At 48.4% G+C, this 71,535-nt stretch overlaps 3 protein-coding genes across 3 annotated transcripts in view; all 3 read right to left on the bottom strand.

Annotated features, from left to right (window-relative positions):
- The window catches only part of fgfbp3 (fibroblast growth factor binding protein 3), a gene marked incomplete at its 5' end in the record, with an annotated part of 6,291 nt that extends 2,295 nt beyond the window's left edge, over positions 1-3,996 (bottom strand). Inside the window, one exon of the mRNA XM_080481080.1 lies at positions 3,716-3,996. Within this exon, the coding sequence (XP_080337206.1) occupies positions 3,716-3,996 (281 nt within the window). The remainder of the gene's footprint in view (positions 1-3,715) is intronic.
- A 15,327-nt stretch (positions 3,997-19,323) lies between these two features.
- LOC308120693 (D(1)-like dopamine receptor) lies at positions 19,324-20,826 on the bottom strand (the record flags this gene model as incomplete). The annotated part of the gene is made up of 1 exon (XM_080481462.1): positions 19,324-20,826. The coding sequence occupies one exon, from the start codon at positions 20,824-20,826 to the stop codon at positions 19,324-19,326; it is 1,503 nt and encodes a 500-aa protein (XP_080337588.1).
- A 20,047-nt stretch (positions 20,827-40,873) lies between these two features.
- Positions 40,874-49,586, bottom strand: cyp26c1 (cytochrome P450, family 26, subfamily C, polypeptide 1; the record flags this gene model as incomplete). Its single annotated transcript, XM_080481461.1, has 7 exons — positions 49,468-49,586; positions 46,855-47,233; positions 45,843-46,067; positions 44,494-44,769; positions 44,258-44,416; positions 43,202-43,558; positions 40,874-41,230 (listed from the first exon to the last, which is right to left on the bottom strand). The coding sequence occupies exons 2-7, from the start codon at positions 47,059-47,061 to the stop codon at positions 40,874-40,876; spliced, it is 1,581 nt and encodes a 526-aa protein (XP_080337587.1). The 5' UTR covers positions 47,062-47,233; positions 49,468-49,586.
- Between the last annotated feature and the right edge of the window lie 21,949 nt (positions 49,587-71,535).

Below are 71,535 nucleotides of genomic sequence, written 5' to 3'. Positions count from 1 at the left end.
TGATGTTCTGTTGGTTCCTATTCTTTTGTGTTACTTGAACACACCGTCAGAGAGTTGGCCTGTGATTGGCTGAGAGTGGAGAAGGGGGTGGGGAGCAGACTTATGGCAGCGTGTGCCCTGAGTGACGGCTCATAGTGGAGCCCACAACGGAGTAAACATCTTCCTTCCCCAGGAGCATTCGTCCCGTTGGACGATGACAAATCATCCCTGAATCCTTCATGTTGTTCACGTTAAGAGTTTTACCGAAAAGTTGGTCAAATAGAAACAAACCCATCAATAAGTTAGAGCTACACTCGGTAGAACCGAGTTAGCATCGCAAGCATGATAGCCGTTAGCTAACTAGGTCGGTCAGGTAGCGCCATCACTTCAGAAGCGCTTCGCCGTTAACGTCCCAAGATGTAATGGATGGTCCTTGGATGATGACAAAATGGCGTCATGGATATTTTTCTCCCGTGTCGACAGGAATAGAACCTTTCAACTCAACTTCTTAACCCGGTGGAACTGATTGAAACTGAATATAATTATCGGGGATAAAATGAAAAAGCAGACGAAAGCCGTTCCACGGAGTAACAAGGAGCAAAAGTACCAAAAGAAGACGACCCGACCAAAGCTAACTGGTGAAAATGGCGTCGGCGTGGTGAGCGGACCCTCGAATGCTGCCTCCTCTCGTCGCCTGCTAGTGGCTGAGGTTTGGCTCAGAGCAGGCGACACCTCAAATCAGAACTGAACAAAGAACCGGCGCAGGTCCGTCTTGGTTTATGACGCGACATGATAGCCTACATGAGCAAGCTAGCTAACGACATTAACCGAAAAGTAAGAGTGTCCACGGACGAGATGGAAGAGGTCGTCAAACATTTGGGAGGGATGAAGGAGAACATGGCGGGGAGCGAGGGGAGGGATGATGGAGAACATGGTGGGGAGCGAGGGGAGGGATGAAGGAGTGACGGACGCTCCCGTCCAACTGCTGAACAGTCAAAAGCCACTTCAGGTGAACAATGAAGGATTTGGAGGGACGCTCCTGTAACATGCGAGTGTTCGCTGGCTGTGAGCGCCGCTCCGTGACGCCGCTCCGTGACGCCGCTCCGTGACGCCGCTCCGTGACACCCTAAATTCTGCCAAAGTTTAGCGTTTTCAGTTGAAGCCGCCGCCGTGCGAACCGGCGCCGTGCGAACCACCGCCGAGGCGCTTCAGGCCGCATCACTCTCCAAAATGACTCATCGTGGTTCAGTAATGACAATCGGGAACATCGTCAAGCATGCGAGTCAGAAGTAATCAGCGCGGCTCTCTGGCGGTCAATTGAACGTCCTGATCACTTTACGCGCTGCACTCGTATGATTACATTTGTATGCAGATGGATTCAAATCACCACTTGCGTACTTTGTCCTACATGAGGTCCGTGAGGAAGTGAAAAGAAAAGATATTCTTCTTTGATAATGATCCAGATCTTTATAAACCACTGACGGTTAGAGAACACTGATGGTTCCGCATGTCAGGCAGCAAACGGTCCTTAGAGGCGATGTGGTCAGAATCACTGGGAGGTGATCCAGGGAAGGTGAGGCTCGGGTTTCGTTCCTCAAACAGAAGAGATTTCTGACAGTTTATTTTCTGACTGCCTTTCCTGGATGTTGAACTGGTTTTAAAACTGGGTTCACGCAGGTTCAGTGTTTCCATTATTAGAAGTATTATCATTGTCAGGTTCTCTACGATTGTAACCGGCTTCTTATCCGCTGGGCCTCTGTGGTGGTCAGAACCCAGCAGAACCTGCAGACAGGCTGCAGGTTCTGATGGAAGCTGTCGGAACCCACAGAGCTGCAACATGCTGACCTCCCTCCACCACCAGGGGTCGCCAACTGTGGCTAATGAGCATTAGAGCTCCACCACAGAGCAGTGGAGAAGTGGTCTCCTTGGATGGAGCAGGTTTTCTTTAAGATCTTGTATTTTAGAAGAAGGGAAGATGGCGGTGCAGACGGATGACCCCTGATCCCTGACTGTGGAGCTGAGCAACGTCGGGGCAAACGTTTAGGAATGTGGGTGGAGTCAAACATTGGCAGCATTTACGGTTTCGGGGAGTGAAACAAGAGACTAATTTAACTTATTTAGGCCCCGGCAGACGCCCATTAGAACCCATTAGAACCCACAAGAACAAGAAGAGAAGTCGGGCCGTGACGTCAGCCAGCTGTCGGGGGAAAAAAAAGGCTTTTTTTGCAGGAGACTTTATACTCCTGAAGAAGCTGTCGAACTTGTAGGCCACGCCCCCCTTAGAGCAGGCCACGCCCCCTCACAGCAGCCACACATCTGTGAAGCAGCGTTTTAACTTTTCAACTGCAGTTTATTAAAATGTTTTGAGACACATTTCTCTGAACTGTGTCCGAGCCGCCATGTTGCTCTGGTTTTAACTGCAGGAGCTGAGTGATGCGTTCAGGTGCATCACGTAACTCCGCCCGCCGACATGTTGGCGAGCTGCGGGGCTCATACAGTAGCAACGTTACATGCTAAACATGATTAAAATATGACTGATAGTTATTAGCGAGCTGAAACATGAGCAGCACATGGCAGAGCAGAAGTTTCGGCAGAGCAGCACCGACTTACTTCGGCCCGGATGGTTGGAACAGCAGAACCAAAATTCTTCTGCCAGACGGAGCTGACCTCATTTTGTTGGGCAGTGCCGAACGTTCTTCTTGTTCTTATGGAGGATGAATCTGCCTTAACGCCACACGCTGCCCAAGCACGTCTCCCACAAACCCAACCCACGTCAACGTTGACTCCGCCCACATTGGGGCGCGTTGAGCTCATCAGCCAGGCTCTTCTCACAATGTTGTGCTGGAAGTCATTGGTCCGACTGCCACTGGCATGGGAGAGGCAGCTTCTGGCCTTGTTACAGCTCACACTCACTTTGAGACGGTTCACTGGTGGCTTTTCTAACTTTGTGATGATCGACGCAAAACAGGAGACGAGATTTAGTTGGTTGGTGGTTAAAGGAATAAATCCTAAACTTGAGAACTGATTTTGACAAAATATTAGCAGGTATTGGTCCAAAACTGTAATTCTTTTCAGATGTATGTTGTCATTGTATTGCATGGAGCGGCCGAGGAGCAACCGAGGAGCAACCGAGGCGCTGCCTGGTTGCTGCCTGGCTGCTGCCTGGTTGCTCCCTGGTTGCTGCCTGGCTGCTGCCTGGTTGCTGCCTGGCTGCTGCCTGGTTGCTGCCTGGCTGCTGCCTGGTTGCTGCCTGGCTGCTGCCTGGTTGCTGCCTGGTTGCTGCCTGGTTGCTTCCTGGTTGCTGCCTGGCTGCTGCCTGGTTGCTGCCTGGTTGCTGCCTGGTTGCTTCCTGGTTGCTGCCTGGCTGCTGCCTGGCTGCTGCCTGGTTGCTGCCTGGTTGCTTCCTGGTTGCTGCCTGGCTGCTGCCTGGTTGCTGCCTGGCTGCTGCCTGGCTGCTGCCTGGCTGCTGCCTGGTTGCTGCATGGCTGCTGCCTGGCTGCTGCCTGGCTGCTGCCTGGCTGCTGCCTGGTTGCTGCATGGCTGCTGCCTGGCTGCTGCCTGGTTGCTCCCTGGTTGCTGCCTGGTTGCTGCCTGGCTGCTGCCTGGCTGCTGCCTGGCTGCAGCCTGGTTGCTGCCTGGCTGCTGCCTGGTTGCTGCCTGGCTGCTCCCTGGTTGCTGCCTGGCTGCTGCCTGGTTGCTGCCCCCCGGTTGCTTTAGTGTACGGAGGCGTACTCACCTCTGCAGGCCTCCTTGTGTTTCGGTGCTGCAGTTCACCAGCAGGCTCACCAGACCCTCGCCAGACGTCTGCCAGGTGCAGCGGTGGCCCTCTTTGGTGGTCAGCTCCCCGGAGCCGGGCACAGAGCGGTTCCTGGGCCTCCTGGATGTGGGCGAGGGCGACGGGGGCAGCTGGCGGGGCTTCTCGGGTTTCTCCTGGCCCGGCTGGCGTTTGGCCTCGGCGGTGAGGATGGGGAGGCAGAGGAGGAGGAGGAAGAGGACGCGGTGTGGCGGGACAGTCATGGTGGCTGAGGAGGGAGACGGAACAAACAAGGAAATCTGAGCTTTAACTTACAAAGTCGACTTTTGAGCAGGAAGACGACGTTGGTCGCGTCACCAGCAGTTCACCGCCGGGAAAAGAGTTCCTCTCTTTTATTTGTTGGATGTTTAATCTTTTATACATGGAGAGTCAAACATAAGGCCTACGGGCCAAAACCGGCCCGCAAGAGCCTCCAATTCGGCCGAACCACCAAGAAAAAGGAAAGAGAAAATACTGATTTTGTTTTGGGTTTTTTTTTTTTAACAACTTTGTTCGGCGTTTTGGACTCGACGCCTCAGAGAGCAGAGCTGAGCTCCACGGTGGCTAGCCAGCTAGCCTGGAAGCTACGCTGTCAGGGGCAGAACTCCCACAATGCAACAGCTGCAGGAGACGTCTTCTGGACATTTGACTGGATTTTGCACCAGCAGGTTTCAGTAAAATTGTCTTCATGTTGGGATTGTAGACATTTTCGGAAAACATGAACATTTTCATCCGTGTACTGTCAGAAAAACTTCCGTGTTGTTTTGGCTCTAGTTCAGCACCTCAAGATGAAACTGGGCCGCGGGTCTTTTACACGGTCTTCATCTGGAAGCTAAAGTCCATCCGGACAGGAAGCCTTCAGTCGGGATTCAAACAGCAGTGGGATGCAGGAGAGCTTTCCACTGCACACCTTCCTCCTGCTACAGGCACATACAGTACTTCACAAAGTAGTTGTAGTATTGTGAAATTATTAAAGACGGTTCTTGACTACAGTTACTTCTTAAAGTGTAGTGGTCTTATTTCACTACTTACTGCGAATGCAAACTAACTAGTTGATTGATTCAAAACAGTTAAATATCTGTGAGAGGAAGATGCTCTATAATCTGGATGTTAGAGGAGGAAGATGCTCTATAATCTGGAAGTTAGAGGAAGAAGATGCTCTACAGTCTGATGTTAGAGGAGGAAGATGCTCTATAATCTGGAAGTTAGAGGGGACGGTGCTCTATAATCTGATGTTAGAGGAAGAAGATGCTCTATAATCTGAGATTAGACGATGAAGATGCTCTATAATGTGGAAGTTAGAGAGGGCGATGCTCTACAGTCTGATGTTAGAGGAGGAAGATGCTCTACAATCTGCATGTTAGAGGAGGACGTTGCTCTATAATCTGGAGGTTAGAGGAGGAAGTTGCTCTGTCATCTTAATGTTAGAGGAGGAAGTTGCTCTATAATCTGGATGTTAGAAGAGGAAGTTGCTCTATCATCTGGATGTTCGAGGAGGACGTTGCTCTATAATCTGGATGTTAGAAGAGGAAGGTGCTCTATCATCTGGATGTTAGAGGGGGAAGTTGCTCTATAATCTGGATGTTCGAGGAGGAAGTTGCTCTATAATCTGGATGTTATAGGGAGTTGCTCTACAATCTGGATGTTAGAGGAGGGAGTTGCTCTATAATCTGGATGCTAGAGGAGGAAGTTGCTCTATAATCTGATGTTAGCTGGATTTAAATCAGCTAGTAAACTACTGAAAGTGGCTCTCAGATGGAGGCGGAGTCTGGAAGCAGCCCTGGGGATGTTTTGTCCTTTTCAAAAATCCATAATTAAACTCAACGATGCCCTGGGAGCAGCTCTGTCTGAGAGCAGCTCTGTCTGAGAGCAGCTCTGTCTGAGAGCATCGACACTGTGAGGAAATTAGCATCAGGACACGTCAACATTAGCTTGTATCCAAACACAGCTGATATCTATTATCCACGCCGGGGAACATGTACATGTACTGTACATGGTATTTTTCCAGCCTTCCTCATCAGGTCTCATCCAGCGGAGAGTTCAGAGACGCTGAGCAGGATGAGAATGTGTCACAGTCTCATTGAAAACCAGCCGAGCTTCACCGATTCTCCTCTGAGGGTCCGACCGGCGCTGAGCGAGAGACTCTGTCGCCCGTAAGACTTTTGGTCGTGAGTTCAGAGTTCAAGGTGACTTTAATTAGTACCCATGGGTAGACTTGTTGAGAAAAGAGTTGCTGAGAACTAGGGACGCACCAATACCACATTTTTGAAGTACGAGTACTGACCTTTACCTACTTGCCAATACCGCATACCGGTGGGAGTACTAATGAAACGCCATGGAGCCTAATTCATGTCCAATATGGAGACAATGTGCGAAGGCTATTTATCACCTCCTCCAGGCTACAGTAGCATAGCGCAGAGCGTCTCTCTCCGCTCTGCGCTATGCTACTGTAGACTGTAGAGGGACCTGCTGGTGAGGAGAGGATCAGTCACTTTAATCATGTTTAGCATGTAGCATGTAGCATCGCTGGTGAGTGAGCCTTAAATTACTTAGCGTGTAGCATCGCTGTTGTGTGTGACTTTGAAACTCTTTAGCATGTAGCATGTAGCATCGCTGTTGTGTGACTTTAAAACTCTTTAGCATGTAGCACGGCTCGGAGATAAACCACGGAGCAACATCAGCTCAACTCTGCCGGTGATGAACTATTTTTCTCCTTCTCTTGATATTTTATTATTTATTTCATTAGTCAATAATCACCAAGTTGTATTGAAAATTAGCATAAAAGCTTAAACTGCAGCCAAGGAACCGTAATGAACCCGTGAGAGACGAGGCCAGAACCAACAAAATAACACCAGGGAACCAATTTAAAGTCCAGCCAGAAAACGAATCTCAATCTCAGGCCAAAAGCTGTCAGACATAAAGTACTTAGCTCGTGGGAAAGCCGGCTGAAACCAGTCTGAACCAGGGCCAGAACTGTAAGAACCCCGTCAAGCTAAAACCAGTCTGAACCAGGGCCAGAACTGTAAGAACCCCGTCAAGCTAAAACCAGTCTGAACCAGGGCCAGAACTGTAAGAACCCCGTCAAGCTAAAACCAGTCTGAACCAGGGAACCCAGTCCTCACACGAACCAAGAGCTAAAACCGAGAAATTAATAAAACCCAACCTGAAATTAGTCAGACTTCAAGTTCTCAAGCACCGAGAAACCAGTACAAGGTCTTAACTTAGTCCAAGGACCAGTTTAAAAGCACAGAATTCTAAATGTGTCTTAACCCAAGAAGAACGATCCTAACAAGTGAAACCATGTCAGTCCAGACCTCAACACAATCTACAACCAGTCTGGATCAAGGTCAGTCCAAACAGCAACAACGTGCAACTTTAATCTGAAGCCTTAATCCTGTTTAAACTCTAACCTGATGAGTTAAATCTGGGCCGAAAACCAGAACTAGGAAAACCACAGAGAACCTTCTGGTGTCCCCCCCCCCCCCCCCCCCCCCATCTGGAAAAACAGAGAGAAACCAAGACAAACCTGTTGGAACCAGATTCAAACCAGTAACAACACTAGAATCAGTCCCAAACTGGTCTTAATCCTGGAAGGAGGCCAAGTAAAACAAAAAGACCTGGTCTCATCAGAAATATAACCAAACCGTCTGAACCAGCGAGGTGCTAACGGTGTGTCCGTGGTCAGGGTGCTCGGTTCCCCCCGTGTGTTCGTGGTCAGGGTACTCCGGTTCCCCCAGTGTGTTCGTGGTCAGGGTACTCCGGTTCCCCCCGTGTGTTCGTGGTCAGGGTACTCCGGTTCCCCCCGTGTGTCCGTGGTCAGGGTACTCCGGTTCCCCCCGTGTGTCTGTGGTCAGGGTACTCCGGTTCCCCCCGTTTGTCCGTGGTCAGGGTACTCCGGTTCCCCCCGTTTGTCCGTGGTCAGGGTACTCCGGTTCCCCCCGTGTGTCCGTGGTCAGGGTACTCCGGTTCCCCCCGTGTGTCCGTGGTCAGGGTACTCCGGTTCCCCCCGTGTGTTCGTGGTTAGGGTACTCCGGTTCCCCCCGTGTGTTCGTGGTCAGGGTACTCCGGTTCCCCCCGTGTGTCCGTGGTCAGGGTACTCCGGTTCCCCCCGTGTGTTCGTGGTCAGGGTACTCCGGTTCCCCCCGTGTGTTCGTGGTTAGGGTGCTCGGTACAAATTCTTTCCCTAAAACGGTTTGAACCCGAACAAAGCCAGATCAACCAGAACTGAAAACTAGATCATAGAACTCAAATCAAATGGAGCTTCTAGATAATCAAGTCCAAAGAATCTGTTAATCTCATCAGAGCAGAAGGACAGAAGTTTATAATCCAAACGTCAACAATCCACCTCATTTCTTCTTAATTACAAATCAAACTGGAAGATAAATCAGCACTTTTCATTATTTCTTCATTCCTTTGTATTTATGTAGGAGTACTTTTTTAAAGGACATATAGAAGCAGGACGAGGTTCTCTACCTGGCTGACATGTTGGTGCTCACCTGCAGCCTTCATCTTTCTTTTTACCAACAATAATCCCAACATCTGATAATCTGCAGCTGAACTGAGAAAAACTCAAAGTGACTTGAAATCCACTGTGAGCTTCATCCTGCGTCCAGGACAATCTGGATCCAGAGCGAGTTGAGAGGAACCTGCCCTATTTTAATGATCCGGTGCAGTTTGGCTCAGAAGTCCAACAGAACCAACGTTCCGCCTGATTCACGGCTTCCTGCCTCATTTCACCAGGAGGTTCTAGAACAACGAAAACAAAGACGCACACGGCTCCAAAACAACATTAATCCTGTCTCCGGGCTCTCCTTCCTCCCTCCTCCTCTTCCTCCTCAATAAGTCACAAGAGAATCCCAGCCGTTACCCGGCTGCCCCCAAATACTCTAATACTCTGTGTTTGTGAGGTTCTGCGGAGGAAGAGGAGTGATGTTGGGTGCGAGCGGAGGCCCGGTTCTTACCATGTGACGCTCCTCAGCTCGAAGTCGCTCTGAGAACGTGGGGCCACAAACACTCGTCTAAAGGAGGGGAGAAGTCGGGACTAAAGGAGGGGGAGGGGAGGAGGGGGGGGGTGTAGTGGGGGGGGGGGACTATACGGAGAACTGCCCACCCAAAACTAAGTACGCCCCCCCATAGTCAGCCCCGTGTGTGTGTGTGTGTGTGTGTGTGTGTGTGCGCACGACTACAAGTTACTGCGACTGTGTAGTAAAACGAGCAGTTTCAGAAAATTTTGTTTTACCCAGTTTCCATGGAAACGGAGTCGGAGCGTTGTCGGGACGTTCCAGCTCAGGGTTAGTAGTTGTGGACTGACACCCCCCCCCCCCCCCCCCCCCCCCCCCCCTCACCCCAGACGCTCAAAGTTTCCTGTCTTCACATGAGAACCCTGTCGGGGCTCATGGCTCATCGACGGCCTCCAACACGGTGAGATTTATGTACATGCCAACGTGTTCGCCAAAGAGTTTTTCTAAAAGATGCACCAATGAGAAAAGATGATGAAAAAGTGAATCTGCTTCACCACCGCACGTCTCTGACAAATGACCTGCAGAATAATGCGGTGGAAGAAGAAGCAGCGGCTGCTGGCTGTACAGCAGAGCCACAAGGTGAACTGGCCACGCCTCCGTATACCACCAGGATTACTTTTGTTTGTAACTTAATATTCCAGCTGAAGCCAAAGAACGATGGAACGATGGAACGATGGAACGATGGAACGATGGAACGATGGAACGATGGAACGATGGAACGATGGAGAGATCTCAGTCCTCTTCTGTTAACTCAGCGCTGTTATGATGAACCCTCACCACAGGTTACAACTTACATACTCTCTGGACACCGTTGAGGCTCAGGTACTTACCTCCCACCGGGTACTAACCTCCCACCGGGTACTAACCTCCCACCAGGTACTTACCTCCCACCGGGTACTTACCTCCCACCGGGTACTTACCTCCCACCAGGTACTTACCTCCCACCAGGTACTAACCTCCCACCGGGTACTTACCTCCCACCAGGTACTTACCTCCCACCAGGTACTTACCTCCCACCAGGTACTAACCTCCCACCGGGTACTTACCTCCCACCAGGTACTTACCTCCCACCAGGTACTAACCTCCCACCGGGTACTTACCTCCCACCAGATACTTGCCTCCCACCAGGTACTTACCTCCCACCAGGTACTTGCCTCCCACCAGGTACTTACCTCCCACCGGGTACTTACCTCCCACCAGGTACTTACCTCCCACCAGGTACTAACCTCCCACCGGGTACTTACCTCCCACCAGGTACTAACCTCCCACCGGGTACTTACCTCCCACCGGGTACTTACCTCCCACCAGGTACTTACCTCCCACCGGGTACTTACCTCCCACCGGGTACTTACCTCCCACCAGGTACTTACCTCCCACCAGGTACTAACCTCCCACCGGGTACTTACCTCCCACCAGGTACTTGCCTCCCACCCGGTACTTGCCTCCCACCAGGTACTTGCCTCCCACCAGGTACTTGCCTCCCACCAGGTACTAACCTGGTTCCTCCTCGAGGTTCCCGGCCAGACAAATATCTGAACTTTCTCCACCTTCATTCCTCAAACCTTCTGATCGATCAAACCGCTGCAGAAGTAATCAGATTACCATACGCTTAAAACACCTATGATGGAGCGTTTCAGACGTTCGTCTGTCCAGAGGATGAAGCTGGATGGTTGTCATGGTGACGGTTAACGGTGAACGTCTCCATAAGGAGGGAGTCCTGCCGTTCTGAAGCCGCCATGTTGGCGTCCATCTTCTCCCGCAGCAGAACTATTTACCGCGGCGGTGGCAGCGACCAGAGGCCGCGCTTCGCCCTCCCACTTGCTTTTTCTAAACGGTTTCACCTGTTGGAGCCGTTGTCACAAAGTTACATTTTCAGTGACTCCGAGCTCCAAAACGCAAACAGAAGTTTTCACTTGCCGTCATGTGGGCGGAGCCTAAATCCCGTCAAGCCCTGAAAACTGCAACAACATAAACAAATGACTGCAAAGACAAAGTGTTGAGCTCCTCATCTGCATGCGTGAACAAAATGATCCATAATGCATGATGTGTTCCATGAACCCCCCCCCCCACCCCCCCCCCCCCCCCCCAGCCCCCCAGCCCCCCCTCCACTGTATTCATGGCAGCCTGAGTCGGTCCTCAGCAGGATGAATGGCGACGATCTTCTCCCTCATCTGGGACAAAGACTGGTGCAGGAATCTGGGTCACAGCTTAACCCCCCGCCGACAGGCCTGTCACCAGCGCCCGGCTCCTTCTCTTTCAGCTTGGAGTGGGGGGTAGGGGGTGGTGGGGGGTAGGGGGTGGTGGGGGGGGGGGGGGTGTGCTCTGCTCGCTGTACTGCCAAAAAAAACCCGCCCCACCGGGTGGGAGAAGGCTGCTCTGCAAAACAAGTCAGGCTCAGTGAAGTCCTCGTTCCGCTCAGTCCGGAACAATCAGGAACAAATATGTCACCTTGTTGTGAAGCGCGACCGCCACCGCCATCAAGTTAGCGCCACCGGGCCAGCGCCAGCGCCACCGAGCCAGCGCCACCGCCACCGCCATCAAGTTAGCGCCACCGCCACCGAGCCAGCGCCACCGCCACCGAGCCAGCACCACCGCCATCGCCACCGAGCCAGTGCCACTACCACCGAGCACCACTGCCGTCGAGCGCCATCGCCGTGTTCAAAATCGTTTGCTCCGGTTCGCTCAGACGTGGAGGACGATGGATAATGTCGAGGGTTTTTCTACCTTCCTTCAGTTTGATACTTTTTTATGTGAGTTTTTGAAACGAAGTTTAAAATTGAGAAGAAACTTTTGCATTGACTCTGGTTCTGCCGGTTCCTCCTCCTCTGGGTCTGGTTCTGCCGGTTCCTCCTCCTCTGGGTCTGGTTCTGCCGGTTCCTCCTCCTCTGGGTCTGGTTCCGCAGTTTCCTTCTCCTCTGGGTCTGGTTCTGCCGGTTCCTCCTCCTCTGGGTCTGGCTCTGCAGGTTCCTTCTCCTCTGGGTCTGGTTCTGCAGGTTCCTTCTCCTCTGGGTCTGGTTCTGCAGGTTCCTTCTCCTCTGGGTCTGGCTCTGCAGGTTCCTTCTCCTCTGGGTCTGGTTCTGCAGGTTCCTCCACCACCTCTTCATGTGGAATAGTCGTCAGTTTTTTCATCAATTAAATGACTTGTTATTTGTGGGGAAAATTGAAGAGATTCTGTGTGTGTGTGTGTGTGTGTGTGTGTGTGTGTGTGTGTGTGTGTGTGTGTGTGTGTGTGTGTGTGTGTGTGTGTGTGTGTGTGTGTGTGTGTGTGTGTGTGTGTGTGTGTGTGTGTGTGTGTGTGTGTGTGTGTTTTTGTGTGTGTGTTTTGTGTGTGTGTGTGTGTGTGTGTGTGTGTGTGTGTGTGTGTGTGTGTGTGTGTGTGTGTGTGTGTGTGTGTGTGTGTTCACTGTTGACACTCTGTCGCCCCCTGCTGGTCATTCCCAAGAACTTCTATTTTGGAGCTTTTATTGTATTTCATTAATGTTTGTCTGTTTTTATTCACAAATGTATATTTATATATTCATTCTTCATCAAGCCCTCATCAGGGTTAACAGGTTCTTCTGGACCAGAGAACGACGGCGTTTGACTTTCAAAAAATGCATCGTCAATTTGGAAAAGGGGGAAAACGCTTCTTCTCTGAAAACGCTTGATGCCCCGCCCACACGCCGCCGCCGTTTCACGTCACCATGGTTACAGTCCTCGTGACGTTTTAGGAGCCTGAACACGGCTCGTTCTGAAAACAGGTTCCAGAAATTAGAAAACGCCGCCTCGGCTTCGACGTGTGGACGGACAAGACGCACATTAGCTGAAAACGACGATGTCATGGCCCCGCCTCTCCACCTTTAACCCCGCCTCCCTCTGAGTGACGTCACGTAACAACAACATGGCGGACTACCTGCTCCAGGTGGCGCTGCAGGAGCTGCTGCTGCAGGAGCTGCCGCCGCAGGAGCTGCCGCCGCAGGAGCTGCCGATGCAGGAGCTGCCGCTGCAGGAGCTGCCGCTGCAGGAGCTGCCGCTGCAGGAGCTGCCGATGCAGGAGCTGCCGATGCAGGAGCTGCCGCTGCAGGAGCTTCTGCTGCTCGTCACTTTAATAAGGTCACATGCTGGATTTGTCCAATATGAGGAGGAGCGGGAGGATTCGGTCTCCTTCTCCTGCTTTGACAGTCACGGCGCCACCTGAAGGCCTGGCAGACGTACTACATCGTGTTGAACCGTGTTCATTGTGACGCGTGGATGTAAATAGTTTGTAGAACGACCGGGAGAAAACATGGTTCTGGCTGTTGTGGGCGGGGCCTAAATGTAGTGTGTTGCTCCTTTAATAAAGTCTGTCGCTCCATCGTCTGCTCCGGGGAGACGCAGGTTATTCTTCCAGAGTTACCGAAGCTCCACGGCGTCGCCAGTGGAAACACGTTTTCATGTTTCTGTCTCAGAGGTTTTTTTATTTACACAGCAACATTCTGAAAACCATGTCTGTCTCCATGGAAACGGCAAAAACTCCTAATCGGCATGATGCCAGGCCAGGAGGTGGCGCTGTTAGTAGTTCTTATTCCACGAGGCCTCGGCTCCAGGATCGGGGAATGTTTCAGGTGGTTCGTTTGTAATGGCTCCTGATTTGTGTGTGTGTGTGTGTGTGTGTGTGTGTGTGTGTGTGTGTGTGTGTGTGTGTGTGTGTGTGTGTGTGTGTGTGTGTGTGTGTGTGTGTGTGTGTGTGTGTGTGTGTGTGTGTGTGTGTGTGTGTGTGTGTGTGTGTGTGTGTGTGTGTGTCCTGTGATGGCTGCGAGTCCTTGACGGCCGGCAGAGTCCACTCTCTGCCTCTCAGCCGCCATCGAGGGGCGAACGCAATCAGCCGCCGCCTCCTCCGCTCTGATTGCTGCTCTTTACCATGACGTGTGTGTGTGTGTGTGTGTGTGTGTGTGTGTGTGTGTGTGTGTGTGTGTGTGTGTGTGTGTGTGTGTGTGGTGGTACAACAGAAGTAATACAAAGTCTATTTAAAGTGCTAATGCTGAGGAGGACGGTGTGAGCGTTCGCAGCAGCTGAAGGTTTCTTTCTTTCTTTGTTGGTGTTTTTGTTCCAGTGTCAGTGGAAAAGGGGGAATATTTAGTTTTCAGCGTTTCACAAAGAAAATAATCTGAGCCGCTAATCCACGGCAGATTAATCTGGAGTCGTTCTTCTATAGAAGAAAAGAATGTAAGTGAATTAGGGATTGATCGTGATTACTTTATTCATGTAAACATGTAAAAGACGGTGAATTTACATGAAGAACAAGTAGGAAGTATAAAATACAATTATTTAGTTCTGTTTTTATTGGGCCAAAAAAAGCAACAAAAAAAACCTAAAGAGCAAAAATGTAAAAAAAAAAAAAGGTATATATGTATATATATGTATATATTCTAAATATAAAGGAAGTGGATTGTGAGTTTTCACAGCACTTTTTATGTTTTGTAATTTCAGATTTGCAAGTTTGAGCTCATCTGCATAAACATAAGTATATATACACAGTATACTAAATAGTATAGTATAAATGATGTGTAGGAATCAGTGAGTGTTGAGATGACTGATCTTTTTAAAAGAAGCTTTTATCTCCAGTACGTATTGACATCCATTTCTTCGGGCGCCGCTCTTCCGTTGTTTGCTCGTGTGAGGCTCCGTTTCCACGACGACGTTTTCAGAACAGTGGCTGTGTGAACGCGAAACTTCCCCAAAATGAAACGTGAAACGAAGCGTCCTCCGTGGAAACATTGTGAGTACACGGGCCAGAGCGTGTTTAATTCCATGCTAATCTACTTTTTACTCCCCGTCCTTCTTAATACGTTTCCCATGAAAACTGCTCAAAACTAGAGCTACACTCGGTAGAGCGCAGACCAGACCCGGCGCCACACTGGCTTGCTGAACCGAGTTAGCATCGCTAGCATGATAGCCGTTAGCTCATATCAAGGCTAACTGGTCAGGTAGCTTCATCACTGTGTGAAACACTGAGCAGGAAGCGTCTCCATGGCAACAGACACTGATCTCCTTTGACCTCCTCCATGAGGAGCCTCTCTCATCCGCTTTGTATGGGAAGTTTTTCATCATCGTTTTGGGGGATTTATTTAGAAACACTTTGCAGCTAAAGTCCCCAAATCTACTGGATCGGTCCTCTGCTGATCGTCTCTGAAGATTTCATGAAGATCAGGTGAGTAGTTTGTGCAAAAAGTTGGGAAAATACATACATAGCAATAAATATATACATGCAGCCAAAAAAAGTGGTTATGTAGTACGTCTGCCAGGCCTTCAGGTGGCGCCGTGACTGTCAAAACAGGAGAAGACAGAATCCTCCCGCTCCTCCTCATATTGGACAAATCCAGCATGTGACCTTATTAAAGTGACGAGCATCAGGAGCTCCTGCAGCGGCAGCTCCTGCATCGGCAGCTCCTGCAGCGGCAGCTCCTGCAGCGCCACCTGGAGCAGGTCGTCCGCCATGTTGTTGTTACGTGACGTCACTCAGAGGGAGGCGGGGTTAAAGGTGGAGAGGCGGGGCCATGACATCATTGTTTTCAGCTAATGTGCGTCTTGTCCGTCCACACGTCGAAGCCGAGGCGGCGTTTTTAAATTCCTCCACTCTGGAACTCGTTTAATAAAAAAAATAAAAGTTTTGCGGCTCCTAAGACGCGTCATCGTGTGGCTGATCGGACTAAAACCGTGGTCGCATGAAACGGCGGCGTCTTGTGGGCGGGGCCTCAGTCCTGTTTGCTGTCCTTCATTCCTGATATCTTTTACTCTTTATTTGAATCTTTTCTCTAAGTTTGTATTAAAATGAAGTTTCTCAGGCTTGAATTAAACGTTCGCAGTCCCTCCTGGTCGTTTCTTCTCGGGGGGAAAATATCAAACCGAGTGGAACTCGACATTTTCTCCACACAAACCGCCGACAGTATTTTATCGTGTATTCGCCTCCAGACGAAATGATCCCCATGGAGACGGGGCCAGAGTCTTCCATCTAGAGGCGCCACCATGGATTGATGGTGTGGAGATGGATTCAGACTGGCGTTGTCTTGGTTCTGGGCTGATGTCAGAACCAGTTTTTAATTACTTTTACTCTCTTATTGGAACAAGTTGACGGTAAATTCATGTATTCAGGTTATTGTAATGCTGGTTTGGATTAGTTGCTTCCTTCAGGCTGAGTTATGGAACGATCTGCTTCAGCCTCGTCTCAGGCTGGTGGACCGACATGTTCAGGATCATTCCGGGCCGTTTCATTCTAATATCATCTATTATCATCTAATATCATCTATTATCATCTAATATCTAATATCTATTATCGTCTAATATCATCTATTATCTAATATCGTCTATTATCATCTAATATCATCCAATATCGTCTATTATCATCTAATATCGTCTATTATCATCTAATATCATCTATTATCATCTAATATCTAATATCATCTATTATCGTCTAATATCATCTATTATCATCTATTATCATCTAATATCATCCAATATCGTCTATTATCATCTATTATCATCTATTATCATCTAATATCATCCAATATCGTCTATTATCATCTAATATCGTCTATTATCATCTAATATCGTCTATTATCATCTAATATCGTCTAATATCGTCTATTATCATCTAATATCGTCTAAAATGATAATATCTGCGTTCATCCTTTTTCTTTGATGAATTTATGGAAAGTGGAGTGACTGGTCCAGCGCATACCACCGCACGGTTCAAGAGTTCACTTCATTCATGAACTCTGTCAGGACACCACACCCAGCCAGCGGCACACACACACACACACACACACACACACACACACACACACACACACACACACACAGAGTAATGTTGCACTCTGAGGCTTAACCAGCTGTGAGGTGCCCCCCCCCCCGTGCCTCTGCTCCATTTCAACTGCACTCTCATCCTCTCATCCTCTCATCCTCTCGTCCTCTCGTCCTCCAGACGGAGATGAAAGGAGCCAAAGTGATGAAGGACACAGAATCACATCACAGAGGAAAACATGCTTGTTTGTTTTCAGGTGTGAGAACGTTCTGCTGAGGTTCTCCAGCAGAACGTTCTGCTGAGGTTCTCCAGCAGGAAGCAGAACCACGGTGGTTCTGGAGTTGAACCAACCTCCTCACTCGGTGTTTCTGTTGTCTTCACTGTGTCTCGCAGTAGCTCTACTTTGTTTTTACTTATTGTTTATTGTTGGTGTGTTTATCTTGTCTGTTAAAGTACATTGTACATTTTGGAATATTGTATATTTTACCTCCTCAGTTGCAGTATGTGGTATATTCTGCTTCTTTTACTATATGGTATTTCTTTGCTTCTTGAAGTTTCTGTGTATTGTGTGTTTTGCCCTTGCTGTTGTAGTAATGTGAATTTCCCCGTTGTGGCACAAATAAAAGTACAATCAACTACTACTGCAAACACTCTCACTACCACAGGAGTCCCTTGTTCTCTTCCTCACACCTGTAGAACATCTGTGAACTCCACTGTTCTTCATGTGTCAGCAGACGGATCATTTCTTTTCTTTTCTTTCGGTTTATTAATTTGGACCTTGTTGGTTAAAAAGAGAAAAGGTTGAGATTAAGATTAAATAACTGATTAAAGTCTGAGTTTAATTTTGATTTAATCCCAGTTAAGATTTTGAGGTGAAACTGTTTCGCTGAGACGTTCAGTTCTTCATGATGAGTTTTACTAAAGTGTTTCTATCTTTTCCCTTTAAGGTTTTCAACTCAACGGATTCGAACCGGGGGACCCAGTGCTGTGAGTAAAGCAAAGCAAACCACTACTCCACAGTGTGCCTGGACCATCCTGATGCCTGCTGTGTCGGATCCAGGCCCCGCTTCAGGGTGCACTGAGCCTGTTGGACCACTAGTTGGTGCTGTAGGAACCTCAAGCGTTTGTTTTTGGATGCAGGATGAGGGAGAACATGGAGACGCCACAGAAACATGAAGGCTTTGGGTTTATTTCTGTGTATTAATCACAAGGAATTAAAAATAAATAAATAAGCAGGAGACAAATAATAACCTGAGAAATCAAAACAAACCAATATCTGCATATTTGTAAAACTTTAAATGTGTTTTGAAGGTTTTTTTAACAAATATTGACATCAGTTATTGTTCATAATCTGTTTAATGAATTAAAAATAATTTCCTGAATTAATCGGATCCATGAAACAATTCAACCTAAAAAGAGAAAACAAACTGACATGCAGCTCTCTGAACTGCTTCCTGTTTAAAATAAAATAGAATAAACTTTTAAAAATGTATTTCTTGGCGAATACTGCGTGTGTCTCTTGATCAGTACCAAACACTGCTGAACAAGTACTTAGTTTGGTCTGATCGCCCCCTGGTGGCTGGTTCCAGGTACTTTTCTTATTAGACTTCGGTTCTTCGTTTCCAGTGTATTTAAACTGTAAGGTTCTGAAAATGTTTCACGTTTCCACGGAAACGACGACACACTGAACACATTGTAGTTGGCATGTATGGCCACTAGTTGGTGCTGTTGTTAGTTTACACACACACACACACACACACACACACACACACACACACACACACACACACACACACACACACACACACACACACACACACACAGCAGAGAACAATGAGCTCTAAACATGAACACGGGGGGGAGAACACGGGGGGGAGAACACGGACGTTCTAGTGGACAAACCACCAAGTTGGAGGAAACATTGTTCTGATTGGCCAGCTACTGAGCATGTGCACAACTACGACTGACTGCAGCCGCGGCGACCAGTAGGGGCGATCCAGGAGTCTGAGCGTTTTCAAAAAGTTGTGTTTTCAGTGGCTCTGAGCGCCGTTGTCGTGGAAACGGGGCTTTCGGTTAGAATGAAATCCTAGTACTTTATTATTCCCAGAGAAATTAGAAACGATGCAGTGTGACTTTTTAAAACATCTCTCATAATTCCACTTCCTTTCTGAAATGTCACTCTTGATTTGCACGGCAGCTGTTTCAGTAACACTCACAACACAAGTGTCCATAGAGGCGTCGTCCACAGCCAGGACTCGAACCCGCGTCCCCAACGCTCCGGGTCAGCACCCGTCTCAACGCCGCACCAGGGGAGTTACTCTCAATGACTTTTAACGTCGCCGATGTCACGTTGAGCGCCCCCTGGTGGCTGGTTCCAGAAGTATAGTTCACATTACCAGGAGCTCGTTGAGCGCCCCCTGGGGGCTGGTTCCAGAAGTATAGTTCACATTACCAGGAGCTCGTTGAGCGCCCCCTGGGGGCTGGTTCCAGTAATGCTAACATAAAGGGGGTGCTACAACACACTGACTGCCCCCTGATTTTAACTCGCACCTTTTTGAAAAGTTGTTTTCATGCTGCCGTTGTATTTTTATTCCTTATTTTCTGCCTCATTTGCTGTTTTGAATGAATTAAAACCAGGAAGTGATGTCGGATCTATGAATGACCACAGGGTCACTCCGTCAGACTCCAAATGAAAGATGGACCCAGTGAAAGCGGTTAAACGTGGCGGTCCGTCCTCATGTACAGTCTGTGGCGGTCGGATGAGGACGGGTTCAGACCGATCCGTCCGGGTGGACCTGTCCTGGTATCAGAGTGTCTCTCTCCAGTCCGCCTGCTGAGGTGAACGGCGTGCTGGTCTCCAGGGAAATCTCGGGGTCGTCCTCAAACTGGATGGTAGCCGGCAGCAGCCGGTTCCGACCCGGAGAGGCGTTTGAGGTGACGGACTCCTCGTCGAACTCCGCGCTGACGTCCTCCAGTTGGTCCGAGTCCGCGTTGACGGTGCGAGGGTGCTGCTGCGGCGGGGCGGGAACCAGCGCCTCCTTGTGGAGCGTGGTGTCATGGTGGTAGGACACCAGCTCGTTGCTGAAGTTCACCGCCTCCACCGCGTTGCTGGAGCAGATGCGGTTGCAGCCCAGGATGGTGGCGAAGGCGCGCCGGAAGTCTGCGTTGAAGGCGTAGATGACGGGGTTGAGGGAGGAGTTGGCCCACCCGAACCACACGAAGACGGTGAAGGTGGTGTCGCTGACACACGGCGGGTCGCAGAAGGGGACGGTGCAGTTCAGCACGAAGAAGGGGAGCCAGCAGAACACGAACACGCCCATGATGATGGAGAGCGTCTTGAGGACTTTGGTCTCCTTCTTGAAGGAGGACTTGAGCGAGGCCTCGTCGTTGGCCCGGTGCGGCGGCGGCGGCTGGTTCCGGTTCACGCCGTGGCCCTGGTTCTGCGCCTGCTCTGCTGCCCGCTCCAGGGACGTGATGCGGCGGATCTGTGTCTGAGCGATCCGATAGATCCGGGTGTAGGTGGCGATCATGATCACCACCGGGATGTAGAAGCTGATGAAGGAGGAGGAGATGGCGTAGGTCTTGTTCAGGTTGGCCACGCAGCTCCTGGCGTCGGCCAGGCCCCCGTTGAGGGGGCCGGCGGCGGTGAGGTTTGCGTCCATCGGCACCACCATCATCCCCCCCTCCTCCTCCTCCACGCCCACCGACCCCACCTCCTCCTCCTCCTCCTCCCCGGCCCGGTGCCAGTTCATCTGCACCGGGATGAAGGAGATGAGGATGGACAGCGTCCACGCCACGCCGATCATCACGAAGGCCACGCGGTGCGTCATCTTGCGCTCGTACTTGAAGGGGCTGGCGATGGCCCAGTAGCGGTCCACGCTGATGATGCACAGGTTGAGGATGGAGGCGGTGGAGCACATAATGTCGAAGGCGATCCACAAGTCGCAGAAGCGCCCAAAGAGCCAGGCGTCCGTCACCTCGGTGATGGCCTCCCAGGGCATCACCAGCACGGCCACGAACAGGTCGGACACGGCCAGCGAGATCACGAAGAAGTTGGTGACTTTGGAGCGCAGGTGGCGGAACTTGATGACGGCGGCGCACACGAGCGTGTTCCCGAGCAGCGTGGACACGATGAGGAGGAAGAGGACGCAGCCGAGGAGCACGCGCAGCCCGCCCGTCCCCACGGCGCGCCCCTCCCCCTCCTCCCCCCCTCCGCTGCGCTCCAGCTCCGACAGAACGTGCGTAAAATTGCCCCACATGGTGTAGTTTTCCATTTGTCTTCCAATAAAAGTGTTTCCAGATCATTAACACCCGCGCGTAAAGCCGCGGCTCCTTCCTCCAGCTGCGTCCGACGCACGAGCCATGGTCACCTGAGGAGGAAGAGGACGTGTGGAGAAAGTCCGCTGCGCGTAAAAGCGGAGAGAAAGACAGAAGAAACAAAACGCTTCCGCGTAATTATTCCCACAGCGCGAGATTCTCCCGGCGCGTCGGGCGCCGTTAATCCAGCCGGTGGTCTCAGCTCTCTGGCAGCGTGACAGACTCACTCTCAGGTGGCTGTTGAGCAGGTAATAGATTACTCTCCTCCAGCAGCTCCCGCAGAGCCGCGTTAAAGACGCAGACACGACGCTCCGAGCCGAACACGTTCCACACGCAGTGATCACACACTTACACCCCAGAGAAGCAGATTACATCAGTTAAACCGCTTCATGACGCCGAGCAGCTCCAGAGATTAATTATCCGAACCGGACAGATCATTTTTACTCTTTTTCATTTAACATGAATCGAATCCACATTGAATAACATCACAGAGACTTTAAAGCTTCTGAAACGTTCAAACGAGGCAGATTGTTTCCTCCACGAACCGCTTCTGCACTTTATCAAGGGAATTTCACCAAATAAATCCTGAACCAGATTATATCCGAATAGAAAAGCTGCGTTCTGGATTTGGGACAAAAAGATCAAATAGGCAAGGAGCCGCATAACATGGTTTCACCTTTCAAATGAGGCTGCTTCAGCTTCTGAGGTTCCAAATATTAGTTTATTCAAATAAAAGAAAAGAATCTCATGTTGGAAATATGAAGTTTTGGTTATAAGTTACATAAGGTAACTCCGTTACATGGTCAGATGGTTTTAATACCTGATTTCAGTCTTTTCTTCTTTTCCATTTTCAGACACTTTGGACAATAGAGAAAACGATCGAAATACTTTATTAATCCCAGAAGGAAATTCACAATGAATAGAAAAGGAGTTGAATATCCAATAAGACGGGATAAAAAATGTATTTAAATAATATGTAATAGGTTTAACACAAGAAAAGTACTGACAGGGAGGAGTTCTAGAGTCTTTAGGATATTCCAGCCTTTTCATCTCATTTCCAATTCATCAGTTCTTCCTCATTGTAGGATTTCTTTTCTCACATTTTAGTAATTTTACCATTTTTATTTTTATTTTGAAAATTACCCTGGTGTGTAAATAAAAAAAAAAAGTCATTTAAAATGTTTTCCAGTATAATTGAGGTCAATCTTAAAGGTTAAAACCTCCTGGATGAACTACGTCACAGAGAAACAGCTGGAATCACGTTTCATAGCTTGTTTCTCTTATGAAACACTAGAAATTGTTTTATTTGCACAAATCGTTGTGTTTTTTTAGTGTTAATTTATATCAGACCAATAAAACTTTTATTAAAAACTTTTTTAACTAGTAAATGTTCCGAAAAGCTCCCATGATGTTTTGTTTCACTTTTTTTCAGATTAAAACTACAATATTCTTCATTTCTGTGCTGATCAGAGTTTAACTTTACCGATCAATGATTAAATGTGAACGACGAGTCAAAGTTTTGGTTTTAAATGAACATTTGAAGAGTTTTGAAGACCAAAACTTGTTGAAGGATGCAGATTAATAAATCTATTTTCATCATAATAATCCCATTATTGACAGAGTCAGTTGATAACTGATTAAACACTAAAATGCACTCAGACTCAGACTCAAGCTGTCAGGATTTAATTCTAATATAAAACTAAAAAAAAGATGCAGGACGAATAAAAGGCGATCGCTTCGAGATTAATTAATCTAAAAATGAACGGGTGATTAAAATAAATAGTATAATGATAAAGGCAGAGAGGTAAAGGTCTCTGTTACAGGAAAGTTAAAAAAACAAAGTTTAAAAATAAAGTTTCTTTAATGCAGACGTTCTGACTTGTGTAACAGCAGAAAGAACCACCAGGGGGCAGCACATACTCTCTTATATCTTCACGTGTGTGTGTGTGTGTGTGTGTGTGTGTGTGTGTGTGTGTGTGTGTGTGTGTGTGTGTGTGTGTGTGTGTGTGTGTGTGTGTGTGTGTGTGTGTGTGTGTGTGTGTGTGTGTGTGTGTGTGTGTGTGTGTGTGTGTGTGTGTGTGTGTGTGTGTGTTATTCCGACGGAGTCCAGTGCAGCAGGTGAACTTCCTGTAATCCCGGTGGAGTACTCGGATACACGAGGGCGGGGCCGATGGAGCAGGTGTTTGCTCTGACAGTCATGAGCTGAGATCTCAGGAATGTCTTTCTCTTCTGATTCTTGCCCCTCGGGGCAAAAAAAACATCCAACTTTATGCAACAAACGTCTCACAAACACACACACACACACACACACACACACACACACACACACACACACACACACACACACACACAGTACTCCGATTACTTTCGTCTTCACTGAGTTCCTCATGTTTATTCTACTGAACCTTCATAAGAAACTCGACAGAGTGAAAAGTTCCGCCGTCGAGATTATAACTTTAGAAAGTCACGACAAAAAGATTCCGAGCGAGAGCCGTCGTATTGATCGTCCAGAGCGCTCAGAGGAAAGTAACTAGTAATCCGACTCCTTTCCTGATGGATACTTCAGCTTCCACTCCGGGCCACTAGTTGGTGCTGCTGTTTGGTTTGTACTGAAACCGCACACACATTCTGCAGAGAACAATCGGCTCTAAACAATAAGGAACGCTAAGGAACGCTAAGGAACGCTAAGGAACGCTAAGGAACGCTAAGGAACACGTGAACCTTTTCATCCTGACGGGACCTTTAGCTTAGCTTAGCTTAGCTTAGCTTAGCCTAGCTCTGTGACGAGGCGGAAACGTTGTTCATGTGTCTGTGTTTTGGTGTGAAGCTATGAAAGGTATAAAATATTGACTCCTCACATGAGAGTTTTCGCTCTGCTGTGAGCGTTCATGTCATTAAAACCGAAAGTAATCAGTTACAGTTACACTCCTCCCCCCCGGTGTGGGTTCAAAGCCCCGCCGCCGCCCGAGGCGGCGCTCTGCCCTCAGATAACCTCCATGAGGTGCAGAAACATGTGAGAGCTGCTTCGCCTGGCTGCCGATCAATCCCTCCGTCTCATCAGAGATTACAATCTGGATTACCTTCTACGTTTCTCACCTGGAGCGACGGAGTCTGAGGGAGACGCTCCAGAGCAGAACACAGAGCCGCTGTCTGTCAGTAGCAGTTAGCATTAGCCTAAACGCTTGTTTCTCCAAACTCCAGTTTACTGAATTACGTGCATTATTAATTCTGAAAGATTTACTATGGTGAGCAGCATTAGCATTAGCATTAGCTTGTGTCCACAGTGGCTGTCATGAGCATTAGCATTAGCATGCTTGAAAAAGCTTAGCTCTGAAAGAGCTGACAGCATGATCAAAGGCTAATGCTTATTATCATGAGCGTGATCAGCTGTAAATGTGAATGCCGATTTCCACCATGGAAACTGAGCTGCCTGTTAGCATTAGCGTAGCAATAATCTCTTCTTTCCAGTGAGAAGCAGCTTTACCAGTGAACTGGAGGAGGTGATGCTCTAATCCTGGAATTATAGAGCATCTTCCTCCTCTCACATCAGATTATAGAGCATCTCCCTCCTCTATCACCAAATCACAGAGCATCTTCCTCCTCTAACCTCAGATTATAGAGCATCTTCCTCCTCTAACCTCAGATTACAGAGCATCGTCCTCCTCTAACCTCAGATTACAGAGCATCGTCCTCCTCTAACCTCAGATTACAGAGCATCTTCCTCCTCTAACCTCAGATTATAGAGCATATTCCTCCTCTAACCTCAGATTACAGAGCATCTTCCTCCTCTAACAGTCTGAAGTTTCTTTGTTGTTTTTCTGCCTTTTAATTTTTGTTTTTATGAAACTATTTTTTGAAAGTATTTATTTTCTCATTTGTACCTTTATACTTATTCATATTTTTTTTTTACTTCATCTTATTTCCTTTCTAGTTTTAACTATTCTACTGTAGTTTTAATTCTACTTCAAATATTTTTTGTTTTTGAAATTAAGAAAAAAAAACTCTTACTTTCGTCGTTTCATTTGAATAAATTTTAATCCGAGTTCTCGGTGACCTATCAGCTCTACCAAGGCTGTAACTTCCAAAGTAATTAGTTACATTTAATCTGCAGTCAGTTTTCAGGTAAGAGTACTTTCTGACGTGGTCACTGTAATCCAGAGTCGACGGGACTTCCTGCAGAGGAGGCATACCTGTGGTTTACTCTCTGCATACCTGACCTTTCTGCTCTCGCTCTCCAACGCCTCGTTTTCTCATCAGTTCTCCATCACACACACACACACACACACACACACACACACACACACACACGTGTGTGTGTGGACGCCTGAGTCAGATTCCCGTGTGACGCAGGCGGGACGCCGCCCGGCTCCTCCTCACCTGTAATTACAGCCGGCGGCGGATCCGCGGCGAGGTGAAGAGTTGAAACTCTAATCACTGTTTTGGTTCCAGTGTTTGTGTTGGGAAGGTTCAGATCAGCACGTCTCCCAGCATGCAACACTTCCTCCCCCTCCTGGCTCCACAAGTGGCGTTTTAACACGGGTGTTTCCGACGCCGAGACGGTTTCTACCTGACGACGTTCGGTCCTTTTCGGCCTTCGCCAACGGAAGCTCTGGCATTAGCCGTCTGCTAGCACGCCGCTAACTCCACTCCCAGCCAATCACGGGCCAGCTCGCTCTGACGGCGGTGAAGTAACACAGAAGAACCTCATTTAACCTGAATGTTGCACGGCGGCGTTGGCGAAGGTCTGCACTCTACCGAGTGTAGCTCTAGTCTTTTGTAAGGACCTGCCGGCGGCGTCCAATCAGATGGGTTCCTGCCGCCGAGCAGGACCAGGTGGTTTCAGTCTCCTGGGAAACAAAATGTAATCTAATGACAACTTGTTGAGACTGGAGGTGTTTGATGAAGCTGATCAATCACAGCCGAAGATCCTCAGACGTTCCAGAGGTTCCAGACGTTCCAGAGGTTCCAGACGTTCCAGAGGTTCCAGACGTTCCCTCTGATTTATGATTTGTGTCTCATCAGAGAACTGAAGTGAAATATCAACTCACCGTCGTTCACAACTCCACAGTCCTGGACAAACACACTGTAAGTGGTACAGTACCAGAGGCAGTGAGTTATAACCCAGTACCAGAGGCAGTGGGTTATAACCCAGTACCAGAGGCAGTGAGTTATGATCCAGTACCAGAGGCAGTGGGTTATGATCCAGTACCAGAGGCAGTGGGTTATGATCCAGTACCAGAGGCAGTGGGTTATAACCCAGTACCAGAGGCAGTGAGTTATGATCCAGTACCAGAGGCAGTGGGTTATGATCCAGTACCAGAGGCAGTGGGTTACGATCCAGTAGGTAGTGAGACGTATCTTTAGTTCTGAGCTTCATTTGTTGCTCTTTGCTGTTTAGATTTCATTATGAAATATTAGTTTGTTTCGTAACGCAGAACAAGAGACTAATATCATCTCACCTGGTTTCAGGTCTCACCTGGTTTCAGATCTCACCTGGTTTCAGATCTTACCTGGTTTCAGGTCTCACCTGGTTTCAGATCTCACCTGGTTTCAGATCTCACCTGGTTTCAGGCCTCACCTGGTTTCAGGCCTCACCTGGTTTCAGATCTCACCTGGTTTCAGGTCTCACCTGGTTTCAGATCTCACCTGGTTTCAGGTCTCACCTGGTTTCAGATCTCACCTGGTTTCAGGTCTCACCTGGTCGTCGGGGTTCACCTGTAATTAAGCCTGAGGCTTTGTGATTCTTCTTTAAGGAAATAAAATAAATGTTCATGTCATTCATGCAGTTTGTTTGCTGATGGATTCAGCTTCAGAGCCCCGCCCCCTTCCTCCCGCCTCCCTGCGTCAGGATTGGCCGGCGGCGAGTCCTCAGGTCACTGCACTCAGCAACAACACAGAGACGCAGCTGCTTAGACAGCAGGGACAGACGGACACACTGTAAAAACTCCAGCGCTCATGTAACCAGACGACCAGCGCTCAGCCCCGCTCTCGTCCTGCTGCAGTGGTTCTGCTGCAGTGGTTCTGCTCACGTCCTGCTGCAGTGGTTCTGCTGCAGTGGTTCTGCTGCAGTGGTTCTGCTGCAGTGGTTCTGCAGCGTTACTCTGGAGGGTGGCGGTGGTCAACATGTCCAAGGCCATAATGACATTTCAATAAAATGTTCCTGAGGATTCGTCTGTCAGTGACAATGGTTTGGATCCAGTTTTGAAAAGTTTTAAAAGAGCCACCGTCACTCTGCTCAGGGGTACAGGTGTACAGGGGTACAGGGGTACAGGTGTACAGGGGTACCTTAACTGGTTTTGATGCTGGTTCTTTGTCTGGGTTCCTTTTGTTTCGTTTTTTTAAACAAGTAAAGGCCTCGACTAGTTTGAACTACTTTATGGAGTGCTGTGAAGCGGGTTTCTGGTTGGTGTGAAGCTGGTTTCTGGTTGGTGTGAAGCTGGTTTCTGGTTGGTGTGAAGCTGGTTTCTGGTTGGTGTGAAGCGGGTTTCTGGTTAGTGTGATGCGGGTTTCTGGTTAGTGTGAAGCTGGTTTCTGGTTGGTGTGAAGCGGGTTTCTGGTTGGTGTGAAGCGGGTTTCTGGTTGGTGTGAAGCTGGTTTCTGGTTGGTGTGAAGCGGGTTTCTGGTTGGTGTGAAGCGGGTTTCTGGTTGGTGTGAAGCTGGTTTCTGGTTGATGTGAAGCTGGTTTCTGGTTGGTGTGAAGCGGGTTTCTGGTTGGTGTGAAGCGGGTTTCTGGTTAGTGTGAAGCGGGTTTCTGGTTGGTGTGAAGCGGGTTTCTGGTTAGTGTGAAGCTGGTTTCTGGTTAGTGTGAAGCTGGTTTCTGGTTGGTGTGAAGCTGGTTTCTGGTTAGTGTGAAGCTGGTTTCTGGTTGGTGTGAAGCGGGTTTCTGGTTGGTGTGAAGCCACCAGAGCTTCAGGATCAGTTTGTTTCTTTGTCTCATCTAAAGTTGTTCATTTGTTTAATTGTTTAATTGTGAGTGTTTTTAAAAACAACCATAGAAATCCATTCAGGGACTTTATGGAGGTGATTTTTCTTTATTTTTTTGCATTTTACAAAATTGTTCCCATTTTTTTCAAAATGTTCCACATTAGGTGCCATTTTCAAAAAGTTTCCTTTTTGGCGGTTCCAAACACCGTCGTCGTGTAAACCGACGTCCATAACGCTCCGATACCTTCCCGCGGTCCGGTCCACCTCGGAGCGCTGCAGCAGACGGGTCAGGATCCAGAGCTTACGTGAGAGGAGCGTCCCCATGGTGACTCCTGTGGTCGCTGTTCCGTTCAGATCCGCCTTTGTTCCCCCGCTGAGCCAATCATAACACAGTGGATCCGATCAAAGGCCCCGGGGGACCGAGTTCGGCCCGGCCCGGTTCGGCCTGACTGAGGAAACCACAACACGTTACGTGAAAAGCCAAACCGCTAAAACAGCCGCGCGCTGATCGAGTTAAGCGGCCTGTGTTGTCGGCTAATCCCCGGCTTGGAGAAAACAGCAGCAAATTATGGGGAACAACGGCATCGCCTGTGTCTGTTGTCATTCCGGAGCCAGTGATGCCCGCCGCCGTGACACCTATCTGAGCGCCGCGCCAACGGCGGCCCGGTCCCGACCCCCATGTTTACATTCACAGGCTGGACGTCCAGACAGACACACACACACACACACACACACACACACACACACACACACACCAGTCAACACCGCCGCCCCGGAATGTGTGTGTGTGTGTGTGTGTGTGTGTGTGTGTGTGTGTGTGTGTGTGTGTGTGTGTGTGTGTGTGTGTGTGTGTGTGTGTGTGTGTGTGTGTGTGTGTGTGTGTTTCTAATAACTTGAATTTATTGTGTATGAACATAATTCCAATAATTCAAGTAGTTTACAATAATAATACTCTTAGTTGAGTAATTAAGATCACCTCTACTTCACTTGAGTAATATATAAGTTATTATTACTCCACTGATTCCTCTCGACAGTATTGTTTGAAGTACATTCTGTCCATGGTACTTTAAAGGGGACATATCATGCTAAATCCACTTTTTTAGCCCTTAAATGCATTTTGTTGTATATTTAGAGTGTTTAGAAGTACAGAAAAGTTCAAAGTACTCTCTTCAGGTGCTCCGTTGATATCTTTATATTCTGTTTTGGTCATATTTTGCGATCCGTTTCGATTTTTCTATTCTCTATTACGTTTTTTGAACAATGACGTCACAGTATTCTCAGCGGAACTGCCAAATTAGGACATCGACACTTCGAGCAATCCGCCATTTTTGTTTCTCGCTGCGATTTTGTAGTCCAACCGAAGTTACGAGAGGATAAGTGGAAATGTTCGGTTGTTGGATGTAGTAACCCACAAGCTTCGTTACACCGTCTCCCAGCATCAGAACCTTTTCCAAGTGCCTGGTTGAGTTTTATTTTTCACAGAAATGTACCCACATCTGTGGGTAAGGTCATTTTTGTGTGCGCGAATCACTTTAAGGACGACTGCTTCAGCAACCTCCGCCAGTATAAAGAAGGATTTGCCGAAAGACTTGGTCTGATTGAGCGGTCAGTTCCTTCTATCTATGGAGACGACGAACAGAGCACTTCGGTAAGCTGTATATAACGCTAAAAAGTGTGATGATAAGACGTCCCTGTCATTGTTTTGTTAGCATTAGCAGTTGCACCGTCTTCATATGTTAGCGCTGTGTGCTCGTTTTAGATTAGAATGTAACTTCTGTGTTAAATAGTCGTTGTAATACAGGCAGTATTGTAGTAGTGGGCATGGATGGAGAAGTTAGTGTAAATATAGTAACACACCATTGCGTTACATCCATATGAAGACGTTGTTCTTCAGGTGCATCATGGTCATTTTCATCTGGCTCCGCCGGGTCCGACTCTGGCTCCAACATGTATGGCTGGATGGACAAATCTTCCCTTGTTGACATTTTGTAAATAATGTGTGAATATAAAGTTTCTGCGCCGCTAGATAATTGTATCTGTTCTATCAAACTACAAAGATGGCCGAACAGGGTGGAGTTGAACCGAGTGTCACCTCTGCAACCTGGAGAGGAGGCGGGGTATGAAGAGACCGCCCCAAAACGAGTTGCTCTCAGAAGCACATCAGAAAAGGGGTAGAAAAGGGGCCTGTGGAGCTCTAATAATGAGGAATTCAGACCCAAGCATTGCAGTTCTGCTTTATATAGACCACAACTGTATGATTTAGATGTAAAAAGGAAGGATTTAAAAGCATGATATGTCTCCTTTAAGCATTTACAGTAATGTGGTGTATTTAGCAGTAAGTACATTCTGTCACGACGACGATGCTTACAGCCACTGAAAACACTGTTTCCATGGAAACGGAGGAAAGTCACTGTGATGATAATGTAACTTGGTCGTCCGTCCATCAGAACGTCTGTCTTCTTCCTCTGTCTTCTTCTCTTCACGGCCGGAATTTAGTCGTTTACCTCAATACTACAGTTCTTTTTATTAATTCCTTCGACCAAGAAAAGTTTGGTGAGGAAGGAAAGTAGAATATAAATATAAACTGGCGGTAGGATTACACGAGTTTCCTTCTTCCCTTTCAGGTTTGGAGTTTTGCTTTTTGTTAAATGTCTTTAGATATTCCCCCAAACCACTCTGGAACGCTTCGCCTGGAATAAATACAGAAATAAATACAAAAACAAAGTTTCGGTTTTCGTCTGCGTGTATTTATTCACTGATTGTATATATTTTCCCAACTTTTGGCAAAAACTTTTAATCCAAATTGAATGAAATCTTCAGGGAGGATTTTTCAGGCCCAAAGGAGATTTTTACATTTTGGGACGTTGAACCGTTTCTGGATTAATCCTCTTATAAAGAGGATGAAAGGCTCCTCATGGAGATCAAAGGACATCAGCGTCTGTTGCCATGGAGACGCTCCCTGCTCAGTGTTTCACAGCGAAGTAGCTACCTGACAGGCTAGTTAGCATCCATATGCGCTAACAGCTATAATGCTAGCGATGCTAACTCAGCTCAACAAACAAATATGGCGTTGGTGACGGTTGCGCTCTACCGAGCGTAGCTCTAGTTTATAATAACATTGCCTTTATTTGAGTCATTTCAATTAATACTATGTTGTAATTCTTACCAACTGTACTTTGAATTGAGTAGTTTGTAGAGTATTGTTATCAGAGAGTACCATTACCAGTAGTATTAGTTGAGTCGCTTTGAACAACAGTACTAACACGTGAGTAATTTCTGATTATTTACTTTCAGTTATTTCTAAAGGAGGCCTTGTGATTGATTGATTGATTGATTGATTGATTGATTGATTGATTGATTGATTGATTGATTGATTGATTGATTGATTGATTGATTGATTGATTGATTGATTGATTGATTGATTTGAGGCAGTGTACTGGAGGAGGAAGACCCATGACGAAGGTTCTTCGTCCTCCGAACTGAAACTGGTTTGATCAACGTGATGAAAGGAACTTTTGGAAAAATGGGAACACGTCGTCTCGCACGGAGCGACTGATCCAGCGCATACCACAGCACGGTTCAAGAGTTCACTTCATTCATGAACTCTGTCAGGACACCACACCCAGCCAGCGGCAACACACACACACACACACACACACACACACACAGGTGTTTGTACTTATTCTGCCTGGTTGGACTTGGCGGTGGGCGGAGCCTTTCTGGCTTCATTATGTCACTCTTGTCAAACGGAACCAATAAAATCTTTGGCGCTGCGAGCACCGGCGGCGGTGTCACGCTAAGGCTTTCCACTTCACATGCCAGCGCAGCGTCGAACAGCCCGCTGCACGTCGGAGACGCTGCTGTCAGACCTGCTCTGCTTCACAACTCCAACGTCAGGAAAAGGCCTGGAAACAGCTTTCATTTCCCAACGTCCTGCTTCCTGGTGCGGTGGTGGACGTGGGCGTGTCCCGTATGGTGGTGAAAGTGGGCGTGTCCCGTATGGTGGTGGACGTGGGCTTGTCCCGCGTGGTGGTGAACGTGGGCTTGTCCCGTATGGTGGTGAACGTGGGTGTGTCCCGTATGGTGGTGAACGTGGGCGTGTCCCGTATGGTGGTGAACATGGGCGTGTCCCGTATGGTGGTGAACGTGGGTGTGTCCCGTATGGTGGTGAACGTGGGCGTGTGGTGAACGTGGGCGTGTCCCGTATGGTGGTGAACGTGGGCGTGTCCCGTATGGTGGTGAACGTGGGTGTGTCCCGTATGGTGGTGAACGTGGGCGTGTGGTGAACGTGGGCGTGTCCCGTATGGTGGTGAACGTGGGCGTGTCCCGTATGGTGGTGGACGTGGGCGTGTCCCATATGGTGGTGGACGTGGGTGTGTCCTGTATGGTGGTGAACGTGGGCGTGTGGTGAATGTGGGTGTGTCCCGTATGGTGGTGAAAGTGGGTGTGTCCCGTATGGTGGTGAACGTGGGCGTGGTCAGGGTCTGCAGCCTTTCTTGAAAACGCTCTACTCCATCGCCATGGAAACAAGGACAATGCAACTTTTCCAAATTGCTCTGACCCCATCTCACTGGAAGCAGATGGAAATGCAACTTTTTTAAAGAAAACGTCTCCCAACGTGAAACTTTTAGAAAGTGCTCTAGCTGCCGGTGGTCCTATATGGTCACTTCCAGCTTTTTTAGTTTTTTATAAATCAACCATTTCGAGTTACTAACGACGACCAAACCCATCAGGAGGTCAGGTAAAGTTTCTCTTGTTGCATATAAATATCGCGGTCGTGTTTTTTACTGGCGGCCGTCGGTCGGCGTGCTGACATGTCGTCGGTGTTCTCGGGGGTTCCTCCGACGTTCCTCCGACGTTCCTCCGACGTTCCTCCGACGTTCCTCCGACGTTCCTCAGACACGGACAGCGGCGGCTCCCTGGTCGGCCTGACTCGCTGTCACGTCATCAATCAGCGAGCAGCAGTAAATCTGTCAGCCTCTGCACACCTCTCCCTCTCCGTCCCTTCTCTTCCTCCGCCTCCCTTCTTTTTTCCATCCTCTCTCTCTCTCACATTCTTTTCCACTACACTTCTTCCTCTTCCCACTTTCCTCTGACTTCTGTGGTCGGAGGATTCTTCTCTTGGGGGTCTTCGTGCAGCAGGAGGAAGTGAAGCAGTGCGGTGTCCCAGTGCATTCTGGGTAAAGGAACATCCACTTTCCTCTACGATTCTCAGTGGAAATGCAAAACGTTGGTTGTGTATTTTGTGTCCGTTCACGAGACAACGGAGCTCGGCGCCACTGAAAACACAACTTTTTCAAAATGCTCTGACTCCGTCTCCATGGAAACGAGGGAAAACGCCCCGTTCCCGTGGAGACGGTCACCAAGTTGGTAGTTACTAGTAGTTGTGCACATGCTCAGTAGATGGTAAATGGAATTCACTTATATAGTGCTTTTCCACTACATGAGCACTTTACACTGTTGATCACATTCACCCACTCACACACACATTCACACACCAATGGAGGCTGCTACCCTGAAAGCATTCAGTGTGGGGTTCAGTGCTTTGCTCAAGGACACTTTAACAGGTGGAGCGGGAAATCGAACTGCCAACTTTTGATTGGGAGATGATTGTTCACAGCTGCTGGCCAATCAGAGCAAAGTTTCCTCTGTAGTGTCATGACTTCCAGTCCTTATTCTCCTGGGACTTGGTACTTTTATTTTGACAATAACAATCCAACTTGGTGGTTTTATTTTGACAGTCACCATAATAACAATCCAACTTGGTACTTTTATTTTGACAGTCACCATAATAACAATCCAACTTGGTGGTCTGTCCACTAGAACGTTCTCCCAGTGTTCATGTTTAGAGCTCATTGTTGTGTGTGTGTGTGTGTGTGTGTGTGTGTGTGTGTGTGTGTGTGTGTGTGTGTGTGTGTGTGTGTGTGTGTGTGTGTGTGTGTGTGTGTGTGTGTGTGTGTGTGTGTGTGTGTGTGTGTGTGTGTGTGTGTGTGTGTGTTTTCAGTACTAAAACAACCAACAGCGCCACCGAGTGGCCCAACAGGAGAACTACATCATTTTCAGTGTAGGAATTCCGGTCTCCTGGGACTCAGACAGAAATGTGAGCTGAATAAAAGCGAAGCAGGAAGTGAAGACTCCGAGCTGCGGTGGTGTTGGTGATGGAGTTGCTGCTGTGACGGAGGTGAACCTCCACCCTCGTGGCTCAGAGCAGCTTCACTATCTGCCCAGGTGGGTGTTGCACATTTCAAGAGTCGGCTTAGGTCCGTGTAAAAACCAAAGTGAGCAGGCCAACTGGAAGCAGGCAGACATTTGCAGCGCGGCGCGGGGCGGGGAGGGGCAGTCGGAGGTCATGGTCACCCCGGGGGCAGTCGGTCTTGGTCAAGGACGCGGCAGCGGGGCAGACAGGGATTTGAACTTGTGACCGTGGGGCTGGAGGCCGAGGCTCTCCGGTCGCTTGCAGCCGGAGCTTCCGTCTGCTTCGTGTCTGTGGCTGAACTCTGCGGGCGGTTCTTCAGCTCGTCCTCCTCCGGGCTGACTGCTGGAATGTCGACATAACAGATGTTGTCTGACAAAGCCAATAATTATCTGCTGTACGGCTCTATGTCCCTGCCCTCTCTTCCTCCCCTCCCCCTCCCTCTCTCCCACATCCTCCTCCACCTCCTCGTGCTGCTTCACCATCACCGGCGTTTCCTCCGCCGCTCTCAAAGTACTGTGTTGTTGTTAAAGTCCTGACGGTGCAGCGGCTTCCACACATTCCTGCTGCGCCGCAGCACCACCCGGTCAGAGGAGCTGCGCTGGTTTCACTGTGAGGCTGAAAAAGAGCTGGAGAACAACAACATGAGGAGCAGAACAATCCTGGTGAACACTGACGGCGCTGGATTCAGGAACGACCTCAGAACGGCTCGAAGTCGAACTTCGTCTTCCCCCAAACCTGAAATACAATCCAGCTCCGCTCCACCTGCAGAGCTACACGAGCACCTGCAGTCACAGGCAGAGCAAATTAAAAACCGTCTTCAGATCCAGCGCTCTGCCACGACCAGGCCAATGACTCTCAACCCGGGTTCTGGTCCTCGGAGCTCACGCAGCGGGCCGAGGACTCGTCTCAACGTCCTGGTCGTCCGGGACTCGGTTCACCTGGGAGGGGGCGGAGCCTAGAATGTTCACCCTCTCATTTGGTTTGGTGGCGTCACATTGACTTTAGAGAGCGGCTCAAACCTCCTGGAAAACGTCCTGCAGTTACACCAGCTGCTCATTTGGGGGCGCTGTCTCCTGAAACAAACACTGACCAGAGAGGAAGTGAAGAAGAAACTTCATTCGGAACCTTCCAGCGTTTCACTCGTTTTCTAAAAGCTTCTCAAACGACTCCCGTGGCTCATTAAGGTGGTGGTTCTGGGTTCTTCCACTCTCTGGGATTCCTTTGCTCCTCTGAGGTCGTCGGTGTTGGACCGGCTCAGAATCGGGTTGAGAATGAGTCCGGTGGTGGACTGAGCTGGTCCTCAGGCTTCACAGGGTCTCACTGGTGACCCTGATGGGAGGAGGTCTGCAGACCCCAGAGGCTACCGAGGGAGTTCTGACAGGTTTGGTCTTCGCAGGATCTGTGACACCGTTGGGATTGGGATTATGTTCTGGAGGAGACCTGGTTCTGATCCGTGAGCCACAAGCGGCTCTTTGATTTTACCATCTTTTTTTGTCTTTTATTTGCTCGAGAGTTTTCAAGTTGTAGCACCCCCCCCCCCCCCCCCGCTAACCTTTAACATGGAATCGTAGTTTCAAAAAGTTCCACCTTGGGAGCCCCTTCCAGTGACTCTGAGCACCGTTGTCATGGAAACAGACGCCCAGTGAAAGTTTTGCAGTTTCGCTTGAAAACATAGTGGTGAGAACCGACCTGGTTCTTCTTTCTTCGTACTTCCTGGTCGATGTGTTTGGAAAAAAGTCCTGGTTCGTCACGTGACCCTTCAGGATAAAGAACCGCCCTCTTGGGTTCTTGGTGGTTATTTCCATCCAATCAGAACCAACTTTATTTCCAAAGCTTCAAAATAAAACCCATTAGTGTTAATCAGACATGAGCTGCAGCAGACTGGGGAGGTTCTGCTGTTGGTTCTCCCAGGATAACTGGGCCGAGCTGCCCGAGAGAAATAAAGCCCAGAAATGAATCTTGATTAAAACTTTCTCGTTTGCAGTTTGAAAGTCCTGGTATCAGTGAACCTGCAGGAGGTGAGCCGGTGTTTCTCTCTCATTACCCGGCTCGGTTCTGCCCGGTGCCGCTCGCTCTTTTTTTGTCTGTTCTAAATAAATCGGAGGTGACGTTTTCGCTGCGGGTCGCCCGATTGGCTGAAACACGCCGCTGACTCGGGCCTGTTGGTTCATTTATCTGTAAAGACCGCTCGTTCACCTCATTACAATAATGAAGCGCTCGCCCACTGTTCTGAAACGGCCATTTAGGGAAATTGTGAGCGATGGGAGCCGTTTCTGATCTGGAAGCGGAACGCCAGCAGCACGAGTTGGCGGAGGTGAGGCGGTGTTTGTAGAAACCGGATCCTGACGGAGGCGGGGTCCGGTCCGGTTGGCTCACAGCGTTTGCTGTTGGAAGAGAGGATGAAAAGTAACGGAAACCTGTTAAATAGACTGAAAGATTTGAGTTTCTCCACCGGACGAAATGTCAGGAAACTAGAAAATGTTCACCAGTGCCACCTTTGTCCTCTGGGCGGCAGAACTGAGTCCCTTCAGGTTTCAGTCTATCATCCATGAAGACGCTATGATGGCTAGTTTACCTCCAGCGTTCAGGGCTGAAAGGCCCCCTGCTGGTTGGGCCAGGCGTCAGCAGCCACAACGCTCCTCCTCATGCGCCGCTCTGCCGCTTGTTGTTGGCCACCGGTGGCTTTACCCACGTCACCATCTGACCCCGTTTCCCCCTCGTTTCACAAATTACTGGCCCTTATCGAGTCCTAGAACTGCCTATGAACCAGAAAACACACACGAGGAGGAGGAGGAGGAGGAGGAGGAGGAGGAGGAGGAGGAGGAGGAGGCTCTGCTGTCGGTAGGACTCTACCATCTTGAAGGTGAACAATAGAAAGTCATTATGAGATCAAGAAACTCTGATTGTGGACCGGGTGTTTGAAACTGCTTGAACGCTATAATCCAGAGCGGTACGAACTCCAGGCCTCCACGGAAAAATGACTTGAAAGTTGCTCTGTGTTAGCATTAGCATGTGTCCGCGGCAGCCTTGATTAGCATTAGCATGTTTAGGTAGCAGTCAGCTTCCCTTTGTCGGTTCATAAATCTGTCTCTTTAAGAAAAGCTGATATCCAGACTATAGAGCATCTTCCTCCTCTAACATCAGATTATAGAGCATCTTCCTCCTCAAACATTAGACTATAGAGCATCTTCCTCCTCTTTAAAGTGCTCTTTCAAAGCGGTTCCCTGTAGCTGTGAGGTGGACGGCCTACCCACTGCTCCACCGCTCCACCACTAAGCGATAACCCGTCCTGAGGTGGACGGCCTACCCACTGCTCCACCGCTCCACCACTAAGCGATAACCCGTCCTGAGGTGGACGGCCTACCCACTGCTCCACCGCTCCACCACTAAGCGATAACCCGTCCTGAGGTGGACGGTGCCCGTCAGTCTCAAACCTTGACAAAGCAGTTCCCTGCCACAGACTGCTGGTTGTGTGTGTGTTGTGTAACGTGACAGAAACGTTGTGTTGTTGTATTGTTCCAGGCTGGGCTGCCCCCCCCCCCCCCCCCCCCCCCCCCCCAGTGGTTCCCAGGCTCGGTCCCATCAGCTGACCGGTCACTGACCTGTGCAGCCGATGGCACCGCAGTGAACCCCGGTTCAAAACGTCGCCAAGTTCACAGTGGCTGAGCGTCCATCAGATAACGACCCTGGCAGAGCGACGGGGCCCCACAGCGGACATAATTAGGCCGGCCTGTTTGTGTCCACTAGCCCCCCCCCCCCCCCCGCTCATTCTCTGCCTCTCAATGAGGGCGGTCAGGTGAAGGCTGGACAGGCCCGCTGAACTCAGCGCTGACCTCAACCGGCGGTTCTGTTGAGGGACGAAGACGAACGTCTGACGTGGTTCTGGAGAGATTCTGCCGTCGGCTGTGATGCAACACCTTCCAGACGTCTTGATATCGGATCTCCAGATGGAACTAATCTGCTACGATCCAACGACGTCATGTCACACACACACGCACGCACGCACGCACGCACGCACGCACGCACGCACGCACGCACGCACGCACGCACGCACGCACGCACACACACACACACACACACACACACACACACACACACACACACACACACACACACACAAAACGTTCTGCCCAGGAACTGATGATGTCATTTAGATAGTAACTACTGGAGATTTGATTAACTCGTTTCTTGTACGTGACTCTTCAGAGCACCTTCCTCCTCTAACATCAGATTATAGAGCACCTTCCTCCTCTAACATCAGATTATAGAGCACCTTCCTCCTCTAACATCAGATTATAGAGCATCTTCCTCCTCTAACATCCAGATTATAGAGCATCTTCCTCCTCTAACATCAAATTATAGAGCATCTTCCTCCTCTAACATCCAGATTATAGAGCATCTTCCTCCTCTAACATACAGATTATAGAGCATCTTCCTCATCTAACATCAGATTATAGAGCATCTTCCCCCTCTAACACCCAGATTATAGAGCATCCTCCTCCTCTAACATCCAGAATATAGAGCATCTTCCCCTCTAACATCCAGATTATAGAGCATCTTCCTCCTCTAACATCCAGATTATAGAGCATCTTCCTCCACTGAATACGATCCAGATATGTCACCAGTATTAACACAGGAACTTTACCAAGTCGTCAGTTTTTAATTGCAGTAATCAGTAAAGGAAGGCCAAGTTGTAAAAAGAAAAACCGAGACTCTCTTTGTTGGTCATCTTCTATTTTACTCTTTAAATCCACTGTACAGCAGCTACAAGTCACAAACACAACAAATATATACAGACTCCTTAAAGCGGAGAAAGTGCTATCTCCTTCCACAAGTCATCCATCTCTACACAACATTTCACAGCGCGTCTAACAGGCTTCAACACATCGCCGGTCCTGGAGACCGGACATAATAATAGTTCTTATTATTATTATTATAATGACGATTAGAGATGCACCGACACCACTTTTCTAAGGATGAGTACTAACCTTTAGCTACTTGCTGATTCTGAGTACCGATATGAGTACTTATTAAATGCTATGAGGCCTAATTCGTACTCGAATTGAAAACGATGTGCAAAGGCTACGCTACTGTAGAGCGAGCTGCTGCTAATGGGCATCAGTCACTTTAATCCTTTTTAGCATGTAGCATTGCTGGTGTGTGAGCCCTGAAAATCTAGCATGTAGCATGTAGCATGTAGCGATGCTGGTTTAGAGCCATGAAACTAGCATTTAGCATGTAGCATTGCTGGTTTTGAGCCATGAAACTAGCATGTAGCATTGCTGGTTTTGAGCAACGCTCAGATTTACATGCTGAGCAATTTAACTACTGAGCAACATCGGACTGACTCTGCTGGTGATGAAGTTGCTGGTGATAAAGTTGCTGGTGATGAAGTTGCTGGTGTTGTATGAACTATCTTTCTTCTCCTCTTGATAATTACTTTTGTTGTTCTCATTAATATCAAAGAATGTCCAAACCACCGGGTTGTATCAGGGAGCTTTTTACCAGTACGAGTACTCTGTGCAGTATCGGACTGATACCTGGTATCGGTATCGGTGCATCCCGAGCATGAAGTCAGAGGGACAACAGATATGATGCTTTGCATTTTAAATACAGCTTATTCATAATGCTACTTCATTTGATACACACATAAAAGCATTGTTACAGATATACGACATTCATGTTATAAAACAAAGTTGTGTTTTGATGAAGACTTCACCTCCAGCTCTTCGTCTCGTGCATCGTGAGCACGAGTCGAAGAGGAAACCGTGAAAGCATCTGACGCTTGTTGTTTCTGAGACGAGTCGCTGGTTTGTAGGAAACATCAGTTGTTTATTCTCACTTATCGATTATTTTTCATGTGTTTTCCTCCTTTTTGAAGCACATGAACACGATCTGTTGTATAAATAAAGAGCCAGATAACAAGCAGCAGAATTTGTAATTTGACACCAGCTTCATCTTCATTGTCTTGCCTGAGTTGAAATTTGCCCCCGTGAGGTTTTAGTTTCCTGTTAGCTTGATGACTTCCACACTAGATCCTTTACCCTCTGAACCGTTACTCTGTTATCGCCAGCAGGCAGCATTAAAGGCTTGTAATTTGACACAAGCATCATCAACATTGTCTTTTCAGCCGTAATTTGACACCAGCTTCATTGCAGCGTTTGCTGTAGAGTGAAGAACTCTGAATTTAGCCCCTGTAGTTGCTGCTGTACTTTCTGTGCTGGGTATTAGCCAAAGCAGAGTAACAATACTAATGTTCAGGTTTGAGGACTTCTTTAAAACAAAATTGTTCTTTATATATTGTGACACGTTAAGAGGTGGTAATTTGACACCAGCTTCATTGCCGTGTTGTCGAGTCTCTGGATTTATACACGCAGCAGTATTTGTTCTGTGTTACCCTCCGATTCTAAAATGAACGTGCTTCTGATTGGCCTGTGAACGCGCAGTTTCAGGAACGTGTAATTTGACACCAGCTTCATCGTCACTGTCTCTCCTGCTGTCGCTTCGCCTGAAGTGAAGAAGTGAAGAAATGGAGTTAAAACTGAGGCTCAAAGCGAAGTTTGTCCTCTCGCACATGAAAATACCCTCATGTTGTGACGCTGTGGCCACGTGGGAACACAAAAAGCGACGTTGTGCGAGAAGAAGCGGAGACGTTCAGGCGTCGGTTCAGCCCGACCCCCCCCCCGACCCCCCCCCCCCCGGAGCGCCGGCCGGCCGTCTGCTTCTCCCGGATCCGTTAATAAGTTAAAAAGCAGGCGGCGCTGCGCCGCCACAGGAAGTGTTCCCTCCGACCTCTGAGAGGACGAAGTGCTGTGAGGTGCCACTCTGAGCCTCCGGAGGACCGAGTCTGTCCAGACGCCCCCCCCCCCCCCCAACGCCCGCCATCAGTCGGGCGTCTGCAGCGGCCGCCGGTAGCAGAAGCGCACGTGCAGCCCGTTGACCGGGTGCACGATGGGAACCGTCTGCATCTTGGGGAAGTTCTCGGTGGCCAGCGTCCAGGAGCACGTCCCGATCAGCTCCACCGCCAGAGTCTTCAGGACCACCTGAGCCAGCTCCTTCCCCACGCAGCTGCGCACGCCGCCGCCGAACGGCACGTAGCTGAACCGCGACGAGCGGCTCTCCTCCCGGTCCGGCCCGAAGCGGTCCGGGTCAAACTGCTCCGGGCTCTGGAAGGCCGCCGCCGTCTCGTGGGTGTCCCGGATGCTGTACATGACGCTCCAACCCTTCGGGATCTGGTAGCCCTGCGAAGACGAGGCGGGACAACGGAGAGTCCGGTTTAATACGTGAGCATGGAGACGTTTCATCGTGTTTAGGAACGCACCGACACCGGCACCGATACCGGCACCGATACCGGCACCGACACCAGCACCGGCACCGACACCGGCACCGGCACCGACACCGGCACCGGCACCGGCACCGATACCAGTCCCAGGTATCGGGATACTGCACATGGTACTGCGAGAAAGCACTGGGCTATGGTACTGTAGTAGGGACGGGTATGGAATTCGGTTCTTTTATGGGTACGACCGAATTCTGTCAGTACTACCGAGTATCGATTGACGTAAAATCAAAGTGTGGCGGTTTTCGGTACCTAAACGCCTCCATGTGACTGAGGGAGAGGAAGAGTAGGAGATTTTCCCAGCCGGACTTGAACGCAGCATTGCACACGAGCGTAATGATGTCAGTAGTGTAGTAGTAGTAGTGACCGGAGTAACATGGCCGAGAGAAAACGCTCAAAAGTACGGCTCCACTTTTCAAAACGCGACGCAGACTGTACTCGCTGTAATATTTGTGATGTGTACTGCACACGGCGTAGTTGCAGTAAATGTTGTGAAACAACTGCGACGTTACAATACAAAGAGTTGGATGTTGTTTTTATATATTTGTTAAAGTTTAGATATTGAGAAATAAATGTTAAACTGAAAAATGTTTTGATTTTATAAATAACCAAATGAACATTTATTACCACACAAAAGTACAGAACATTGTTACCGGTATCGATTCCCAGGTACCAGGTATCAGTTTGCAACGCATGGCATTCGTATAAATGACACTTTATGGCATTTCATAAGTACTCGTATCAGTACTCGGTATCGGCAAGTAGCTCAAGGTCAGAACTTGTACTCGTCCTTGGAAAACGTATCGGTCACTAACTCTTATACTTTTGCTTTTCTTTGTCTAGTTTTTTTGTTGTCAACATCTACTCAGTATTGGAAATAAGTACTGCAGTACTTGGCAATGAAAATAACTTTTGCAGCATTTCTGTGTAGAAGAAATGTAATATACCCAAAACATATACACGATGTCGAGTTCACAAAACTCTTCGAATGACAACGCATCATTAAGTTTTCATTTCTGAAAAGTTTTGCGTTTACACGGCAACGTTTTGAAAACGATGTCTGTTTCCATGGAAACGGCAGAAATGCTGAAAACGCGTGTTTAGTTGCTGCTGTTTGGTATTAACACGAAGAGAACACGGACGCTCTTAGTGGACAGACCACTAAGGTGGATTGTTATTACTGTGACTGTCAAAATAAAACCACCAAGTCCAGGAGAACCTGGACTGGGACTCATGGCACCACGGAGGAAACTGTGTTCTGATTGGCTCTACTGAGCATGTGCAGAACTACTGGTCACTACCAGCGTGGTGAGCAGTTTTAAAAAGTTGTGTTTTACCACAGAGACGGAGTCAGAGCATCTTTGAAAAGTTCCACTTGTTTACAAAAAGTTTTCTCTTTTCACTTGAAAACGTCTTTGAACTGAACTTTTTTTTCACATTTCAGAATTTTATTTACAATTTTCAGTTTTGTTTTTTTTTACTTTTTTACTTTTTCACTTAGTTCTTGGTCTTAGTCTTCGTCGTAGTCTTAGTCTTGGTCTTAGTCTTAGTCTTAGTCTTGGTCTTGGTCTTGGTCTTGGTTGATGTGGTCTCTGGGTCGCCACCTTGACGACGTTTCTCAGCTCAGATTGTAACCCGTCTACTAGTTCTTTTAACCCTGACCGGTTCCAGTCAGATCTGCATCTGAAAGATTCCCTCCAGGATTCCCCGCTGCGTTTCCCATAACGCCTCTGGCGTGTCTCAGGACTCACGCCGGCTCGGCGAGGTTCAGAGTGGTGGACGGACTCATGGCGGTTCTGAGTGTTGGACAGACTCATGGCGGTTCTAAGTGTTGGACAGACTCATGGCGGTTCTAAGTGTTGGATGGACTCACGTCGAGCTCAAAGGTCTGCAGGGCGGTCCGGTAGCCCCCGGAGACGGGCGGCAGGAAGCGCAGCACCTCCTTGACCAGGCAGTCCAGGTACCGGAGCCGGCTCAGCTGCTCCAGGTTCAGGGCCGGGATGCGTGAGCGGGAGCGAGGGGAACGGCGGCTCGCCTCCTCCTCTTCCTCCTCTTCCTCATCCTCCATCTCCATGGCGACGTGTCTGGCGTCGCCCCCCAGGTCCTCGGCCTGCAGCTCGGCGCGGGCGCGCTGCACGACGGCCGGGTGCCGCAGCAGCTGCAGCACCAGCGAGGTGGAGGCGCTGGCGGTGGTGGAGTGCGCGGCGAAGATCAGCTCCACCGCCGTCTCCTGCAGGACGACACAGTGCAGTGGTTAGCACCGCCACCGCACAGCCCGGGGACGCCGGTCTGATTCCCAGCTGCTCTGCTGAGGGTCCAACAAACTGTTTTTACTACAAATGTGGAATTTTCATTGATAGATTTAGTTTTTCTTTCTCAGGATTTTGACTTTCACTCATTTCACTGCATGAACACTCCATCACTTTCTCTTCTAATAGTTAGAATTTTTCTCAAAATGTTGACTTAAATAATCTCACTTTTTTTTTTTTAATATCTTGACATCCCAAAAAATCTACAATTTAGAAATGTTTATAATTCATTCAGACATGAAATTAAATTAAATTAATACAATTTTTAACTTCAGTTTCACCTGAAAATGTTCACTTTAACATTTTATCAACATTTTAACTTCATAAATGTTCTTTACTTTTACTTCACATTCACACTTTTTCTCAACAGATTAACTTTTTATTCTAATATTTTGACTTTTCTTCTGAAAATGTTCACTTTAACATTTTGAAGTTCACATTTGAAATATTAGAACTCCACGATTTACCATTTTGAAGGTTTTTTTAACTTCAACTTTCCATCTCTGACTGAAGAAATTCCCTTTTTGACTCTTGAACTTGAGGTTTTTTTCTGGGCTCATCTTCTAGCAGAGCTGCTTTAGGTTCGGGCGGCTGGGAGTGTCTCTCGCTCGCCGGGTTACCTTCAGCTCCTGGATGCTGAGCTGCTGCTCGTGCTCTTTGGCGCTGGACAGCATGTAGTCGAAAGCGTCGTGAAACTCGCCGTCCAGCTGCTGGCGCTCCATCTTCTCCTGGATGATCTTCTCCATGTTGGCGTGCAGGATCTCTCGGGCCTTGATCCCCTGGACAGACACAGTTTGTTGGGAAGAACCAGCCCGGAGACGTCGGGTCGTGTTCTCCGCGCCCGGCGCCGTCTTACCTTCCGCAGGCCGCTGAACGGCGCGTCGACGGGCAGTGAGAACAGGTTGTTCATCAGCTGCTCGAAGACGCCGGCCAGGTAGACGAGGCGCTCCTCCTCCAGCCGCAGGCCCAGCAGGACGCTCACGGCCACTCGGAACGTGAGCGAGCGGGCGGCGGCGTACACGTCTACGGCGCCCGGCTCCGAGCACCACTTGGCGATTTCAGACTTGACCACGTCCTGCAGCCGGGGCAGGTAGGACTCCAGGGCGCCGCGGCCGAACACTCGGGCCAGGATCTTGAAAGGAGGGAAGAAACAAAGAGGTCGTAAAAGGTTATGACCTGCGACACGACCGTCAACACCTCTGAAGATTCCCTCAGCTCGCCGACCGGACCACCACATTCTACTGAAATATCCGCAAAGGATTCCGGGGAATATTTGGTACTGATAATAGGACGTGTTTTTACAGTAGTCATAATAGTCATTTGTAATAAATATACTCATCGTGACAGTTCTACTGTCCCGACAGTGAAGAAGCTCACCGTCCTGTCACCAGACCCTGTTCAAACCACAACGCTGCTGCACATGCTCAGTACAGCCAATCAGAACAATGTTTCCTGTCATGAGTCCCAGTCCATTATCTCCTGGACCTGGTACTTTTATTCTGACAGTCAGCGAAATAACAATCCAACTTGGTAGTTTTATTGTGACAGTCACTGTGTGCATGTGTGCGCGTGTGCCTCCAGTAGTAAAACTAACAGTACTAGTACCACCAACTAGTGGCCGACAGGAAAACTACATAGTTTTCAGCGTTTCTGCCACGTCAGTGTAAAAAAAATATCTTTCAAAATGTTGCCGAAAAACAGAGAAACAACGTTTTCACTTGAAACCTGGACACACTGGCTGTGGTGGACACTGTCTGTGGTGGACACTGTGGCTGTGGTGGACACTGTCTGTGGTGGACACTGTGGCTGTGGTGGACACTGGCTGTGGTGGACACTGTGGCTGTGGTGGACACTGGCTGTGGTGGACACATTGTGGCTGTGGTGGACACACTGGCTGTGGTGGACACTGGCTGTGGTGGACACTGTGGCTGTGGTGGACACTGTGGCTGTGGTGGACACTGGCTGTGGTGGACACTGTGGCTGTGGTGGACACTGTCTGTGGTGGACATTGTGGCTGTGGTGGACACTGTGGCTGTGGTGGACACTGGCTGTGGTGGACACTGTGGCTGTGGTGGACACTGGCTGTGGTGGACACTGGCTGTGGTGGACACACTGGCTGTGGTGGACACTGGCTGTGGTGGACACACTGGCTGTGGTGGACACACTGACTCACTGCATGAGCACTCCAGTGCAGTGGACTCCTACCTTCCTCTTCCTCTTGTGCAGGTCCCCGATGGAGTTGACCAGGGTGTTGGGCCCCAGGATGATGCGGGTGCTCTGGGGCCACTGGGTGCACACCAGGCTGTGCTCCCCCAGCAGGATCTTCCGGATGTTCTCGGCCCCCGTCACCCGGACGACGGGCTTCCCCAGGAGGTGGGTCTTAAACACGTTGCCGTGACGCTCTCGGCGCGAGATGTGGAAGTTGGAGCCCTGCAGAGCAAACGTCCTCCGTCAGTAAGGAACGCAGATTAGAACCCTACCTGAAGCTGGAGTGTGTGTGTGTGTGTGTGTGTGTGTGTGTGTGTGTGTGTGTGTGTGTGTGTGTGTGTGTGTGTGTGTGTGTGTGTGTGTGTGTGTGTGTCGTGTGTGTGTGTGTGTGTGTGTGAACTTCACTGTCCTGAGCAGGAAATCCAAAGTAAACTGGTTCAGAACCATTAGAACTTCTACAACTATTAGAAATAAAACAGAAAAACAACGGATAGAAAATAGAGAAACGAAGTGAAGTGTTGCTCTGGATCCTTTAACCGGATGTAAATACTTTAGAGACGCACTTGTCAACGTGTCGGTAAAGGTTGTTTTAGCGGTAGATGTGGAGTCCCGGGCTCCTGGAGGTGATTAGTTAGCGGAGTCTCCCTAAAAGCTACTTCCGCCCCTTGAAACGTCCAGAACCGCCTCCGTCCCGGTGCGCAGAGAGGATGGGCAGTTTGATGGAGGGATGAGGGAGCGCATTCCTCCCGGAGAGAGGGAGCAAGAGCTGCAGAGAAAACGTCTGTTCTGCGGCATCATGCCCGCACATGTCGCATTAACAGCACAAGAATCCTCCAGCAGCTCCTGCACGCGCATTACTACCAACGATCTGACCTCCGTCTGGCACCGTGACGAAGGACGCGAAGCGGCCGGATGACGCGCGTTTGACGCGTGGAGACGCTGGAAGCAGCGGCGGACGCTTTGGAAAGTTGTAAAAGTTCAGCAATAAAAATGAAAAGTTGCGTCTGACCTGGAAGAGCCAGTGGAAAGTCTCCCCGACCAGCGGCCAGCCCATGGAGCCGCTCGGCAGCGGCAGGCGGTTCTCCTTGTCCCGGGTCAGGCTCCAGCGGAGGCTCCACAGCTGCCGCGTCAGCGCCAGCAGCAGCAGCGCGCTCAGGACCGAGGTGAGCGCGGTGGCCAGCGCCGACAGAACCCCGAACTGAGGCAGGGGGAACATCTCCGAGCCGCCGCGCCTCCTCCCGGCATCCACCTGCGTCCGCGCGTAAAAGGAAGGGAGTCTGGCGCGTAAAGCTTCCCCGCGTCAGTCCTTCTCCTTCTCCTTCTCCTTCTCCTTCTCCTTCTCCTTCTCCTTCTCCTTCTCCTTCAGTCTGTCGGTCCCCTGTAGAAATCTGTCCCAGTAAAAATAGGAATAATTATCAGACTTTATCAGGAAAGTGACCATATTTGAGAACTTGTGTGTTCCTGTTTCCTTCAAACTCCTCAGATCGTCTCGACCTTCTGTTTGGATAAACAGCGACGCGTGCAGATTTTAAAAACAAATATAAATATATATATAATGTTCCCTTTAAGTTTTCAAGATTTAAGTTCTGGCAAAGCATCTTCACCGGATTCACACACACTTCCGGTGCGTTCTGCTTCACGAGACGTCTGGTTGACGGAGAAATGTCAGAATTGAACAATTAAAAAAAAACAGCTTGACGCATTAATTTGAAATAAAATCGTAAATAAACTCTAAAGACTCGTGATGAAATGAAGCGCTGAGCCCATAAACCTGCACGTTTCTAAACAAATTGTTTTAAATGTTATATTAGTGACTCATATGGTTTGATTCCACATCGTGTGACCGGATATCGACGAGTGAGAAATTGATGCAGTTTAACGACTTTATGAGCTTGGAGTAGAGAAGCGTGAGATTCCAACAGGTTGGGAGAAGTTTGGATGTTTAAACGATGAATAATGAGAGATTCTTGGATGGGGCGGTGGGCGTGGTCAATGGAGGCTCTATAAAGTGGATGTGCGCTCTGTTTGGACTCCACCGTGGAGACATCCACCGATTAAACGCCTTTACGCCGTGATTACGGATCATTATGGTGATAATCAGCCTCCCGGTGAATGCAGACAGTTTGTGAACTCCCTGGGTCACCTCCGTCAGGACTTGTGCTTTTTTAAATCTTCTTCAGTGAGGCTGCTGCAGTGGCAGTTTTAAAGCAGATTGTGGAGCCTGAAGAAGAGAAAAGCCTTCCCGGGGGTTTGTCTGATTGTATTGGTTCGTCTGTAATTAGATTTGGGGCGTGCGCAGTTCCTTGAAGGAGCTGTGGATTTGGCTCTTCTGAGTTTGTGGATTATCGGAGGGTTTCTATGCCCTGGGTGTTGACTGACAGACTCTGTCTGCACATCTTTGTGACTGCGGCGCTCGGTTATTCCAACGCTCCATCACAGGAGCCGCAGAGGACGGAACCAGACGGAACCGAGCCTGAAAGTTCACACTGAGGGCGAAGAAACAGTCTCACTCACGCACTTTAGTATGTTTCCCTGCACGGATCTCACATCCAGCTCCTGTGATTCACAAACTCGAGACAGACAGAAGCGCACAACAAACATGTTGCACAAGCACAACTTGCATCACGCACAAACTTAAATACACGTGCGCACACATAAATATGTGCGCGCATAAACCCTATCTCACACGCGCGTTTCAAATGTTTAAAGCTGTGTAGTGTGTGCACACATTGAATAACAAATACACACTTTCTGCTACACACGCGTAAATCTTTGTGCACAATCACACACAGAACTTCAGTAAAGCAATCTGTGCGCGCGCACGTGCACGGAGTTTGTTGAAATCAGTAAACACACACAAATAGAACAGAATAGAAGTGGTTTACTGATCCCACAGAGAAGTTCTTTAAACCTGCAGAGAAACATTCGCGCGAATAAACCAAAGTCCTGAGAAACACTTTTTTTTCCAAACGCAAACATTTGATTACGCACGGACAATACACACACACACACACACACACACACACACACACACACACACACACACACACACACCGCTCTGCGCAGATCGTGTTGTTTCGGTCTGAGCCCCGCAATCTCTCCTCGGAGCGGATGGATGCGCCTGCACGGACTCGGCCCGGGACTCGGACCGGGATTCCGGGTGAAGTGCAGCAGAAGCGTGCTCCCTCAGGAAACCCCCGCTTCATTCCGCTGTCGCTGCTCCTTCAACATGAGGAGTAGCTGTCAACTATTCCAAATAGTTTTACAGGTTTGCGTGCGCCGGCTTGTCTATTAGGTTATGCGCCTTTATAGGTACAGTTCAGGGGGCTCCCCCCCCCCACCCCCCACCCCCCACCCCATCCCCGACCCCCCCGGGCGGCCCGGGCTTTATAGAGCAGTGGCAATAAATCAGGTTTGAAAAGAAAAAGAGGCAAAAGAAGAAGAAAGAGGGGATTTGAATACAGTGGGAGCAGATTAACAGGCGTGGTAAAGTAAACTCGAGGAGAGACGCGAGGAAGCGACGCGCAACAAGTTCAGCTTTTCTGTTTTGTTCCACAAAAAATAGGATTTACTTCATTTATATATTAAAAAAATAAAAAAATAAAATAAAGGCAAGACTCACCTCCGGGCGAGCAGCAGCGTCTCCTCAGAGGACAAATCCGTGAAGGAGAAGTCGGTGCGCGGACTTTTCGGGGACTTTTCCTCCCTGCACAGTGCGCGGGACGTCGGCGCGGGGGGCTTTATAGAAGCGGCCGCGACGCGCCACCGCGATCCACCTTCGAGCGGGTGACGTGGGTCTGAATATGTTAAAGAGGCTCGTTCATTCACGACGCGGCGCGGCGCGGCGCGGGGAGCGCGACGCGTCTGTGGAGAGCCGCGGCGGAGACGCAGCGGTGTGTCCCTGGAGAGGGAGAGAGAGCGAGAGAGCGTGCACGCGGCCCCGTGCGCGCGCTCGGATGGGATTGACTGGCAGGTAGACCGATCGTTCAGTCGGTCTGTGGTTTGACAAGGAACGACGTTACCGTGCGCTCCGGCAACCGACTGTGCGGACGCACAGGAGAAATATCTCCTCATTTTACTTTATTATCATTATTATTAATATTATTATTATTAATATTATTAATATCATTATTATTATTAATATTATTATTATTATTAATATTATTATTATTAATATCATTATTATTAATATCATTATTATTAATATCATTATTATTAATATTATTATTATTAATATTATTATTAATATTATTATTATCATTGTAATTCCTCAATGATCCACAACATTTTTCTGTCTGTTACTAAAGAAAAATTTAAATTCTTACAAAATAAACTACATTTTATACAAATTTTCTTTCATTTGCTTAAATTTTTTTCTTGTAAATTTTCTTTTATCAATTTTCTATATTTCCAAATAATAATAATAAATTCCGGCTGCCGTTTATGCAGTTTGTTTGTTTTTTGTTGTTTTTTTCAGAAATAGAAATTTTCCTCGGATTTCAATTTGAAATTTACTTCCTATATTTTCTATTTTATTATTTTTCAACTAACATCTTTATGAAAATCCGTTTTTATTGATAAGATTGTATTCACAAATTTTCTTAATTCGATGAAAATCTGTTTGTACCTTCTTTTCTTTTTTTTATTCTGAGTCTTTCTTTCTTTCTTTGTTTACGTCATTTTGTCCTTATAGATTTTAGGGCAGTCGTGCGTGACATTTTGTACATTACCGCATTGCCATAGTAATCTTTAATGGGTTCATGCATTTTAAATATTGAATTATTTAATTATTTCAAGATTTTCTTAAAATACTTGTGTGTTTTTCTTGATACGTTTCTGTCCAGTTTTCTTTGTTTAAGTGAGTTTCTGACCGTTTTCTTGACTTATTTCCTGTGAAATTCGCCATACATGTAATATTGGCGATAGAACAGCCCCCCCCCCCCCCCCCCCCCACACACACACACACACACACACACATCAGACTGGTATTAACCCCAATCTGTGCCATAAACTCTTGTTAATCTGACCTGCGTGTGACGCGTGAAAAGGGATTTTCTGTTTAAAAAAACAAAACTCTGCGGCCTCCGCCTGTAATCCACCTCAACGGCAGCCTTTTGTCCGCATCTTCTTCAGAAAAGGTTCCAGTGATTTAATTCACACGTTTGTTTTTGAGGCTTCGTTGTTTGTGTCTCTGAGCTTTTTAATTAAAGCGGAAAGGATTTTTGGTTTTAAAAAAAACTGGAAGAAAAGAAACCGGAGCAATCCGCTTTACGGTCGCGCACCTTTGGCTGTTCCCGCGTGTTTTCTCACATTAATCAAAAATGTTCTTTTAAACAGATTTGAGGTTTAATCCTGTTAAACGTCACCGCGTTTAGAAATCTGTGCGTGAAAACACGTTCACGTTCGATCCACTGCTGCTGCTCGTTATTCCTCTGGAAACAACAGAAACTTCTCTGAAATATAGAGTGTCTTAATGAAATGGGAGGTTGTCATCAGTTAATGATTTCTTCCAGAGAATCTAATCTTTTTTTTAATCCGGAGACCAAAGAGGTGTCAAAGTGAGTCTTTATTAACTTTCACGTCTTCACATGATAATTAAAAAGTTCCCAAAAAAAATCTCCAGACGAATCTCCCGTGGGAATCCCCGAGTCCACAAATCTCCCGTTTCACATCCAGCCGCGTCTTATCGCGTCGTTTCCATCAGCCGCGAGTCTGACCGTGTCCCGAGGACGAAACACGAGCTGCACCTCGGCCGAGGCGGCTTTTCTTTATCATCTCAGCAGGGGCGGGAAAATCCGTTTTTGAACACGTGCTTCGATCACAATCTGAACATTTACAACATTTTTCTGGAGATTAAAATGTAGAAAAGTACAATATTTATTCCTGAAATGAGGAATTAAAGATTTGAGCCTCAGCAGAGAGGAGCAGCTGTGATTTCCTCCTTTCAGGTGTAAAACAAACCAAAAGGTGTAGAAAGTGTCAGGAAGCTGAGAAAGCTTTTACAGGGCGGCTCCATCAGTTCACACCAAACAGAAAGTATCTGTTTCTCCACGCGGGTCAGAGTGAGGCCTCCTCTGGGGGGCGCCAGAGAGCTGGCTGGCTCTGGGGGTCCCGGGAAGACCTTGTCCCTCTTCAACCTTCCTGCAGAAGCAAAAGTTTGGTTCCTTTAAAACATGAATCTCACTTTCCTCTGCTGGTGAGGAGAGGACCTGTCACTTTAATCATCTTCAGCATGTAGCATGTAGCATGTAGCATCGCTGGTGTGGGAGCCTGACACTCTTTAGCATGTAGCATTTAGCATGTAGCATGTAGCACGGCTCAGAGTTACATGCTGAGCAGTCAACTACTCAGCAACATCGAGCTAACTCTGCTGGTGATGAAGTTGCTGGTGATGAAGTTGCTGGTGATGAAATTGCTGGTGATTAAGTTGCTGGTGATGAAGTTGCTGGTGATGAAGTTGCTGGAGTTGAGGTTGCTGGTGATGAAGTTGTTGGAGTTGAGGTTGCTGGTGATGAAGTTGCTGGTGATGAAGTTGCTGGACTTGAAGCTGCTGGTGATGAAGTCGCTGGAGTTGAAGTTGCTTGTGATGAAGTTGCTGGAGTTGAAGCTGCTGGTGATGAAGTTGCTGGAGTTGAAGCTGCTGGAGTTGAAGTTGCTGGTGATGAAGTTGCTGGACTTGAAGCTGCTGGTGATGAAGTCGCTGGAGTTGAAGCTGCTGGAGTTGAAGTTGCTGGTGATGAAGTTGCTGGTGATGAAGTTGCTGGACTTGAAGCTGCTGGTGATGAAGTCGCTGGTGATGAAGTCGCTGGTGTTGAAGTTGCTTGTGATGAAGTTGCTGGTGATGAAGTTGCTGGAGTTGTACCAACTGTCTTTTTCCTCTTGATATTTTATTAGAACATAATTTAGAGTCCATCTTACTTTTGTTGTTCTGGTTAATATGAAAGAACCTCAAACCGCTCGTCCTCTTGCTGACCTGCGGACGACGCTGCTGAAGGACGACACCACATGATACTCGTCAGGTAGTATCGGGGATCTGTAGCTAGTACTAGTACTCCGTGCAATATCGGACCTGATACTGGTATTGGTATCGGTGTCGGTGCGTCTCAACTTACTTCTCTTTTTGAAATCAGGTTGTTAGAACATTTCTCTCCGGCTGGTTTTCTCCTGATGCTCTCTGGCGCCCCCCAGAGGAGCTCCTCTCCACTTCAACAGAAAACTGTGAGCGTGTTGCTGCGAGTCCCGTGGGAAAAAAATCTGCTTTAATATGAAAACACAAGTTAAAAACCAGTTGATTGATAAATACTGCATTCATGCTTCATGTTAGTATTTTTGCTGAAACAGATTCTCTGTTTTGGACACGACCTCTGACCTCTGACCTCTGACCTACTGACACCCGGCTTTTCCCGACACAGTCATACTTAAAATTTATATTTTGAAAAGCGTGTGCAGAGTAGAAAGTAATGTATAGTGTGTGTGTGTGTGTGTGTGTGTGTGTGTGTGTGTGTGTGTGTGTGTGTGTGTGTGTGTGTGTGTGTGTGTGTGTGTGTGTGTGTGTGTGTGTGGCTGGACAGTGAGCAGTAGAAGGATCCGTCAGTGGAATTGAGTGTGAAATCGAAGCTTCCTGTCTGCAGCCTCGCCACTTCCTGTCCCGCTTCACTTCATCTCGCCGTCCCGGCTGGAAACCCGAGCAGCAGGAGGCCGGGGAGCGCCGGGCGGCGGTAACCAGAGTCACGGCGCGGATCCGCCATGTTCGATTTCACCCGTCTGTCAGCGCTGAGGTTTATTTTGTAGCCGGCAGGAAGTGAGTGAAGCCTTCAGGAGGAGCAGGTCAGAGGTCAGACGGGCCGAAGGGGCAGAACCAGGTCAGCTGTGGTTCTGCAGCAGGTTTCAGGTGTTGGACCAGATTGTTCCAGACGAGAGAAACCAAACAAACCGCGATGCTGAAAGTGAAGCTTCACGGTGAACAGGAAGGAAACGGCGTGACGCCGCAGAGACGAACGTCGTCGACAAAATAAAAGTCAACATCGGGTCTGAAACAGCAGATTAACTGTAAACTCTGGATAAACTAGTTTCTATTTTAACTTACACACACACACACACACACACACACACACACACACACACACACACACACACACACAAAGCCCCTCCTCCACCCTCCCTTCACCTCCTCTTCCTCTTTGATTCTCGTCTCCTTTCTCCTCGTCAAAGTCGCCGCCTGTCATCAGCAGCTTCCCCCGGGGGGGATGGGGGGGTGAGGGGATGAGGGGGTGGAGGGGTGTGGGGGGGGGGGGGGGGGGTGAGGGGGTGGAGGGGTGTGTGGGGGGGGGGGATGAGGGGGTGGAGGGGTGTGTGGGGGGGGGGGGGGGGGGGGGAGGGGTGAGGGGGTGGAGGGGGGGGGGGGGGCAGCTAAACTTCTCAAACATCAAGCAAAGGAACAACAGTAAATTATTTATACTTTCGCCAACAAAAGTCTTTGAGAAGGTTTTGTTTTCCTCTGCATGTATTTACTTGTTTATTTGTTTGTTTGTTTGTTTGTTTGTATTTTACCAACGTTTTGCAAACATCCTCAGCTGAATTACATAAAATCTTCAGGGATTATTTGTCATCGAGGACAAATTGTTTAGATTTTAGGACGTTAACGACGAAACATTTCAGAATAAATCCCGAAAAAAAGTCTCATACAAAGTGGAGGAGATCAAAGGAGATCAGCGTCTGTTGCCATGGAGACGCTCCCTGCTCAGTGTTTCACACAGTGACAGAGCTAACGCCGTTCAGCAAAGATCTGTGCTCTACCGAGTGTAGCTCTAGTCTTGTAATCAGCTGCTTCCTTTACGTTTCAGATAAAAACACGTTGTTTGATTCTGGATTAAGAACCAACATAACAGCAGAACGCTCCGCGGGAGCCATGACGCTCTGCAGGCCGCCATCTTTGTTATCGTCCATCGACCTGCTGAAGACGGAGCCAAAGCGTTGTGGCAGATAAGATCTTCATGATTCGAATTCCATCTTTGATTCTCTCATCGATTCAGTTCTTTATCGAGTTGGTTCTTTATCGGTTCTCTGATTGACTCGTTCAGAGGTCCGGCTGCTGTCCCGGGGGTCCTGCTTGTTGATCGCATTTCTTCCAGGTTCCTTGTCGTGGTCTTTTCTCCATCTTAACCCCGGAGGTCAGCACATGAAGGTGAGCCGCTCCGTGTGACCTTTGACCCCTGCTGGTTGAGGAAGGGGCTCTGGATCTGGCCCCCCAGGAGGGTCGCTCTAGGACTACCGTTGGTCCACTTCCTTATCTTTCAGCCGGCGCTCCGCCGAGGCGGTGGGCCGGGGTCAAAGGTCACGACCTCTGCAGGGAACCAGGGGCCCTGTTCTGCTCCAACCCAGCTCTTAAAGAGAGGAGATCTGGGGTTCACAGGGTCTAGACCAGCAGGACCACCAGGAACTAGAACCAGGGACCAGAACCAAGGACCAGAACCAGGACCTCCAGGAACCAGAACCAAGGACCAGAACCAAGGACCAGAACCAGGAACTAGAACCATGGTCCAGAATCAAGGTCCAGAGCCAAGGACCCCCAGGACCTCCAGGAACCAGAGCCAAGGACCAGAACCAGGAATAAGGACCAAGGACCAGAACTAAAGACCCCAGGACCTCCAGGAACCAGAACCATCCAGTGAGATAAAGTCATTCCAGCAGTTTCAGGAGTTCATCCAGCTCACCTGGTTTCTCTTTCACCCTCTTATGTATTCATCAAACATTGACTTTCATCCCTTCATCCATCCCTTCTTTCATCCCTTCTTTCATCCCTTCTTTCATCCCTTCATTCATCCTATCTTTCAGATATTTGCGCTCCAATGGAGCCGAAGAGTACAAAGTGCAGTAATAAAGTATTAGTCCTGATGACACTTCCTCTTCCTGTGTGGTCCGCCCTTCCTCTGAGGACCGGGACTCACCTGGAGCCTCCGCCGGGCCCCGGGGCCCACATACCTGGGGGGGGGGGGGGGGTCTTTGTTTACTCTGAGGAGGAACGAACAAAGGAAGGAGGAAGCATCACTGCAGCCCTGCAGTCATACACTGTGTGTGTGTGTGTGTGTGTGTGTGTGTGTGTGTGTGTGTGTGTGTGTGTGTGTGTGTGTGTGTGTGTGTGTGTGTGTGTGTGTGTGTGTGTGTGTGTGTGTGTGTGTGTGTGTGTCCGTCCTCTACCTGTGCAGGTTCACACTGTTTCTGATCACGAAGAAGTTTGTCATGAGGCCACTGTGAGGAAGCGCTCAGTGCTGCCCCCTGCAGGGAGGCGGAGGAACACGCCTCCCATTCAGCTCGAGGTGTTTCTATAGTTACTCCATTACATTAATTTTATATTCAAAACTATTGTGATTTTTAATGCTGATTCAATAATTGAATATCCAGAAGAAATTAATTGCGAAATTGATTTGTTATAAAATCATCTAAAGTCCGAGATTCATGTCGAAACCAAATCCTTCAAATATCACATCACGTCTTTACACGTATATATCATGTATGATATCACTCAATAGTCGCGGACGTGTTTCAATGCTATTGATCTTTCATCTGGTCAATTACTTCATTCTCAGCTTTATCGCATTACATTCCATAGTGACCGCGTTATTGGTGGTGAATATTTTTATCTGATTATTGTTTTTTATCTCCTCAAACTTTAAAAACTAAACGTAAGCCAACCAGTGTGGTTGGTGCTTTAAACAGTAACTGTGAAAAACAAAGTAATATTTCACCTCAAATCTTATTTAAAAAAAACTTATTTACACGTGTAACTCTGTGGAACAGAGTTTTTCCAAAATAAATGCATTAACACGTCCAGGTTGAGTTTTAGTATCAAACTCTTTCTCTCTTTATTAGAGAATTTTAAGACTCAATTATTCACAGTTTAAATTTTTATTATATCAAAATTAGTGAATTTTTAAATGAATGTGAAAAGAAACAACCGTCAGCATTGTTCTGATTGGCTCTACTGAGCATGTGCACCACTACAGTTACCACCAACGTGGTGACCAGGAGTTCAATTTCCAACGACGACGGAACATTTTCGAAAAGTTGTTTTCCTTGTTTCCACGGCAACATAGAGTTTTTGAAAAGTGGTTTTTCCTGTTTCCGGGGAGCCCGGGGTCTTTCCACAAAATCGTGTTTTTGTCCGTTTACATGCTGACGGTCGGATCATTTCTCAAAAGAAGTTTTGTTTCCCGACGGAGGAAACACGAGAAGATTCTTCTTCTTTCTTAAACCAGCCGAGGTTCGAGTCTCCCGGCGGCCTGATGCCTTATCAATACTTTAATGGGATAGTTGGATTAACTGTAGCGGTGGGGGCGGAGCTTCGACTGACACAAACTGATGAGCCAAGCTGTGAGTGTGGTGGTGGGGTGGTGGTGGTGGGGGGGGTCTCTGGGGGGGTCTCTGGGGGGGGTCTTTGTATTGGATGCAGGCTGGGAGCTGCTCGGTAAGAACAGAGGAGGAAGGAAGTTTGGCGGCAGAATAGAAGCTGATTTAATGAGAAAGAGACTCATTTAGTGGAGTTTGTCAAGGTGATGGATGGAGGAGGAGTGAGTGTCTACGTCAGCTGGAATCCATTAAGACGCTGGAGAGCGACGGCCCACGACCTGCAGGGAGGAAACAACTCTCCCATCAGGGAGGTTAGCTGCAGGCGCTGCTCCCAGCTCCCAGCTCCCAGCTCCCAGCTCCCAGCTCCCAGCTCCCAGCTCCCAGCTCCCAGCTCCCAGCTCCCAGCTCCCAGCTCCCAGCTCCCAGCTCCCAGCTCCCAGCTCGCTGCTCCCTGCTCCCTGCTCCCAGCTCCCAGCTCCCAGCTCCCAGCTCGCTGCTCCCAGCTCCCAGCTCCCAGCTCCCAGCTCCCAGCTCGCTGCTCCCAGCTCCCAGCTCGCTGCTACCAGCTCCCACCTCCCAGCTCCCACCTCCCAGCTCGCTGCTCCCAGCTCCCACCTCCCAGCTCGCTGCTCCCAGCTCCCAGCTCCCAGCTCCCAGCTCGCTGCTCCCTGCTCCCAGCTCCCAGCTCCCAGCTCCCAGCTCGCTGCTCCCAGCTACCAGCTCCCACCTCCCAGCTCCCACCTCCCAGCTCCCTGCTCCCAGCTCCCAGCTCCCACCTCCCAGCTCCCACCTCCCAGCTCGCTGCTCCCAGCTCCCACCTCCCAGCTCGCTGCTCCCAGCTCGCTGCTCCCAGCTCCCACCTCCCAGCTCGCTGCTCCCAGCTCCCAGCTCGCTGCTCCCTGCTCCCTGCTCCCACCTCCCAGCTCCCACCTCCCAGCTCCCACCTCCCAGCTCCCACCTCCCAGCTCCCACCTCCCAGCTCCCACCTCCCAGCTCGCTGCTCCCAGCTCCCACCTCCCAGCTCGCTGCTCCCAGCTCCCAGCTCCCAGCTCCCAGCTCGCTGCTCCCAGCTCCCAGCTCCCAGCTCCCTGCTCCCAGCTCCCAGCTCCCAGCTGCTCTAACCCACCCGTCTCTTCTCCAGCCAAGTTTCCCGAGAAGGTTTTGTTTTCATCTGTTTATTGATTGATTGATTGATTGATTGATTGATTTGTTTGTATTTTACCAACTTTTCGCAAAAACTAGTCGCCCGAATTGCATGAAATCTTCCATGATGCTTCGTCGTCATCAAAGGACCAATAGATCAGATTTTGGGACGTTAGCTGCTAACCGCTTCTGAATAAATCCTAAAAAACTGCAAATATGCGAAAAAAATCTCATCGCCCTGCAGATGTAGTAGTAATATCAGCACGAATACATCTCCCAGAATGCCTTGCGGCCTCTCCGTAACGTGGTAGCTGGGCTGTTTCCATAACGACGGGTCACGTTTCACACACTGACGTAGCTATCTGATCTACTCGGTTAGCATCGATATGAGCTAACAGCTAACGTGCTCGCAATGCTAACCACAAACGTGGCATTGGTGAAGGTCTGCGCTCTACCGAGTGTAGCTCGCCAACAAAAGTTTTGCCACCAACGTAGGATTTATTTATTTACTTATATATTTATATATTGGTATGAATGTATTTGACCAATTTTTGGCAAAAACTATTCACCCAAATGGCATGAGCATCTTTATGAAGGATTTGTCATCATCAGGGACCAAGCCATTAGACTTCAGGAAACTAGATTTGGGAAAACGTTTCCGAACAAATCCCAAAAAACTGTGAAAAAATAAAGTGGATGCGAGAGGCACCCCACGGAGGGGATAAAGGACATCAGCGTCTGTTGCCATGGAGACGCTCAGTGTTTCACACAGGGAGCATTCATATGAGCTAACGGCTATCATGCTAGCAATGCGAACTCAGTTCCGCAAACAAACGTGGTGTTGGTGACGGTCTGCGCTCTACCGAGTGTAGCTCTACATGTTTTACTGTGATTCTTCTATTTTGTTTTATTTTAACTTTCAATTTGTTTTTTCAACTGCCACTTTGTGTAGATGAGTTGTGTGTGTGTGTGTGTGTGTGTGTGTGTGTGTGTGTGTGTGTGTGTGTGTGTGTGTGTGTGTGTGTGTGTGTGTGTGTGTGTGTGTGTGTGTGTGTGTGTGTGTGTGTGTGTGTCCAGATAAAAGCCTGTATTAAATCCAATATTTGAGATCGGTCACCTCTGGCTCGGCTCGGCCGTAACCACGTTACCGTCCAAGTGACGGATCGTCTGTCAGAGTCGGTTAAAACAGGCATTAGATCACACACACACACACACACACACACACACACACACACACACACACACACACACACACACACACACACACACACACCTCTGTTCCAACTTTAGATTAGTTGGAAGACGATTCGTTCTCAGGTCTTTAAACCTTCATTTCACTTCTGCTTTAGTTGCTGACAAACCGTCGACGGGTTCATTCGTTCATCTTTGAAACTGTTCATCCATCCATCCATCCATCCATCCATCCATCCATCCAGTGCGAACCACAGCAAAAGTCTTTTTAGACCATTTTTAATTCTTACAATGTCGCCTGTCCAGGTGAGCCTGTTTATTGATTGGCTCCGCCCCCCCAGACCCTGGACCGGGTAAAGCTGATCTCATTCTCATAATGATGATTACCGTATTTTCTGGATTATAAGTCACTTTTTTTTTGTTGTTGTTTTTTGGTTTGACTCGTCATGCGACTTATAAATCAGAACGTGGTAGATCCCACCTGTGACCACTAGATGTCCCTGTATGACCACAGAAAGCTGCTACTAAGATGATCAACACATCGTCTATCTAGACTGGAGAATTATAGGTTCTGATTCTCGATAAAGTCCACACGGTACGGTGAAGTCCAGACGGTACGGTGAAGTCCAGACGGTACGGTAACAGTTTGTTTAATGTGGCATCTTTGTTCAGGCTGTCTGGTCAGTTTTCCTTGTGTTGGGAGGCTCAAGTTCCATTTGTTACAGTTCCATCTGTTACAGTTCCATCTGTTACAGTTCCATTTGTTACAGTTCCATCTGTTACAGTTCCATCTGTTACAGTTCCACCTGTTACAGTTCCACCTGTTACAGTTCCATTTGTTACAGTTCCATCTGTGACAGTTCCACCTGTTACAGTTCCATTTGTTACAGTTCCATTTGTTACAGTTCCACCTGTTACAGTTCCATTTGTTACAGTTCCATCTGTGACAGTTCCACCTGTTACAGTTCCATTTGTTACAGTTCCATCTGTTACAGTTCCATCTGTTACAGTTCCACCTGTTACAGTTCCATCTGTTACAGTTCCATTTGTTACAGTTCCATCTGTGACAGTTCCACCTGTTACAGTTCCATTTGTTACAGTTCCATTTGTTACAGTTCCACCTGTTACAGTTCCATTTGTTACAGTTCCATCTGTGACAGTTCCACCTGTTACAGTTCCATTTGTTACAGTTCCATCTGTTACAGTTCCATCTGTTACAGTTCCATTTGTTACAGTTCCATCTGTTACAGTTCCATCTGTTACAGTTCCACCTGTTACAGTTCCACCTGTTACAGTTCCATTTGTTACAGTTCCATTTGTTACAGTTCCACCTGTTACAGTTCCATTTGTTGCAGTTCCATCTGTGACAGTTCCACCTGTTACAGTTCCATTTGTTACAGTTCCATTTGTTACAGTTCCATCTGTGACAGTTCCACCTGTTACAGTTCCATTTGTTACAGTTCCATCTGTTACAGTTCCATCTGTTACAGTTCCATTTGTTACAGTTCCATCTGTTACAGTTCCATCTGTTACAGTTCCACCTGTTACAGTTCCACCTGTTACAGTTCCATTTGTTACAGTTCCATTTGTTACAGTTCCACCTGTTACAGTTCCACCTGTTACAGTTCCATTTGTTACAGTTCCATCTGTGACAGTTCCACCTGTTACAGTTCCATTTGTTACAGTTCCATTTGTTACAGTTCCATCTGTGACAGTTCCACCTGTTACAGTTCCATTTGTTACAGTTCCATCTGTTACAGTTCCATCTGTTACAGTTCCATTTGTTACAGTTCCATCTGTTACAGTTCCATCTGTTACAGTTCCACCTGTTACAGTTCCACCTGTTACAGTTCCATTTGTTACAGTTCCATCTGTGACAGTTCCACCTGTTACAGTTCCATTTGTTACAGTTCCATTTGTTACAGTTCCACCTGTTACAGTTCCACCTGTTACAGTTCCATTTGTTACAGTTCCATCTGTGACAGTTCCACCTGTTACAGTTCCATTTGTTACAGTTCCATCTGTTACAGTTCCACCTGTTACATTTCCATCTGTGACAGTTCCACCTGTTACAGTTCCATTTGTTACAGTTCCATTTGTTACAGTTCCATCTGTTACAGTTCCACCTGTTACAGTTCCATTTGTTACAGTTCCATCTGTTACTGTTCCACCTGTTACATTTCCATCTGTGACAGTTCCACCTGTTACAGTTCCACCTGTTACAGTTCCACCTGTTACTGTTCCATCTGTTACTGTTCCATCTGTTACAGTTCCACCTGTTACAGTTCCACCTGTTACTGTTCCATCTGTTACTGTTCCATCTGTTACAGTTCCACCTGTTACAGTTCCACCTGTTACTGTTCCATCTGTTACTGTTCCATCTGTTACAGTTCCACCTGTTACAGTTCCATTTGTTACAGTTCCACCTGTTACTGTTCCATCTGTTACCGTTCCATTTGTTACAGTTCCACCTGTTACTGTTCCATCTGTTACTGTTCCATCTGTTACAGTTCCACCTGTTACAGTTCCATTTGTTACAGTTCCACCTGTTACTGTTCCATCTGTTACAGTTCCACCTGTTAATGTTCCACCTGTTACAGTTCCATTTGTTACAGTTCCACCTGTTACTGTTCCATCTGTTACTGTTCCATCTGTTACAGTTCCACCTGTTACAGTTCCACCTGTTACTGTTCCATCTGTTACTGTTCCATCTGTTACAGTTCCACCTGTTACAGTTCCATTTGTTACAGTTCCATCTGTTACTGTTCCATCTGTTACAGTTCCACCTGTTACAGTTCCATTTGTTACAGTTCCACCTGTTACTGTTCCATTTGTTACAGTTCCATCTGTTACTCTTCCATCTGTTACAGTTCCATCTGTTACTGTTCCATCTGTTACAGTTCCATTTGTTACAGTTCCACCTGTTACTGTTCCATCTGTTACAGTTCCACCTGTTACAGTTCCACCTGTTACAGTTCCATTTGTTACAGTTCCACCTGTTACTGTTCCATCTGTTACAGGTCCATCTGCTCACTGTGACTTCAGACAGGTTAAGGTTATGTGACCAATGGTTGATATGGATCCTCTGGTTGGTACCAGGAGGTCCTGGAGGCCCAGGAGGTCCTGGAGGGACAAAAGAGGAAGAACCGGGACAAAAACCTCTGGAGGTCATTTAGAACTGCTGACGAGACGCCGCCAGGTCAAAGGTCACAGGCCTGAAAGGAATCTGCTGCCTGCGGCCTGATCAGCTCTCGCCCTCTGACTCCACCAAGACATCACTCTCCCCAGGTCTGAACCCGGGTCCAGGTCTGATCCCGGGTCCAGGTCTGATCCCGGGTCCAGGTCTAACCCCAGGTCCAGGTCTAACCCCCAGGTCCAGGTCTAAACCCCGGGTCCAGGTCTAAACTCCAGGTCCAGGTCTAAACTCCGGGTCCAGGTCTAAACCCCGGGTCCAGGTCTAAACTCCGGGTCCAGGTCTGACCCCCAGGTCCAGGTCTAACCCCCGGGTCCAGGTCTAAACTCCGGGTCCAGGTCTAAACCTCCGGGTCTAGGTCTGACCCCCGGGTCTAGGTCTGACCCCCGGGTCCAGGTCTAACCCCCGGGTCCAGGTCTAAACCCCGGGTCCAGGTCTAAACCCCGGGTCTAGGTCTGACCCCCCACCCCTGCCACCCTCTCTCTGACGGTTTCATCAGATTCCTCAGATTCATTCATTTATTTATAGATTCTTTTATGACATTTAAGCAAATATAACAAATATTAAGTTCCTAAATTTTTGACAATATTCCAAATATTGCTATTGTTATTTTTTCCACCAAAATATTTAAAATTAAATCCTGAAATAGTGATAATAATAATAATAATATAATAATAATAATAATAATAATAATAATAAGTATTATTATTATTATTATTATTATGATTTATGTTAATCACAATAATAATATATAGGAGAGGCTGTACTATAAAAGATGTACCATATAAATACTAAAGGTTTAGCCAGACGTTGATATTTAAAGTAAAACAGATTTAAATCAGTTTAAACTGAAAGAGGAACAAAGATCCAGCCGAGCCAGCAGAACAACAAATGGAGAAATGGAGGGGGGGGGCTGTACTATATGGGGGGGTCCAGCAGGTCTGATGGGGTCACCAGCTTCACTCAACACTCATGTGACCGAGGTCAACTATCAGGTTCCTCTACCTCTTCTCCTTCGTCGTCTTCTCGTCCTCCTACTCCTCCTCCTTCTCCTACTCCTCCTCCTCCTCCTCCATTTCCTCCTCCATCTCCTCCTCCTCCTCCATCTCCTCCTACTCCTCCTCCTCCTCCTCCATTTCCTCCTCCATCTCCTCCTCCTCCATCTCCTCCATCTTCTCCTCCTTCTCCTCCATCTCCTCCTCCTACTCCTACTCCTCCTCCTCCTCCTCCATCTCCTCCATCTCCTCCTCCTCCTCCATCTCCTCGTCCTCCTCCTCCTCCTCCTCCTCCTCCTCCTCCTCCTCTCTCACTGACGCTTGCAGCTCCCACGAGGCCACAGATACCCGAACCCTAACTGGAGCGTTCGCTCAATGCATTCCTTCCTTCCCCCTGAGCTTCTGTCTTCCTTTCATTTCTTTTCATCTGAAGTGAGCAGGAGGAGGTGAGGGGGGTGGAGGAGGAGGTGGGGGGTGGAGGAGTTGAGGGGGGGCTGAGAAAACAAAAAGAGCAGAGAAAGAGGAGAAAGCAGAAGGGCAGAAGTTGAAGTGGGTGATCTTGTTGGACAGTGTGACAGGTATCCCCCCATCCCTCCCCCACCCCCTAACCCCCCCACCCCCCCCACCCCCACTGTGATTAATGATCCGCTCGGGGACGAGCAGCAGAAATATGACTACCACCGGCTAATCGCTTTAGCATCGAGCTAGCGGCAGCGCCATCCATCCTGGAGCGAGTGAGGAGGTCGCAGGATGCTGCAACCCCCCCCCCCACCCCCCCGAAAACACAGAGCAGAGGGTGATTGACAGGTTGTCAATTTAGGGGGGGTGGGGGCGTGGTCTCACAGCTGGTACTTCACTGCCAGCCGGGTTCATGCAGCTGTCAATCATCTAAACAATGTGCACCAGGGTGCCACCCCACCCCACCCCCTCCCCCCACCCCTCAATCCCCCCCCCCCCCCCCAACACCCGCACTCATTTTTCATTCCTACTAGTTCACACACATACACAGGAACACGCTCAGTTCAGAGGTTTGGATCTCCGGCCTCTCGATGTCAGTGCGGACAGATACCAGTTATTTGTGACGCTTATATTTATTTCTCATGTTTCTTATCGACTCTTATTGAAACAAACTCGTCATATTGAATCCGTCGGTTTTATCGCTTTAGTTTGACTCCAGTCTGTTCTGGAAAGTTTGGTTTTAATGTTCATATTGAAAGAGTTAGGATTGGGAAAAGGCAGCCCCATGCCCCCTACCTCTCCCCAGCCCCCGACTCCCCGTTGAAGCTCCCCGGCGCCCTCCAGGGGCGTGGCGGCGACGCCGCGGTACATGGGCGGGCGTGGAGGAGACGAGGCGGCGGGACAAAGCTCCTGCAGACAGACGCGAGGGCGGCGAGGCTTTGAAGGCGGGTTGAGGATCATCGGGATCATCGGGAATCAAACCCGGTGCTGCGACACGTTTCTGTGTTTGAGCTCCGCCTACTGTCTGTCTCCACAGTGACACACTCAAACTCCCTGGTTGTGTGTGTGTGTGTGTGTGTGTGTGTGTGTGTGTGTGTGTGTGTGTGTGTGTGTGTGTGTGTGTGTGTGTGTGTGTGTGTGTGTGTGTGTGTGTGTGTGTGTGTGTGTGTGTGTGTGTGTGTGTGTATAAAACCAGAATATGGTCGGTAGTCGCGACACTCTGGAGGCCGCCATGTTTGTTATTGTCCATCTACTGAGCATGAGCAGAAGGACTGTTGGATGGATGGATGGATGGATGGATGATGGATGGATGGATGGATGGATGAAGGTCTCATGGTTGGTTGGATGATGGATGATGGATGATGGATGGATGAAGGTCTCATGGTTAGTTGGATGGATGGATGGATGGATGGATGGATGGATGGATGGATGGATGGATGGATGAAGGTCTCATTGTTAGTTGGATGGATGGATGGATGATGGATGATGGATGATGGATGATGGATGGATGAAGGTCTCATGGTTGGATGGATGGATGGATGGATGGATGAAGGTCTCATTGTTGGATGGATGATGGATGATGGATGGATGAAGGTCTCATGGTTAGTTGGATGGATGGATGGATGGATGGATGGATGGATGGATGAAGGTCTCATTGTTAGTTGGATGGATGGATGGATGGATGGATGATGGATGATGGATGGATGAAGGTCTCATGGTTAGTTGGATGGATGGATGGATGGATGGATGGATGGATGGATGAAGGTCTCATTGTTAGTTGGATGGATGGATGGATGGATGGATGATGGATGATGGATGATGGATGGATGAAGGTCTCATGGTTGGATGGATGGATGGATGGATGGATGGATGAAGGTCTCATTGTTGGATGGATGATGGATGATGGATGGATGAAGGTCTCATGGTTAGTTGGATGGATGGATGGATGGATGGATGGATGGATGGATGAAGGTCTCATTGTTAGTTGGATGGATGGATGGATGGATGGATGGATGGATGGATGGATGATGGATGATGGATGATGGATGGATGAAGGTCTCATGGTTGGATGGATGGATGGATGGATGAGTAGCCAGACGGAGGTCTCCTGGTTGTATAAATCCTCCGCAGTGAGGACGTGTGACGTTCAGGCCCAGAGTGAGATCCAGTGAAAGGCAGACGTTAAGGGCCGGCGGCGCCGAGCCCGGCGCATGGAGAGCCCGGAGCATGGCGAGCCCGGCGCATGGAGAGCCCGGCGCATGGAGAGCCCGGCGCATGGAGAGCCCGGCGCAGAGCGTGTTTGTACAGCGCGCTCTCCTGCGGTCGTTTGGCGGTAGAGGTGACTGTTTTTGCTCGGCGCGCTCGGCGGGAGCGGATCTGAGCGCTGAACCATGGCGAAGCAGAGTAATTGTCTCTTTCCTCCTTAACAGGATTAGATCCCAGCGGCGTGGCGGCTTCAGGCCTCCAGTCAACCGTGCGGCTGGCGGCTGCGCCACGCTAACGTGAGCTCGGGGGGCCGCTGAGAGAGTTTCATCTGGCGGAAACAGAAGTGAGCCGCTTCCTTCTCGGTTCAGGACTTTGTGTCCTCGGTGGTCCAGCAGTGAGTCCAGACTGTGTTTATGGTACGTCGGGCAGCGGCAGCCTCGCCGTCCCTCCGAATGCTAATCACCTTTACTGTGGATGCAGGCGAATGCTAATCACCTTTACTGTGGATGCAGGCGAACGCGTCTCTGGGTCTTCTTTGTTTTATCTGTATTTCTGTGGCAGAGTTACGGCGCCACCTAAAGGACGTCCGTTTAGGGCCGTGGTCATAACAACGACATTATTTAAGAGCGACAGGAAGAAAACAGACGGTGTGGGCTGGTGTGGGCGGGGCCATAGCTCAGGATTAACGAGGCTCTTCCAGGAAACAGCGGTTTAGTAAAATACTAGCATAGCTTCTCTTCACTGGACACAATAGCTAATGCTAATGCTAATGCTAACAGTTAGCAGAGAATCTTCCTTATTATAATTTAAAGAAAATAACAAATGGTAAGTAGTCATAAAACCCTCTACCTGTGTGTCACTGTTCTAGTTAAGAGTAATTAGTTACTTTGCTAACAGAAGTAGTGTCGCTGCTCAGGGTGACGGAGGAGCTCCGCCCACAACAAACTGGAGTTCTGGAGAGAACAAGCATCTGGATAAAGCTGAATCCTTCAATAAAGCTCAAATATCCACATAGTGTGTGTGTGTGTGTGTGTGTGTGTGTGTGTGTGTGTGTGTGTGTGTGTGTGTGTGTGTGTGTGTGTGTGTGTGTGTGTGTGTGTGTGTGTGTGTGTGTGTGTGTGTGTGTGTGTGTGTGTGTGTGTGTGTGTGAAGCTGATCTGATAATGAGAGCAGCTCCGATGGGATTAGAGCCTTCTGATGAGGAGTGACGCCTGCAGGTGAAGCCGCTGTGTGGTCTGCTGCTTTTCACCTGCGAGCAGAAGAACCAAAGACGCTTGATCGTCGTTACGTAAATGAGCTTAAAGGAAACCGGCCGCGATCGGGGGGAGTCAAACATGAGGCCCGCGGGCCAGAACCGGGCCCCCGAGAGGCTCCGGCCCGGCCAAACCAGCGACTTCAAAGAAAATGTTGGCTTCTTACGCGTCGCGACGCGGAACGAGGTGAGGCTGCTAGCAAACAGCCTCAAAGCTGCGCGGTCGGGGGCAGGTCTGTAAAAACTCCCAGAATGCAACAGCTGCGGGACACGTCTTCTGGACATTTCACCGGATCTCACCCCAGAACGTTTCAGTAAAATTGGCTTCGTGATGAGATTGTCGTCAATTTCTGGGATCATTTGTTGTTGTTGTTGTTGTTGTGAAACAAACATCTTCATCCCGTATAATCCCCACCGCAAAAGAAAAGACCTGAAAATGCAACTTTTCGAAAACATTCCATCGCTATTGAAACAGGAAAACGCAACTTTTGGAAAATGCAACTTTTGGAAAACGCAACTTTTGGAAAATGCTCCGTAGAAACGGAACCGCCACTTTCAATTTCAAAGCATGGTTCCAGCAGATTGCATCGTTATGATTTTAGTCATTTTCAGTAGTAATGTTTTGGTTTTGTGGAAATATTTTCATCATCTGCATAAAGAAAACCTTGGGAGGTTATTCTGGTTCTATGGCGCCGATCCAGCTCGCTACGGATAACACTGGGCCCAACCAAAACAGGTTTAACAACAACGAATCCAGATTGTAGAACTTCATGTTCCCTAAGAACGTTCCCTGACGTGTTCAGAGCCGTTCCCCGAAGTGTGGGTGCTTCAGGAAACTCTCCTGAAACGTGTGAGTCCCGGGAGGAAGAGGCAGGTGTGAGAGCGCCGGGGTTACGGCGGCGAGAGCGCGGCGGTGAGAGCGCCGGGGTTACGGCGGCGAGAGCGCCGGGGTTACGGCGGCGAGAGCGCCGGGGTGACGGCGGCGAGAGCGCCGGGGTGACGGCGGCGAGAGCGCCGGGGTTACGGCGGTTAATGTTCAGTGAGTTCTCAGCCGACAGGCTGCAAACAGCTGGAGGCTGCAGAGGCAGAGCTGTCCAGTAATCGCTGGTAATTAGTGTCATTAGAGTGTGTGTGTGTGTGTGTGTGTGTGTGTGTGTGTGTGTGTGGGGGGGGGGGTTACTCAGAGGTAAGAAGCAGCCAGACGAGGAGGTGGATGTTTTGGTTCTTCCACCAGAACGTTTCACTAAAAACCTTAAAGATTCTCCGGTCGTTACGTAAAGTTTTCCTGATTAATCTGGTCGTCGATCCATCGTCGTTCGTCTCAACTGAAATATTCTCACATCGTGAAAACGCTTAGGAACCATCAGAACCGCTGTTCAGACCAAGCTGGTAGTGGAACTTAAAAAGTAAATTTCCCTCTGGGATTGATAAAGTATTTCTATTACTAGTTACTACAGATAACAATTTAACTACTTACTTGGTGAAATTAAGGTTCGTAAAATTGTGTTTATAATGGTGTCATAGCTGAATTATTGTACTGGTAGAGGAGGAAGATGCTCTATAATCTGATGTTAGAGGAGGAAGATGCTCTGTAATCTGATGTTAGAGGAGGAAGACGCTCTATAATCTGATGTTAGAGGAGGAAGATGCTCTATAATCTGATGTTAGCTGAAGTTACATCGGTTGGAAGGAAGATAAACTACCAATAAGCAGCTTGTAGAAAGGAAAGCTAACTGCTAATGCTAACCACATTGCTACATGTCTTCATCCAGATTAACAATCTCACGTGACTTTAGGCAAATTATAAACATCGAGGCAACTGAGGGAGAAAAAAGTTTTGAAAACTGCAAACAAACATTTGGCTAATGAACCACTGTGGCTACAGGCTAAAGCTAATCAAGCACTGTGGCTACAGGCTAAAGCTAATCAAGCACTGTGGCTACAGGCTAAAGCTAACCAAGCACTGTAGCTACAGGCTAATGCTAATTCAGCACTGTGGCTACAGGCTAATGCTCCTCAGGCACTGTGGCTACCAGCTAATGCTAACGTCTTTCAGTCTTTCGAGTCGTCTTCAGCTAACAGCGGGACGGCGGCTGTGTCTTCACCATCGATTAAAATAAACTACCTACTTAAACTACAGCGACTGTGACCCAAGTTCCAGTTTGATTACAGTAATTAGTTACTAATTAGTTTTCACCACAAGTCAGAGTTACATTAGCGCGCTCCACTCACTCACACACACACACACACACACACACACACACACACACACACACACACACACACACACACACACACACACACACACACACACACACACACACACACTGCTCAGTACTTAGCCTGCTGTTGCTAATGGAGGCGTTTGTTGTGTAAACAGTGGAGCTCCAGCAGTCTGACTGAGCCGCCGTCTTCTCCTCCGTCCAGCTGGTCACTACTCCACCTTTCCTCCGTCCACTGTCAGACCAAGACGAGCAGAGCTGGACGATCCAGACCTAAACTCCAGGACTTCCCACCGTCACGCCGCAGGAAACTGAACCCGGTGGAGGTTTTTTATCTTTCAACACACCGACGCATGTTAGTGACGTTCTGAGCAACAAATGTAGAGCTGCTTCCCCTCGGGACAAATCCTGAACGCAGCCTGAGCAGGTTCAGTTCTGGAGACAGACACCAGCCTGGAAACAGCCTGGAAACAGTCAGAAGGTACCTGGAATTTTACCTGGAAACAGTGAAAAAGTACTTAGAACGTCACATTTAAAACTGTCAGAAACGGCTTTAAATGCTTTAAATATAAAGAGTCTGTAAAACCATTGAGCAACGAAACAGAAACATTGAGCAACGAAACAGAAACATTGAGCAACGAAACAGAAACATTGAGCAACGTAACAGAAACATTGAGCAACGTAACAGAAACATCATTGAGCAACGTAACAGAAACATTGAGCAACGTAACAGAAACATCATTGAGCAACGTAACAGAAACATTGAGCAACGTAACAGAAACATTGAGCAACGTAACAGAAACAACATTGAGCAACGTAACAGAAACATTGAGCAACGTAACAGAAACAACATTGAGCAACGTAACAGAAACATTGAGCAACGTAACAGAAACATCATTGAGCAACGTAACAGAAACATCATTGAGCAACGTAACAGAAACATTGAGCAACGTAACAGAAACAACATTGAGCAACGTAACAGAAACATCATTGAGCAACGTAACAGAAACATCATTGAGCAACGTAACAGAAACATTGAGCAACGTAACAGAAACATCATTGAGCAACGTAACAGAAACATCATTGAGCAACGTAACAGAAACATTGAGCAACGTAACAGAAACATCATTGAGCAACGTAACAGAAACATTGAGCAACGTAACAGAAACAACATTGAGCAACGTAACAGAAACATTGAGCAACGTAACAGAAACATTGAGCAACGTAACAGAAACAACATTGAGCAACGTAACAGAAACATTGAGCAACGTAACAGAAACATTGAGCAACGTAACAGAAACATTGAGCAACGTAACAGAAACAACATTGAGCAACGTAACAGAAACATTGAGCAACGTAACAGAAACAACATTGAGCAACGTAACAGAAACATTGAGCAACGTAACAGAAACATCATTGAGCAACGTAACAGAAACATTGAGCAACGTAACAGAAACATTGAGCAACGTAACAGAAACATTGAGCAACGAAACAGAAACATTGAGCAACGTAACAGAGACATCATTGAGCAACGTGACAGAAACATTTAGCAACGTAACAGAAACATTTAGCAACGTAACAGAAACATTGAGCAACGTAACAGAAACATTGAGCAACGTAACAGAGACATCATTGAGCAACGTAACAGAAACATTTAGCAACGTAACAGAAACATTGAGCAACG

Source organism: Lipophrys pholis, assembly GCF_963383615.2.
Source record: "Lipophrys pholis genome assembly, chromosome: 15".
NCBI lineage: Eukaryota > Metazoa > Chordata > Actinopteri > Blenniiformes > Blenniidae > Lipophrys > Lipophrys pholis.
The sequence above is the reverse complement of the archived record's forward strand: the minus strand, read 5'-3'. Positions and strand labels throughout refer to the sequence as shown.